Below are 70,248 nucleotides of genomic sequence, written 5' to 3' on the forward strand. Positions count from 1 at the left end.
TGAGCTAATCTGCCACATGGACTTTCTCCCTCCCTCAGAGGAGGAAGAGGCCATCTGCATGATAAAACCCTTCCCCCACCCCTCCAAAAAGATGTCCAGGCCTTAAAATAATCCTTTTATTTTCTTTTGCTAAAAGCTTCCTTGCCCCCCACCCTTCTTGCTATAGAAAGCTTCTATTCTGTGCAACTCTTCAGAGCACCCTTCTAGATGTGTGCTGCCGATTCATGAATCCTAATTAGAGCTTCAGATTTACTGGGCTGAATTTGGTTTTATAACGAGGGCAACAACTCCATAGAAGAAATGGAAAAGGACAGAAATTGCAATCCAAAGAAACATCCATGGAAAATTCATATACAGAAGACAGGATCAATTTTATTAGCAAATGGGAAAATGCAAATTCAAGCATCTGGGAGAGGGGATCATTTTTCCACCCATTAAACTAATAAGACTTTAAAAGATTGGTCATTTCCAGTAGTGATAAGGTTGAGAAAATTGATAGTCAAAAGCTGTTGGCGGGAATATAAATGAGCACGTCCTTTTAGGAAATCAATTTGTCCAGATTTATCAAACTATTAAACAGGCACCCCCTCCTGCAAGCAATTCAATCATTTCTGGGGTCCACATGAGAGAGTACAGTCATGTGTGCACAGCTACGTAAATAAAAGGCTATTTGTCACAACATTTTACATAATAGTGAAACTGACAAGTAAGTCAACTGGCCATGAATAGGGAAGGAACTAGGTAAGCGGTGCTTCTCACTAGTACAGAGCACCATGCTGCGGGTGGGAAAGATCTGCACGTAGGTCAGATCACCAAAATATTTAGGTACAAAAAAAGTCAAGCTGCTGAGTGACACGTATTATAGTACTTCGTCAACATAAATTTAAACGAAGATAAAGACATATCCATAGATACTCAGGAGTGTGTGTGTGTGTGTGTGTAGGGGCGTGTGTGTGTGTGTGTGTGTGTAGAAACAGGAGAGAATGTGCAAGGACTGCCTCCTGATGCTGACAGGAGTGAAGTCTGGGTACCAGTGAAGGGGAACGTTTGCGTCTCACCCTATGTCCTGCATTGTTTGAATATTCTTAAAATGAAATGCACTTGGGTAGAAGATGGCAACATTTCCACGGCTGTTGAAGTGAACAGATTGTGAGGATGCCAGAGGCTGCAGCAGCCTTGCAACCCCCTCTCCCTCACCACTCCCCTCACCGTCTCCACCCCCTTCCCTGGGACATAGCAGGAGGCTGTATGTGTCTGGTCCTGATCGAGTCTGCTGGTGGCAGGAAGTCTCAAGTGTCCTCTCCAGACACTCATCTTTCATGTGGTGCGTTCTCACTGGCTCCCTAACACTTTAATTACACATATGAGCTGTTCCCTTCATCATCCAGCGAGCTTAGCACGACCAACTGAAAAAGTCCTGTTCCGTGCCTACCTATTCCATGACTTCTCACTCACTACACAACCCAGCAAGTAGGCTGACTTGACATTCATTTAAAACAGAAACAAAACAGACGTGATGCTCATAGCACCCTTTTGGCATGAGTGCCAAAAACTGGAAGTAACCCAGCTGGCAAATGGCTAAATAAACTGTGATTCCTCCATACAAAGGGAACACTACTCAGCAATACAAAGGGACAAACTACCAATACACACAAATGCATTGTATTTCTATATACTAGCAATAAATGGAGAAGGCAATGGCACCCCACTCCAGTACTCGCCTGGAAAATCCCATGGGCGGAGGAGCCTGGTGGGCTGAAATCCATGGGGTTACGAAGAGTCGGACACGACTGAGTGACTTCACTTTCACTTTTCACTTTCATGCATTGGAGAAGGAAATGGCAACCCACTCCAGTGTTCTTGCCTGGAGAATCCCAGGGACGGGGGAGTCTGGTGGGCTGCCGTCTATGGGGTCGCACAGAGTCAGACACGACTGAAGTGACTTAGCAGCAATAAATACATGGAAATAATTTTTAAAAATAAAACACCATTTATAATCACTCATTAAAGATAAAGTACTTATATATAAATCTAACAAAACACATACAGGGATTGCTATGCTGAAAGCTACAAAACACTAAAGAAAGCAAACATCTAAATAAATGGAGTGTTCGTGGACTGGAAGACTTACACTGTAAAAATATCAGTTTTCCCCAAAACTGATATACAAGTTTAATGCGATTCCTGTCAAAATCTCAGCAAGATTATTTTTTCGTAGATAGAGATAAGATTGTTTCAAAATTTATATGGAAAGGCAAAGGAACTAGAAGAATGAAAACAACTGTGAAAGGAAGAACAGAGTGGGAGGAATCATAAATATAGCTATCTATGTAAATTATTTATCTGCGGTAATCAAAGCTGAGCAGTATTCGTGGAGAGAACCCATGGGACAGAAAAACACTGAAAAAATGCCAGCTGATCTTTGACAAACATGCAAAAGTAGTCCTATGGAGGAAGTATAGTCTTTTCAACAAATGATCCTGGAGCAACAGGATATCCATAAGTCAAAAAAGAAGACTTTGATCTAAACCTCACACCTTATACAAAAATTAACTCCAAATGGAGCATAGAGTTAAATGCATGGCATAAAACTATAGAAGTTCAGAAGGTAACCCAGAGGAAAACCTTTGGGACATAGAGCTTAGTGAGTTCTTGCACATGATACCAAAAGCATAATCCAATACATAAAAGAAAAAGTTGATTAAAAAAAGACTTCACCAAAACTAAAAACTTTTGCTCTGCAAAAGCCTCCATTAAGAGGATGCCAAAATAAACTAGAATTGACAGTTTCTTTTAAAAGCTGAATGTACACTTGCCCTAAGAAACAATTATGATAAGGAACCATAAGCAATTGCGCTCTTGAGCATTTATCTCAGAGACATAAAAATTTATGTCTACAAGAAAACCTATACGTTACCGTCCAGAGCAGTTTTATTTGTAAAAACCCGAAACTGAAAACAACCAGATATTCCTCAATGGATGAACGATTAAACAAACTGTTTATGTGTATCTCCATGGAGTACTACACTTGATCTTGGCCGAAAGGTGGAGAAGACTCTGGAGAGTCCCTTGACTGCAAGAAGATCAAACCAGTCAATCCTAAAGGAAATCAACCCTGAATATTCATCGGAAGGACTGATGCTGAAGTTGAAGCTCCAATACTTTGGCCACCTGATGCAAAGAGGTGACTCATTGGAAAAGACTCATTTTCCCTGATGCTGGGAAAAACTCAGGGCAAGAGGAGAAGGGGGTGACAGAGGATGAGATGGTTGGATGGCATCACTGACTCGGTGGACATGAGTTTGAAGAAACTCAGGGAGATAGTGGTGGACAGAGAAGCCTGGCGTGCTGCCGTTCATGGGGTCACAAAGAATGAGATACAACTTAGCCAGGACAACAACAACCGTGGAATATTTTTCAGCAATAAAAAGGAATGAACCGTTGATATGTGGCACAGATAAGTTGGATCTCAATATCTTTTCTGAGTTATAACTCTCAAAATTTCAAATAATATTTTATTCTATTTATACATAACATTCTCCAAATGAGAACATTACAGAGATGGAAAACACATTAACAGTTGTCAGTGCTTAAGAATGTCGAGACAGGGAGGAGTGGGTGTGGCTATAAAGGGGTACATGGAGGGGAGGGGCTTCTGGCTGTGCTGGAATAGTTACGAATTTTGATTGCAGTGATGGTTGTAAGAATCCACTAATGTCCTAGAAGGGTACTCAGGACCTCTCTGCACTATCTTTGAACTTCCTTTGAATCTACAATTGTTTAAAAGTTAAGAGCTAAAAATATTGATAATAATAAAGATTGTAGGAGTCATTTGGGGCACTGTCTTCTCTGTTAAGCTGTGAGCCCTTCCCGAGGCTGAAGGAGGTTGGGGGAGACTGCACCATAGGCTCTTGTTAAACGTTTGTTGGGAGGTAATAATCCTGATGTTATGTGGACACAGGTCGGGGTGGCCAAACCTTCCCAGAAGTTTCACATCTCCTTCCTAGGAAACCTGTTTGGCTTCTGGTCCTGGGAAGAAAAGTGAGAAGACGGGAAGGCTAAACCGCCGAGTGAGAAGGAGGCTGGAGGTGGCAGCCATATCCTAGCCCACTAGGGGGCAGCAGAAGATGGCGAACGGCGCCCACGTTTCCTCTGGAGTGGCAGACTCTCTCTGCCCAGGCGTCCTTTCCCCACTGGCTGCAGGTGTAAAACCAGCTTGAGCAGTTCCAGAGCCCTGAGAAGAGGGGGCCTCGATGTTAATCAGGGGTCTCCTGACCCTGGGACTCAAGATAGAGAAGGAGCACTGAGTGGGCTCAGCATTGTCACCCCCTGCCTTCCCTTCCTCTGTACTGCCAATGGTTTACGAGCTACCCACTCAGAGCACTTTGCTTTTCCCCGTCAGGGACAAGGGTGCTCAACCAGCCCGAGTCTCAGAGAGGGGACAGAGACCCCTGACCATGCAGCAGGCAGGACAGAGTTGTGCAGCTGTGCCTGATCTGGCCTCAACCTGCCGACCATGGACCCCTCTGAAATGGGCTCAGACCTGAAAAGAGGGGAAAACCTCTGAACATTCCCAGACACAGATTTGGAAGCTCAGTGCACCTGCTAAAGGCATTTTCTAGCTGATTCTTTAGGGCTAAAGGGAGGGCGAGCTCCCTAGGATGGAGGCCAGTATTTGTCTCTTAGCATACCCTGTCACCCAGAGATAGCACAAAACTAAGTCACTCTGCAATTTACTATCTCTACGGTCTCAGACAGGGCTTCCCTGATAGCTCAACTGGTAAAGAATCTGCCTGCAATGCAGGAGACCCCAATTCGATTCCTGGGTCGGGAAGATCGGCTGGAGAAGAGATAGGCTACCCACTCCAATATTCTTGGGCTTCCCTTGGGGCTCAGCTGGTAAAGAATTGCCCGCAATGCGGGAGTCCTGGGTTCGATCACTGAGTTGGGAAGATCGCCTGGAGAAGGGAAAGGCTACCCACTCCAGTATTCTGGCCTGGAGAATTCCATGGACTGTATAGTCCATGGGGTCGCAAAGAGTCAGACACGACTTTCACTTTCATGTTCAGACAAAGCACACTGCCTCTCTTGTCCTCAGTTTCCTCGTCTGTATAGTTAGGGATATGGTAACTCTGTCTCCCGAAGTTACTTTGATGGTTAAACAGATTAAGTGAAGCGCCTTGCGTGGCACCTGGCCCCTCGTAAACCCGCAGTAAGCCTGCTCCGGCGCCCTCTGCGGTCTCTGGGACTGTTCTGCACCCAACACCGACTCCTGCTGCAGTATCTTCATTGGCCACCGGGAGGCGGTGTGGGACCACGGTGCAGGCTGTGAGCACAGGGAGACTCACTCACCGGGGAGAAAGAATTCTGCAGCCCGAGCAGCGGAATTCGAGCGTCGCGGCGAGACTGGGTCTTCCCTTCTCGCTCCAGAGTGGCCCTCACAGTCTCCACAGCCCGGAAAATACCCAGGGTAGGTAAAGCAGAGGCAACAGCTGGGATGGGGAGTCAGGAATCCTTCGAGGCTGAGAAATCTGACCCAGCTGGCAGATTTAGAGCCCCTAGCCACTGCCCCATTCTGGACATCTTCCTAAAAGTTATGGGTGGGAGGAAGGGGGTACCGTTCAAGATGTCTTTTGGCTCGTTCTGGGGCAGTCTCGCTTGGGCATGTATCTTTGACATGTTGGACTGAGACAAGCTGGAGGTCTGAGTTAAGGAACTCACACACCTGGAGAACTTGGATAAGGTAATTAAATGCCATCTTTATTTTATAAAACGCAAGTTGTGTCGGTCCTTTTTAAATAAAATTCTCAAACGGCTTCCCAATCACACCTAGTATATATAATCCCAACCCCCCCTCCCAGACCTACAAAGCTAGGCCTAACCTTCCATCTCACCTCCTCCCTCTCCCCTCCCTGTCAGGCTGCAAAGCAGGCACTTTCCACATCTCCATCTCTGCACTGGCCAGTCCCTCTGCCTGGACCTTCTCCCTCCAGAGGCTGGCATGGCTCATTCCCCGACTTCACTCAGGTCCCTGCCTTCTCCCCAGAGAGGACCTTTCTAACCCCTAACCTTAATCTTTCCTTCACAGCACACAGGGCTACCCAGCCTAACAGCGGATTATATGTCTGAGTTTATGTTTACTATCTTTCTGTCCCAGGAGAATGTAAGTGCAGGGAGGGCCAGGCTCTTGGCATTCTGTTCTTCTGTCACTTAGTAGGAGCTCACTAAATATTTGATGAATGACTGTATGACCTAATTAATTAATCTACAAAACGTGGAGGCTCAAGGAAGACTCTTGATGGTGACAGCTCTCTGTAAATTTAATTCAATGTATATTACTGTGTTCTGATTTTTTGCCTACCATACAGCCTTTAAGCATCGTTGTTGTTATTTTCATAAGGAGGATGTGATGGGGGAAAAAATCTGATCGGAGTGTGGGAGCCATCCAGTCCATGCTCTTTCTTCCGGTTCTTGGAGCTGGGGGTATCCATCATACCAGCGAAGAGCAAATTCCCCGGGCTCCACAGAGGCGCTGGGAACTGTGGTCCTTCTTCACTGTGCCCTGCCCTCCTTTCAGCCCTCTGGGCCTGGAGTTCAAAGAAAGAAGGAAGAGATACCCCTTTCTACCCCTCTCCCCATACCGGGCTGGTCCCCCTTTCCCTGAGAGGCAGGTCGCCTGGAACCTGTGCCTCCGTTCCGGCCCAGGACAGCCTGAGCCCCCGGAGATTCCGGGTTGGGGGTCACAGGATAGCGCGCAGGAAAACACTTTCCTAGAGCACCACGCTCCCCTGGCGGCTGGTGGAAAGCGGAGCGCCAGAGAGGCCGAAGGATCGCGGTAGTGAGTGTCAGCGAGACCGGGGAAGCGGAGTGCGTGGAGAAAGAATGCGGGGCCGGAATCCTTCGGCGCGGACAGAGGAGAGCAGCCCGCTCCAAGGCGTTGGATTCCGATCCCCGAAGGACGCCCCACCACCCGCCTCCCCGCGCCGGGGAGCCCCGACGCTTGTGCGCGAGTAACAAGTGTGCGATTACGAGTGCAACTGGCGTGTGCTCGGGGGCACAGACATGCTCCTGAAGAGGCTGGGTGCAAGGAGCTTCACCATCCACACAAAGAGCTCTTCGATGAGGACATTTAAATGAGGGGGTTGGGGGGGGAGGTACCGAGGGAAAAGTGTTGGGAGCCTGGGGAGGGGGGAGGATACGGGTATTAAAGGCGCGATCTCGCCTGAGTCCCGGCGCCGCAGCTCCAGAGAAGGGACCCTCGGGGCGGGAAGCGCGGGGAGGGCGAGCTCCTGGGCCCGCTTCTCGCCCAATCTCCGCAGAACTTTTCCCCCTCCCGCTTCCCTCGCTCAGCCTCTCTCGAGGCGGTCTCCGGGGACTGTCTCTCACATCCATTCTCCTTTCCTCCTTGATTTATGCTGCAGAGTGGAACGACCTTCCCTGACCTCATTTTCATGACGGCGCGAGCACACCCGGAGCCGGCTACGCACATTCCGGAGCAGGCGCGCGCCGACACACACACACACACACACACACACACACACACACACAAGTCCCCGGCTGCAGGACCCTGCCCATCTCTGAGTTCACACCATCTCTGAGTTCACACCAGCTCCGCCACTGTTCTGGGCACTGCCGGGGCTGTGGACGCTCAAAGGATATATCCTCATTAGCATCTGGCTTTGAATATCATTTGCATTTTATTCATTTCATGTCAAAACGCTCAGAACTCTTCCCCAGCCCGCACCTCTCCCCGGAGCTCGAGAGTCGTGGGCCTCCAGCCCGAGCCTCTTCCCGGTGGGCCTCACGTCTGCTGGCTGCAACCCCCCCCCCCCAACCACCCTTCACTCACCCTCGCCTGGACAGGGCACCGACCACCGTCCACCGCCCCGACGACCGAGACTAACGTCTCCTGAGCTCTTGACAAGTTCCAGGCCCAGCGCTAAGGGTTTATGTGAAGGAATTCATTTAGTCCTTACAACATCCCAAACCGCTAAGCACTACGTTATACCATTTGAGAACTAGGGAAACTGAGTCACAAAGACGGCTAACTCAAGGTCACGGAGCTAAAAAAAAAAAAAAAAAATGAAGGAAGCGGAACTGAAACCCAAGGCGGCGGGACCCCAAAGCCAGAAAGCTTAACCACTTCGCCCGCCCCGCCTGGTGCAAGGTCAAAGCGAAGGTAATTGCGACAGGAGAAAGCAGGTTTTCCTACACAGAAGAAAGTCTTTCTCGGCTCCTCCGCGACCCTTCCCCCCAGTCGGCCGGGAGGGGACCCGGGCGCATTCCCCTGGCTGAGGCTTGCGCCTCCCCTCTCGTCGGGCCGCCCCCCCGGTCCTGACCCCCTTCCCAGCGAGGGCTCGGCCGGGTCCGGCCGCCGTGCTTTCGGGGTCGTCTGTCGGCGCTGGCTAGTTAAGAAAAATAAACAACGTTCCAAATGGAGGCGATTCCTTTCAACCCAAGCCCCGCCGCCTGCCAGAGAAATGCAAACAGCGGGGGACGGCCCGAGTCCGCCCGGGGCCCCGCGCCCGAGCTGCGGGTGGGAGGGCTGGGCCGCGTAACCCGAGACGCCGCGCCGGCTCCCCGCGCGCTGCCCTCCGCCTGCCCCTTCGCCCCTGACCCCGCCGGCGGCGTGCCCGGCCCGCGCCCGCCTTCCCCGGCGCCCCCCACCGGGCCGGGACCCCAGCCCGCCGTCCTCGGCGCCCCGAACTGCCTCCGCCCCCAGAGCCATCAGCTCCGGCCCCCAGCCCGACCCGCCACCCGGGGAATCCCAGCCGAGTCCCGCGCGGCCGCGTGGGCTCCCGGCAGCCACGGTCCCCTGTGGCGGCAGCGCGCCAGGCCTCAGTCCTATTGGATCATTAAACACCGAGAGGAAAATGGGCAGGGGTGTCAGAAAGCAGCCTAGCAAAGTATTGCCTAGTGAGTGGAGCAGCGTGGGGAGTGCTGCTTCCAGAAACGCCCCCCTCTCCATCCTGCGGTGCGCGACGGGAGAAGCTAAGGGTGCTACAGCAGGGTATGGCCACCCGGGGCCCGACGAAACCGGAGGGACGGCAAATGCTGGGGCGGGCGCCCAGCCCAGGCCGACCAGGTGAGCATCGCTTCTCTCTTTCTCGGAGGCCTGGTTCTCCCCCAAGTCCTCTGCCTCTGGGGAAACCTGCCACCCGGACCACCAGGGGGAGCCGTCGGGCGAGCGAGGACGACTCCTCTCGCTTACAAACCGCCCTTCGAGGATACGGCGCCAGGTGTGCGGTCCACGCAGGACGCGACAGTGCCAACCTCATTTTTACTGCTGCGCGAGTGACTCTAGGGACTCGCCGTGGCTGGTGTGCGACAAGGCGTCTCGAACAGTCCTCGGGGCCGGGCGCGAAGACTAGAGGGAGTCCTGGGACCCCGGTTCCACGGCCTCACCAGTTGGAGAAGAGGGGTCGCGGCGCCTCTAGGCCTGCCGGCCCCGCCCGTCAAAGTGGCCCCAGGGTTCGCCGGAGCCTCACCCCCTTGCGGCCACGTGGCCGGCGTCCTCCAGGCCACCGTTCGAGGGGGTCGGAGTGCCGAGGAGGGGCGGTGACGTACCCGCTTCCTTCGAATTCTTTCCGCGCAAAGCTGGGCGGAGCCGAGATCGGCGGGAAATAGCCAGAATCAGTCTCCTGTCTGCTTCGAGAGCGCCGGGGACAAGCGAAGACCGGGAACTCCACAGGCTTCCGGTCCCCTTTAGCCCCGACTCCTTCTCTCGGGACAAGAGTGTCTGTCTGTCGGTCTGTGTTGAGTGCGTTCTTTCCCTGCGTTCGCTTTCCGGCTCCAACTATTGGCCGGGTTGGGAGCGCAGGACTCTCCCCGGAGCAGTGCTCACGAACGTGCGCACTCGCGCGCACAGCCGCTCGCCCACCTTTCCAAGTAAGGGCCCAGGGTCCCTTGGCACCGCTGCGCCGCTAAGCTCATCGGCTGCCGCGGTTCAAACACCTCTCCAATTCCTGGCATCGACTGTCCCCTAGTCTCTTGACCCGAACTGCAATCAAACTCTCTAATGGTGCTGAGCCTGTCGTTTTGCCTCCTCGCAATACCCACCCCGCACACACGTAGACTCCGCATTAGAGATTTTCTCTCTCAATTTTTCTTGAAGGGGGCGACATGTGACACCGAGAAAATCTTTCTTCAAGGATTTCCTATCCGGGCTTCCAATGAGTTGGGTTTTTTTTAAATTTTTTCCCCTCCCAATATAGTAAAGGGGAGGGGGGAAAGTTTATAGTGTAGGGGAAAGGTAGCTATGAACAGCATCAACGCCATTTCTCCCCATCTCCCTAATTCGGTTCCTTTCCGCCAGCTGAAACCGAGCGATTCTACCAGGAAGGAATCCGTTCCTTTGGGGTGCTTCAAGAAGGGCTACTTTGGAGACGGGCGATAGATAAATCTGAGCGGCCTGAATTACCACCGCCGCCACCAGCACCACCACTCCGCCCAACCATTGCTCCACTCGGACCCTACAGTATAGACGCGACCTTAAAGAGCCCACTAAGGGAGCGGGTTTGCAAGCCCAGCTCCGAGTTCCTGGGGGCAGCGTTTGACACTCGGCCCTTCGCTCTCCTTCTCCCCCTCCCCCAGTCCGGTCTTCCACCCCACCCCCGATCCTCGCGTGGGACTCAGAGCTGATCCTGGGGTGAGGACGCGGCTGACAGTTAAATTGCAATGTAGGCCGAGGCAGGGGGTGGGGTGGGGAGAAAAAGGACTGTGTCTCTTTAACGGGCCCTGCAGACAAAGCGTCTACCCTCTGAGCGAGCGGAGTCGGGCGCAGCCGCGCGCAGACCTGTCAGCGCGTCTCCCGCGCTTGGGAGAGAGTTTGCAAAGTCATAATTATATCTCTTAACCTGTCTTGCTCTCTGCAGAAGAAGGTCCCATTATATTGAAATGAGATTATTAGCCATCAAATACTTTCTTTCTCGGGAGTTTTTTTTTCTTTTTTTTTTTTAATTCAAATACCTTAACGACTTGGCAATTGCATTTTGATCAGATTTAGTTGGCGCCCCAGCCCGGCGCGGGAGCCAGGGCGGGAAGGCAAATGGTTGGGGAGGGAAGAGGGGGTGGCAGAAGAGTTTGCAGAGAAGCAAGCTCCTCTCTTTTATCCTTCTCTTAGGTCTCATCTACCTGGTGGACCTCTGGACCTGGGAAGGAGGTGTGAGATAAGAGAAGTTGGGGCAAGGTAGGGGAACACCTTCTATTCCCTCGGGATGGTCGAGCTTAAACCGCTTCGTGAAAATAGAAAGTGAATTTCAGGCGGGGCGGATGTGGACCGTGGAGCGGGGACCAGGATCAGGATGCGAAAGTCTGAGGGCTGCAGATAGGGACACCAGGTAAGGACCGAGGCTGCAGCTGGTGGTCTCGTGGGCTTAGCTGCTTCCGTTCGAGGTGGGCTCAAGCCTCCCGCTAGGATCCTAGTGGATGGAATTTCAGTAGGTAATAAGTGGGGTTTTGCTCTATGCCCAAAGGCTGTCTGGTTTTGCCGAATATTGTGAGCCCCTTGAGGGAGAAGCCCGTCTTGTTTCCAGACCCTGGAATTCCTGTCCCTACTGCCAGCAGGGCCCTCCCTCACCCCTCACCCCATCCTCTCCCTGGTCGGGGAGCTGGGGGCAGCGAACTGGAAGATTTTCCAGACTCTAATTGTAAAGCCTCTCACTTTGACTTCCCCTTGCGAGAGGAGCAGCCAGGCTTGTGTTTTCTTTGGCTTTAGCCCAGACTCAAGGAAAATGTAGGGAGCAAGACAGATCCCCAGTTCCCCTCCTCCCGATTCTCATGCTTCATATAGAATCCTGGTGGGTCCAATGGAGCATCTGGTTCCACCCCACAACCTCCCAGGTGAGCAGCTCTCCTCAAGTACTCAAATAGCAAAATGGGGATCTAGAATCCAAACACTTGGCTTCTAGACCAGGCTAGAACCACACCACCTTAGACCAGTCAACCCTTGTCTCTGAGCCTGTTTCTCCTTGTGCACAGTGAAGGCCTTGGACTTGAGATCTAAATGATCCCTTTCATCTCTGACTGTTTTATTTTCCTAAAAAGAAGGTTCTTATACAGGTGTGATCTTCTGGAAGATTCCAAGTAGACCATACCACTCTTCTCCTCCCATCTCTTCAAAACAGCACCCAGGGGCTGAGGCACATCGATTGTGCTTTAAGAGCCTCCAAATTCAAAAACTTTGAGATCCTTTCAGTATCCACTAAAGTCGAAGCATGACCCGTACCTATGCCCCAGCACTTCCATAGGTAAGCATTGCTGCAACAGAAAAGCATACTGGGTTTGCCAAAGGATATAGATCCACTAATGTTCATATAGTGCTCCTCACAATAGCTCCAAACTGGAAACTACCAAATGTTCATTAACAGTAAATAAACTGGTATACTCACACAATGGAACTCTCTCGAGAAAAGAGAAAGAACAAACTATTGCTATATAAACACCATGGATGGTTCTCACAATGCTGGGCAGAAGAAGCCAAACCCAAAGGACACATACTCCTTGGTTCCCTTTATTAAAAGGACAAAAAGAGGCGAAATGAATCTCTGTTACCATAAGGCAAGATGGTAGTTAGTTCAAGAGAGGATGAAGTAATGGATGAAGTGGAAAGGAGTATGAGGGAGACGTCTGCGTTGATGATGATCTGATTCTGGAGCTGGTTACATACAGTGTGTTCAGTTTGTGAAAATTCATTGAGATGTGCAACTATGTTCAGTGCATTTTATGAATATTCTGAATATTTTATGAATATTATGAATATTTAAACCTTATATTGAACATTTCTTCTCCCCAATCCATGATCTTATCCACATACTCATGCCTTCTAATGCCTCAAATTCCATACTGGCAGGAAATCAATCCCTAAAGTTTATTTGGTTCTCCTGCCCTATGCTTGGCCCTGTGAAAAATACACAGGTGTATTTTAGTCCCTACCCTCAAAAGGTTTGCAGTTGAGTTTAGAGGCAGATGAATACATAGGAAACAAATGAGGAAATGACGTGTGGCATAGAGTAAATGGTTTATGAACGGGTGAGTTAGACAGCCTGAATTTGAATCCCACATCCACCACTTACTGCCTATGTGACCTTGGACAAGTGACTTCATCTCTCTGGGCTCCCGTATCTGAATGATGAAGAGGACCGCACATGTAATCTACATCTGGGTCTGGTGTGAGGATTCTACCAGATAGTCTGTGCAACAGCATGGGATAAGTGCTCCATAGATGTTAGATACTGTTCTCCCCTGCGATGGAGACAGCTCTGACTCACGCTGTTCAGAGTTCTGAGAACAGGGGGATGAATGTAAGTTGGGGGAGACAGGAAAGGCCTACTGTGGGAGAGACAGTTTGAACTGGGAGAGGTTGGTAAAAGAGGGGCTTTAGAAAGATCTTTTGGCATTGGCTGTCTATGAGTCGCACAGAGTCGGACACGACTGAAGCGACTTAGCAGCAGCAGCAGCAGAGATATTTTTAGTAGTCACTAAAATGTGTGTGTGGTAGGTGGGCAGTGCTCCTAGTACCTAGAGCGTAGAGGTCAGAGATGCTTCTAAACATCCTCCCATACACAGGGCAGCCCTCATGACAAAGAATTATCTGGTCCAAAATGTTAATGGTGCCAAGGTTGAAAATCCTAATCTGGAGGGTAGAGAGGGTTTACTGGCAATGGGAAGGCATTCCAGCAGGAATAAGAAAGTCCTGACACAAACTGGGGCTGGACAGTATTGGGGGGTGTCCAGAAGTGCCCTCCAGTCTTCATCCCTCAGGCTGCAAGTTCCTCATCCACCTCCCAGATTTCAGAACTTCCTCACTGTTTAGAAGGCTCGTCCAGTTTCTTCGCTGCTCTTACAAGAAACTTGGATAAAGCAGAGCAAGTTCTCAGGAGATTTGCAAGCCCCTGAGTGTCACATCTCATTGGAACCACAATTGGAGGAAACCTCTGAGGTCTCAGGGGTCAGAAGGGGGAGGGACTTGTCCACCATCATGCAGCGCAGGTTGGTATGCTGGGAATTGACCCCAGAGCTCTATTTTTTAAATCAAAGGTTTTAATGATTGATTGATCTGACTGCACAGCATGGCATATGGGATCTTAGTTCCCTGACCAGGTATCGAACCCATGCCCCCTTCACTGGAAGCATAATGTCTCAACCACTGGACCACCAGGGAAGCCCATAGAGCTGTATTGTTGATGTACAACAAGTTAGCGGAGAAGGGACTGCAGAAATTGATTAATCTAGAAGTGGAAAATACGACACTTTTTAAAAGTCAGAAGGAGAGTTGGGACTGAACTTTGGAAGTGCCCAAGAGAATTATGTGATTCTCTAAGGGATAAGTATAATTCTGGGCTCTCAAACTATGCTTTATAGCCATAGGGTTTCAGAAAAGAGAAAATAGACATTGATTAATCAAAACTTTTCTTTCTTGGACTTGCCTGGTGGTACAGTAGGTAAGAATCTACCTGCCAATGCAGAGGACGGGGGTTCAATCCCTGGTCTGGGAAGATTCCACATGCGGAGAAGCAGCTAAGCCTGTGTGCCCTAAAAGCAGCAAGCCATAACTACTGAAGCCCATGCGTCTAGAGCCTGTGCTCCACAAGAGAAGCCACCTCGGTGAGAAGTCCCAAGCTCTGCAACTAGAGAAAGCTGGAAGCATCAAAGACCCAGCACAACCAAACATGTTCAAAAATTCTTTCTTCAAGCAATTCCTATATGCCAGGTACTGTTCTTAACACTAGGGATACAGCACTGGACAAGAGAGACAAAGCAAAACTTCATGGGGAGGGGGGTGGAGTGGGGAGGAGGAGGATAAATAAAACTGTATATAATGCAATGCCATACATTCAATTGAGCACCTACTTGGGTTAGCTATTCTTCATAAATATTTCCAATTTCACAAGAAGCTTTAAGGTAGAAATTCTTTTCCCCATTTAAGATGGAGAAACTGAGTCCCAGAGAAGGTCAGTGGTTTCCTCAGAATAGAGGGACTAATAAGTGGAAGATTCAGGATTGGAAATCAGATGACCAATTTATGATCGGCATTTACAGAGGACATCCTTAATCTGATAAAGACTGTCTGCAAACAAAACCTTAGAGCAATTATCTTATTTAATGATGAAATAGTGAAAGTTTCCTCCTTCAGATCAGTATAAGATACAGATATCCATTCACAACAATGTTCTGTTCAACATTATATTAGACGTATAAGACTTGGAAAGGGGAAAGATTGGAAAGAGGAAGGTCAAAATATTATTATTCATAGATGACATCATACATAAGAAAATCCAGAAGAATCTACAAACTATAAGAATATGTGTACTTCATGAAGTCACTGAATACAAGTGATATACCTAGATAGATCTATACCAGCAGCAAAAAAAGAAAAAGAAAATGATATTATAAAAACAGTACAATAGGCAAGTAATAGCTAAAGAAAATAAGGCTTCTTTTTGAAGTGATAAAATGTTTTAAAATTGATTGTGATGGTTACACATATTTATGAATATACTAAAAGCCATTGTACATTTTTAAATGGGTGAGTGTAGTATGTGAATTGGACTTCCCAAGTAGCGCAGTGGTAAAGAATCTGCTTGTCAGTGCTGGAGATGCAGCGGACATGGGTTTGATCCCTGGGTCAGGAAGATCCCCTGGAGGAGGAAATGGTAACCTATTCCAGTATTCTTGCCTGGTAAATCTCATAGAAAGAGGAGCCTGGTGGACTACAGTCCATGAGGTTGCAAAGAGTCAGACATAACTGAGCACTCATGTTGATCATCAGTATGTGAATTATATCTCAATAAAGCTGTTATTTAAAAAATTAAGGGTATTAAAGAGGCCTCCCATTCCTATAATACCCATCACCAATACTTAGAAAAATCCTGTATGAAAAAATAAAATTTTCAACAGCAACAAAACCATCCAGTGCCTAGGAATAAATCTAATGAAAACTGTATAAGGCCTCTACACTGAAACTATAAAATATTGTTGAGAGAATTTAAAGACCTAAATAAATGAAGTGATATAACCTGTTCATGAAGATTAATGATATCAGTTCTCACCAAACAGATCTGTAGATTCAATACAATTCCAATAAAAATCCCATCATCGTGTTTATGGAAATTGAACCCTGGTGGACCTGACTCCATGGCCCACCAAAACTGGACACAACAGAAAAAAATACAAGGGTCACAGTGTCCCCCATACACAGGGTTACAGGCAGACATAACTGAAAGACCATCAAGACCTTCAGTCATGGACCCACCAATCAGGACCCTAGAAAGCCCAATTTGGAATAGAGTGATAAAATATATTCTCAGTTAAAACAGATCCTTACTCTGCTTTCAGTAGTTATAAGAGAAAGACCATAACTGGCTAAATATATTTTTATTTAAAACAGAATGGTGGAGAGGACTGGGGTTTGTCACCCTCCACAGGTGACATCATTGGGGACAGGGCTTCCAGGCTGAGGCAGTGGCTCCCTTCCAGTGGGATATAGGTGTGCAGGGGCTCCTCTGGCCAGGACTTGGAGAGCGGGTTAAGAAATCTCTGAGGCCACATGCCCATGGGTACCAGCCTGCGTGGTGGTGTGGCACTGCAGGAAGCTCTTGACCTGTCCCCAGAGGCCAACTGGGACTTGGCGTTCACCTGGGGCTTCAGAGAATTCTGGGAGGACTGAGACTTGAATGCAGTCCCCAGAAAAGACAGCGGCTTCCTTCCGGATGACAAGTTGGGGAGCGCCTGAGAGGCTGGGCGGGAGATGGGAGAGGGCCGAGGGTGCAGCATGGCCTTGGTCCTCAGGCTGCACCCGCAGAGGCAGGGCTCAGAGACGTGGGCCGCAGAGGGGCAGGGCCGACCCCCCAGGCTGCGCTCTGCCTCCCATCCGAACTCCCTGGGGTGCTGGCCTTTCCTAAAAGGGGGAAATGTCAGATCAGTTGAGAAGAGACTCAGAGAAAGATTTTTTTTTTTTTAATGCAAGGACAGTGCTTCCCTGCCTCAGTACAATACTTACTCAGCCTCTTTCTGGGGCAAGTTCTCTTCCTGCAGGATCGAGGACTTAGAGACAGACTCTACCACAGGGGATCTCTTCATTTTCTCTGAAAAGAGGAGGAATTGAGAGCTGGCGGGGAGCGGGCTGAGGGCTCAGAATAGCCATGAGTCAGAGGAGGTTTCAATGAGGTGTGAGGATGAAGGACCGGGAGAAGCAGCGTGGGGCCTCCAGGCTGGAGGATTAGAATACCCCCAAACCCTCTCTCCCCACGCACACCTCTGGGAGGGGGAGCAGTCAGATTCACTATTGTACAGTCTAGAACTGGAAAATAGAAAGGTCTAACTGGGGAGAGAGGGGGATTCTCTTTTCCCACCTTCTGAAGTGTCTTTCCGAGTCCACAGAAGTCTGCTTGGTGTGCATCACTCAGGGCCCCTGTCCCTACTGTGATGTCACAGAAGGGTTCCAGCTGGTAAGGGCTGTGGACCCAGGTTCCCCCGGGAGCCAGGAAGTCCTGCCTCTTCCCCTGGCGGTACAGTAGGAGCATCCTTTCCAGAAACACTTCAGGCTCATTCTACACACACATTATCACGTGTCCTGCATGGGCACCTCACAGGAAGGCGTGCGGCTCTCTGGGCCTTGCAGTTTAGTTGCGGAGAAGCACACAGGACACCCTGTGGACCCCACTGGTGTGGACCCTGAAGCAAGAGTAATGGCACCAAGAGCTAATAAGGTCCGTTTCTGCAGGCTGGGGAGTCCTGAAAGCTCCCTGCTGGAGGACAAAGGCTGGAGTCTGCCTTAAGGATGTATGAGATGTGGGTGGAGGAACCCAGAAAAGGTGACGGGGATGAATGCAAAGCAGGGTCAGGAGCCAAGAAACCAGCTGGGCTTGGGCCATGGATTCACATTTTTTTTGTTTGTTTGTTTTTGGCCATGCCACTCAGCACATAGGATCTTAGTTCCTCAACCAGGGATCAAACCCACACCCCCTGCAGTGGAAGCGCAGTCTTTTTTTTATTATTATTTTATTTATTTATTTTTGGATGTACTGGGTCTTTGTTGCTGCATGGGCTTTTCTCTGGTTGTGGCGAGCAGGGGCTACTCTCTAGTCACGGTGTGAGGGCTTCTCATTGCAGTGGCTTCCCCTGTTGCGGAGCACAGACTCCAGGGTGCTCAGTTTCAGTAATCGCAGCACGTGGGCTTCAGTAGTTGTGGCTCCTGGTCTCTAGAGCGCAAGCTCAGTAGTTGGGGCACATGGACTTAGCTGCTCTGAGGCCTGTGGGATCTTCCTAGATCAGGGATCGAACCTGTGTCTCCTGCAGGTGGATTCTTTACCGCTGAGGAAGGGAAGCCCCGAAGCACAGTCTTAACCACTGGACCACAGGGAAATCCCTGGATTCACATTTGTGGGAACCAGGCAATAAAAGGAGTGAAGAAGCAGCAGGGAACTCTAGTGGGGAAGCTCTTAAGTACCTAGGTGAGGACTGGGGACTCACTGAGGGTAATGGAACATGCGTGCTCAGTCGTGTCCAATTCTTTTGAGACCCCATGGACCATAGCCCACCAGGCTTCTCTGTCCATGGCATTCTCCAGGCAAGAATACTGGAGTGGGTTGCCATTTCCTTCTCTAGGGGATCTTCCCAACCCAGGGATCAAACCCATGTCTCTTACGTCTCCTGCACTGGCAGGCAGGTTCTTTACCACTAGCGCTACCTGGGAAGCCCAAGAATACTGGAGTGTGTTGCCATTTCCCTCTCCAGGGGATCTTCCCGACCCAGGGATTGAACCTGCATCTCCTGCATTGCAGGTGGGTTCTTTATGCTGAGCCACCTGGGAAGCCTCAGAGTAATGGAAAGCCTCTGGGAAATGAAGTGAACTAGAGGCAGGGTGCTCACAGGAAACAGATGGTGCACTCAAGTTCGGAGAATTGAAAGAAAGCTTGATAAAGGATGTATTTGTTTACTAGGGCTTCTATAATAAATTACCACAAACTGGACGCTAGAACTACAGAATTTTCCTTCGCTTTCTGTTTTGGAAGCCAGAAGTCTGAAATCAAGGTGTTGGCAAGATTAGTTCCTTCTGGAGACTCACAGAAAACTGTCACATGCCTCTCTTGCATCTTCTGGTGGTTGCAGACAGTCCCTGGCATTCCTTGGCTTGCAGCTGCATCACTCCACTCGCTGCCTCCATCATCACATGGCCTCCTTCTAGGTGTCTGTACATGGCCTTCTTACAAGGAAGGACACCAGCTTTTGGAGCTAGAATCTACCCCAAGTTGGTATGATCTTAACTAATTGCATCTGCAAAGACCCTCTTTCCAAAGGAAGTCACCTTCTGAGATTCTAGGTAGACATGAATCTAGGAGAGTGGGACAAGATTCAACTCAGCACAAAAGGACTATCATTTACAAAGGTATGGACAGATGTAGGGAAACCCCAAGGAATAGTGCAGCATCCAAGGCTATAAAAGGAGAGAACTGTAGGCACTTTTTAAAGGCAAGGAGAAGGAATGTCAGACAGAGAGGCCACATTGGACTTCCCACCAGGGAAGTCCAGTGGCTAGTACTCTGTGCTCCTAATGCAGGGAGCCCAGGTTCAATCCCTGGTCAGGGAACTCGATCCCACATGCCGCAACTTAGACCTGGCACAGCCAAATAAAAATAAACAAAAACAGAAGACCACCTTGAGAAGAGCTGTGAGTGTTGTTGGAGCCCAAACCAACCCTGTGGGGAGCACGGCAGGGCAGCACCTGCCGTGACCTCTCCCCACTCCCTCACACCTCAGTCATGCTTCCCACCCAACAGGAAGCCAGAGGCAAGGGGGCCATTGAGGCAGCCCCTACAGATCACCCTCCCAAGATGGCCAAGGGGTTCTGGAGAGGCAGACAGAAGCCAGCCAAGAGGTCACATAACACCAGCAAGGCCTTGACAGTCAGCAAGACGCGCTGACAGGAGGCAGACGAAGGCCCCACGAGCGGCAAAGGTCTGGACAGAGACTGTGGGGTGATGGTCCCTCCCCAGCCCTCGAGCCTGGTGTTCTTTAGGCCCCAGTCATGCGGGTGAACCCTGGGTACCCATTTACATCAGGGAAGGAAGCCTTTGGGTAGAAGGATGGACCCCAGATCCTGGGAGAGGAAGTTTGATGGGGGCACTTAAGGCACCTGAGTCCGCACACTGGCCCAGGATCAAACTTAGACCTGGTCACACTAGTTGGCAGGCTCCCGTTTTTTTATTTTTGGCTGTGCTCGGTCTTTGTTGTGGCACACGGGTTTCTCTAGTTGGGGCACACAGGCTTAGCTGACCTGCAGCATGTGGCATCTTAGTTCCCTGAATTCACACCCCCTGTATTGGAAGGTAGATTTTTTACCGCTGGACCACCAAGGAAGTCTCAGGGTTTGAAACTTGAATTTGAACATTTTCAGGTGGGGCCTTCATGCTCATTTACCTTTAAGCCTCAACCATGCCTTCTTGTGCTGCCCAGGGCCCACCTTACTGCTGTCCATTGTGCACCCAGCCCCAGGAGGCATTTAAGTGTTCAGCCTCTACTTCAGGACACAGAGTGAAGAGGAGGAAATAGACTAGCCACTCAGGTTGAGGTTCCCCAGCCGTGCACCTCCCCTGCTGCAGACAGAGATACCAAGGAGGAGGGGATAGGTCCCTGCACATGGGGAGAGGCCAAGAGAGAGTATGGCCCAGCTGAGGGACTGGGGAAAGGGCGTCTTTTCAAAGAAATGTCTCCCAGGACAGCTTGGAGCCATTAGGGTACAGGCAAGAGCTAGTTTGTTGGGGTTTTTTTTCTCCATCCCTTTCCAGGGTTATTTATCAGATCAATTGCCACTTGGAAACATGGAGAGAGCTTGGGTTTTTTGTTTCTGAAAACCTGGGTTTCTACACTCTCAGTCTGGCAAGGGCTGGGACAAATTCTCCAATACCACTGGGCCTTGTGTTCCCTTTCTATAAACAACGACGCTCAGCTCATAGGGTTGCTATAAGGATGAGGTGAGCAAATTCTCTTCGCTGGCTATAAAACCAAGGGCAATGGTAGTCACTGTCTACTTGCTACCTGCACTTCCTTCTCTCCATCCTCTAGTTCACATCAATCATTCCACCAAAACTGGACAAGTCAAGGTCTCCAGTGACCTCCTCTTGGCCAGATTCAATGATCAGTTCTCAGTCCTCATTGTTATCAATGTATCTGGAGCATCTGGGGTTTCCTGTCTTCTTGAAATACTTTCTTCACATTTGCTCTAGAACATCAAGCGCTCCCAGTCATCCTCCTCCCTCCCTGGCTGCGACCTTTCAGTCTCTCTTGCACTACCTTTTCTCCTTCCTGACCTCCTAGAGAGTCAGTGTCCCAGAGCTCCATCCTCGGAGACCCCTGCCCACAATCTACACACACATCCTTAGTCATTGGACTAGTTACCCTGGGCTGCACTAACAAAGTACCTTGTGGCTTTAAAAGCAGAGATGGGGTGGGGAGGGAGGTAAGAGAGGGGTTCAGAAGGGAGGGGACACATGTATGCCTATGGCCGATTCATGTTGATACACGGCAAAAAAAAAAAAAACACCACAATACTGTAAAGTAATTATCTTCCAATTAAAAAAATTTTTTTAAAGGTATATTTTCTCATAGCTCTGGTAGCTAGAAGTCTATCAAGGCACCATGCTCCCTCCAAAGGCTCTAGGCAAGACCCTCTCCTTGTCTCTCCTGGCTTCTGGGGGTTGCCTGCAATCCTTGGCTTAAACAGCAAAACTCCAGTCTCTGCCCCCATCTTCACATGGACATCTTCCGTCTTGTAAGTCTGTGTCCAGATTTTCCTCCTCTTAAAAGGACACCAGTCATTGGATTTGGGCCTCTCCTAATCCAGAATGACCTCACCTTAACTTCATTAAATGTTCAAAAACTTATTTGTAAATAAGATAAGATCACATTCACAGTTCATGGTGGACATAAATGGGGCCAGGCAAGGGGGAGATGCTATTCAACTCAGTATAGTGATCTCATGGTTTTGAATACCATCCATACATTTTCACTTTAACTTGTGCTGTGCTCAGTCATGCCTCACTCTTTGCAACCCTATGGACTGCAGCCTGCCAGGCTTCTTTGTCCATGGAATTTTCCAGGCAAGAATACTGGAGTGGGTTGCCATTTCCTACTCCGGGGGATCTTTCCAACCCAGAGATCGAACCCACATTTGTCTCTTACATCTCATGCATTGGCAGGTGGGTTCTTTACCACTAACACCACCTTTATTAACTTCCAAATATACATCTGCAGCCCATACCTGGTGCCTGCTTTTCCTGCTTCATATCTCCTGCTCTCTCCACACCTCTGCTCACGTGCCAAGCCATCACTTTGGACCTACAGTGTCCTGAGTGAACTGTTCTGCAGCTGTGGTCCTCCACTTCCTCTGTAAATGGCAGACCCAAGAAAAATCAAACCAGAGTCCACCTGGTGAACAGCTCCCTAGACTGACCCTCCCACTCAACTCTGGACACCAGTGGCTGAGCTCCTGCACAGAAGATGAGAGAAGCCTTCTCTAGCCAAATCAAATGACTCCACAGAAAAGACCAACAAACAGTGGATCTGGAACTTCCAATAAAAACAGCCACTGGCCACCTGATCAAGACATGTGAGCCCATAAGCCCACCAAGGCTTCCAATGAGAAACATCCAAAATTAAACAAGTATCTGAGAAAAGATTCAAACATTAAAGGAAAAATTAATAAAGGAGGAGGGTAGAAAGGAAATCATTTTAAAAAAGAGGGAATTATAGAAAGCAGAACGATTCAAAGAAATTATAATTTATAGCCTCAGAAAGATAATGGAAGACCCATGACATGAAAACAGGATGCAGAATTTATTAAAAAAAAAAAAAAGAAGAAGGACTACCCTGGTGGTCCAGTGGCTAAGACTCCACACTTTCAATGCAGGAGGCTGGGGTTCAGTCTCTGGCCAGGGAACTAGATTGCACATGTTGCAACTAAGACCTGGAGCAGCCAAATAAATTTTTTGAAAAAGAAAGAAACATAAAAATGGTAGTCCAAATGTAAAAGTCAGGTTGATGATAAAGCCAATGAAATCTCCTCGAAAGTAGAACAAAAAGATAAAACAAGGGATAATAACGGAGGATAGATAAGAAAATTAAAGGATTAGTCCAGAGGATCAAAACTGACTGTTAGGAGAAATCTAATGGAAAGGACTAAAAGGAAGAGGCAATGGCAGCAGGTTATATTCGTATTTTCTAAAGATGGCTGCAATAGATCCTGTCTTACACACTTTTCTAGAATTTTGCCATACCCCATCAAGAGGTGGTGTCTAGCTCTCTTAACCTTGGCTCTTGAAAGGTTTTCCTGACTGTATTTACCAGTGGAGTATGGGGGAGGGCAGCCTGTGTGAATTCTAAAGCAAGGTCATCAAAGGTAATTCTCCTGCCACTTTGCTGCTGGAAGTATTGTTCTGGAGCCTTGAGCTGCCATGGAAGCCATCTGATTGCCCCAGGGCCACCATGCTGCAAGGAAGCCCAAGCTAGACCATGTGGAGAGAGCACACAGCCTACGAGAAGAGAGAGGGATGCCCAGTAAGACCCCAGCTGCTCTAGTCCTCACTATTCCAGCTCCAACCACCATCAGACTGCAACCCCCTGAGACAGAACCATGTAGCTGAACTTTCCCCAGATCCATCAGAGGTTATAAAATGATTGTAATGACTTTAGATTACTAAGTTTTGGGGGTGATGAGTTACATGGCAATAGCTAACCAGTACATTGCCTAAGAGAAAATTTCCCGGATTAAAAGATATGATGAGTTGCCAGGTTTAAAAAGGCCCACTGAGGGTCCGGCAAAAGTAATGAAGCCATTCTAGGGCACACATGTGAAATTTCAGAGCAAAAATATTAAGTTAAAACATTTTTTTAATTTGTGGGAGTGAGGATTACACACAGCAGAGAACACAGAACAAGTACTGGTATGGCACTGAACTGCTTAGAGGAAACAACCCAAGTGACAAATCAATGGATGAGTCTTTGCTTGAGGTCGGATATGCCCTGTTAACAAATCCTAAAATTAACACAACACAAGTTTATTTTTTGCTCACATAATAGTCCTGGATGGATGTTCAGGCAATAGGCAGGCTCCCTCCCATGGGACCCAACTGTACCACAGGCTCCCTTCCCAAACTCTTTTGTGCCCTGGTCCCCTTTGGCTGTCTGGTGAAGCCTGGGGCCTCCTTCTCAGGATATTTTTTAATCTGTAAAACACAGCTCATAGCAGTAAAAACCAAACCAATTATATGGACATACAGTTATCAAAATACAAAAAGACAATCTGTGATGTAATAATTAATACATGTTTCCATATTAATTCATTAGCTAATAAGACAATACAGTTAAAAGCACAGGTGATTTAATGCTGCGTTTATGGACTTCTCTGGTTTCCCAGTGGTTACGACTCCTCATTTCCAATGCAGAGTGCACAGGTTCGATCTCTGGTTGGGGAACTAAGATCCCACATGCTGCGTGGCACGGCCAAAAATTTTTTTTAAACTTGAAAATGAAGTTGCATTTATTTTTTAAAGACTTATTGATGGGAAGGCTAACAACATTTGTGGTCTGCATACCTCCCGATAGTAAGGAAAGTGAAGAATTCTTATTTGAATCATCTGGTTTTGCAAGCCTTTAAAAAAGAAAAAACAATGAAAACCACTCACCTCCCTTCACATATTAATTGACCAACAATGGCAGTCAGGGACCCCTGGAAAGCAACACAAATCTCTCTTTACCAATAAGAACTTGTGACTTCACTATTTGGTGGTTGAACTCCTCCTCCGCTCAGCGCTGGCCAGTTGTGTTACACGACTGTCAACAGGAAGGCTGCAATTACGTGCAATCCCGTGGCAGGTCTAATCAGTGCCGTAATTTCCAAGTGATGACTATAATGATATTTTGAGACATCTGCAAGAACTGTAATGTGATATGAAATTATCTGTGATTTCTACTGGTGACAAAATCGTAAGCACTGATAATACTATTGGAGTTTGTCATCTACAGCCGTAATAAAAACGAAATGCTAAATATCAGTTCAAGGATAGGGAAAATAAAGACATACTTCCCTTATCCAAGTTCATAGACCCCCCACCCTGACTTTTGGGTCCATGGACCCCAGGTTAGGACGCTTGCTCTGGAGCACTCTTTTTTCTTTTTCTGGCTACACTGGGTCTTTGTTGCTGCATGCAGGCTTTCCCTAGCTGCCGTGAACAGAGGCTACTCTCTGGTTTGGGATATGGGCTTCTCACTGCGGTGGCTTCTCTTGTTGCAGAGCACGGGCTCTGGGCATGCAGGCTTCAGTAGTTGTGGTGCACAGGCTTAGTGGCCCAGAGGCATGTGGAATCTTCCTGGAGCAGGGATTGAACTTGTGTCCCCTGCACTGGCTGGTGAATTCTTAACCACTGAACCACCGGGGAAGTCCAGCCCTCATGTTCTGTCTATAGCCAACCAGTAGAAAGGAAGAGCATGCGAGGCTGCACACACGGGATAAGTCTGCACAGACCAAGCCTGAAATCGACACACATCATTTCCACTCATGTTCCACTGGAGACAATTTAGCCACGTGGCTCTGCCTTCCAACAAGGGGTCCTGGGAACTGTAACCCCATCTGTGTGCCCAGAAAGAAGAGAACGAGTCTGAAAGCCCAGCTAGGAGTCTCTTCCACAGTCAGCGGCATGCATGGCCTTCTTGCCACTCATAGAATGCACTCAGCCCCCTTCCAAGGGTGTCAAAGCAAAGCCCCACCCAGCCTCTGCATTCTACTTCATGTCCACATCCTCTAGGCGACGTGGTCTTTCCTAACAAGTCTGATGGAATCTCTCTTGGTCCAAAGAATTAGGAACTGTGCTCCACCGTCCAACCCTGCACACACCCATTATATAGGATAATTGTGGTTAAGATTGTGAAACTCACACTCCCTGGTCCATCACAATGGTGGAACACTGCTGGGATCCACAGCCTTGGCAATGGAGATGATTACCTCTCGGGAGCCTGCACCTTCTCTCTTTTGGACACTAACCATTGTCTTCCATTACCCCTGATCTGCACTCTGGGAAATTTTCCGTTATTTCCTGTGTTCACACCTGAAGTGGGCATTGGGAGGATTCCCTTTTTCGGGGTCTCACTGCTTTCACCACCCATGTGTTGTTCGTGGAAACTTGGGGATCCTATGTTGTTTTAAAGATTTTGGGGGGACTTCCCTGGTGGTCCAGTTAAGACTCCACCTTCGAATGCAGGGAGCATGGGTTTGGTCCCTGGTCAGGGAGCATGTGGCCAAAATTTTTAAATAATAATAAAAAATTAGGCTATGTTTGTGGTTTCCTTGGGAATTAAATTTCTTCTTTCAGATAGATTTCTGATCTGTTTGCTTCCCATTGGTTACATGTGCCGGTAACCACATCCAAGGTTTCCTAGACATGGTTCTTGCATCTATTTGTTTGTTTTTTGTCTCTTTGTCCTTATGCCAATTTCTAGCTGTCAAATTAATATCAGCTACTGTAAAGCCATCTGTAGCAAGAGGCTTATTAGAGAGACAATGTCCTTAACTTCATCCCACTACAGGGCTGAGCTCCTTTGTTTAACTGAGATGACTTCATGGTCTTTGTGACTTAAAGACTTATTCAGTCTTATTAACCAGCTCCTTCATTAGATCCAGAAACTGTTTCTTCAAATGTGAATCTCTACATGCTTTCCTGAGCTCATCTTTGGTGACAACCTAAGTGAAGTAAAAAAACTGACAACAAAGCCGGTCTGTAGTTTTTAACCTCTCGCACTGGAAGTACAGTGTCAGTAGAACGTTAAATTATCTCTGGTATCAGTTTTATCAAGTGCTTTTGTCCCAGCACAAGCAATATCGCCTTCTCTCCATCCTGCTATATTTGTTTCCTCACACCTACCCCTAGACACTAGTTTTGTTTTTAGGATGGCATCACCCCACTCGTAGAATCAATTTCTGTACTAATTAGATAAGACTGCATAACAAATAGACCTTAAAATTTCACGGGTGTAATAGATTTTTAACACAATAGATGTTTATTTTTAGCTCATATCACATACCTGTGTGGTTGTTCAGGGCAGGACAGTTCTCCAGGTGGTTATTCAGGAACTGATACTCTTTTCATCTCTTGGTTTTTGCAAACCCATAGAATTTCATTTTCACCTCCTCTATCCACCTTGCCAGAAAGGAGAAGATTATGGAAGAGCATACACAGGTCTTCCTGTGGTCTGGAATTTTAATTTCCATGAGAGGGAATTTAACACCATGGCCGAACTTTCTTGCAAAGGAGGCTGGTGAATGCACTCCAACTGTGTGCCCAAGATTTTGGTGACTATGCCGTGGTTACTTTCAACCTAAGGCTTTCATCTCCAGACAATTTACCAAACATGTATTGAATATATGGATGGCAAAAAGACATTTACAGACACACACAGTCCAAACAGTACATCTTCCAATAACCCTTTACCAGAAAGCTACCGGAGGATGTGCTCCACCAAGAAGAGAAAGTAAACCCAAAAAGAAGGCAACGCAGAATCCAGAAAACAGGGAATAACAATTGTCTTGATCTAGAGAGCCTTTAGTCCATATTGGAGCAGAAGTTTGGAAGGCTCCAGGAGATCTCTCTCCAATAAAACAGAAGAGTGGATCTGATAAATTACAGTGTGATAGAGTAGAAAAATAGAGAAGGCGATGGCACCCCACTCCAGTACTCTTGCCTGGAAAATCCCATGGATGGAGGAGTCTGGTGGGCTGCAGTCTAGGGGTCGTGAAGAGTTGGACACGACTGAGTGACTTCACTTTGACTTTTCACTTTCATGCATTGGAGAAGGAAATGGCAACCCACTCCAGTGTTCTTGCCTGGAGAATCCCAGGGACGGGGGAGCCTGGTGGGCTGCTGTCTATGGGGTCACACAGAGTCGGACACGACTGAAGCAACTTAGCAGCAGCAGCAGCAGAGTAGAAAAATGTAATAAGGTATATCTTATAAAAAATTTGTTGGTGCTTTTTGTTGGACTTACAAAAAGTCCCTGGTGCTCCAGAGGTTAAGAATCTGCCTTCCAATGCAGGGAATGTGGATTCAGTTCAATCCCTGGTTAGGGAACTATGAGCACACAGGCCATGGGACAACCAACCCAGCACTCAGCAACGACAGATCCTGTGCACCACAACTAGAAAGAAGCCTGTTCGCCACAACAGAAGATCCTGCATGCTGCAGCTAAGACCTGCCACAGCCAAAAATAAATTCAAAAAAATTGTTTTAATTTGTTGAAAATTGAGATGTAATTAGTAGGATTTGGCAAAGGGGTATAAGTGGGCTAAACTCATAAGACATATATTAGTCAGAATGGACAGAGTTATTCTATAGTAACAACCCCAAAATCTAAATGGCATAACGTAACAGAAGTTTATGTCTTCCTCATATGGGTTGTCAGGGGGCTCCATAAGGTCATTCAGGGACTCAGTTAGTGGTTCTACCAAAGTGTAGCTACCCCCACCTGAACACATGGCACCCTAAAGAATGTATGAGCTTGTCCTGCCTCAGGAGTGATAGGCATCACTTCCTCTTACAGTCTCATTGGCCAGAAATAGTCACATGTCCCTCTTAATCGGAAGGAGACTCAGCAGTAGTCTTCCGCCGGCTCTGAAGGGGACGGAGGACTAGTAATGTTCATGAGGAGAAGTTCACAAAACAACCTAAGATCAGTGAAGCAAGGGACAGCCTTTGAGGCATACTACTTTAAATTAGGAAAGTAAATACCAGAACATGTTGAAAAGCTAAGAGGAAAAAGAAAAAAAGTTTGAGAACAGCACCTCTAGAGAGTCTGGCAAGTAACCGGTGTGGGGAGTGAAGCGCAGGAGACTGCTGGGTTGTGTCTGGGCCTCTAAGCATTTTCTGACTTTTTAAACTATCCAGATGTATTGTTTTTACGAAACTATATGTACCTTTTAAACAAAACTTGCTTGAACAATAAAGATGGAATCCAGGGAGACTGTCACAAGCATACCCTCAGGAAACCCATCAGGAATCATAGCTGAGGTTAGTGTTGGATAACTGCTCAGTGGTGTACAGAATCCCAGTCTTCCCTGGTGGCCCCAGGGACACTGATGTGCCTTGGTCAAGCTCCTTCCCTGGGTCTGTCCCAGAGGACTTGAATTTGCTTAGAGAACCCAAGAGCTGTCTCACAGTCTCTTAGTCCTTCTTAGGCTGCAGCTCTTAACTCCCACTTACCTTCCACTCATCTATCCAGAGTCTTCTCCTTATGAAGATAAATGCAAAATACCAGTTGAAGGCTCTCACTCTCTCTCTTATCTATTAGCAAAACCCCATTGGCCCAAGGCTTCTCAGCTCATCCTGACACTTGCTTCTTTTTAACTTTATGAAAACCTTAAGTTAGGGCTCTAACCTATAGGCAGTTTATATTTCCCCCCTTTTTGTCCTTGTTACATGTTCGTCTTAACCACCTTAGCAGTGTCCTGTTCACACCAGATCATCCCTGGGGACACCCTGCCCTCCACCAAGTCAGTTCTTTGTATGTCTTCTCATTTCCTTCCACACGATGGCCAGAGAGAACGTCAATGAAGAGCATTTGATCATGGCATCCTTCATAACTCCTCTTTGTCTTAGCAAAATATGCTGACCCTTTCCAACCCGTTCCCACCCTGCCCCCTTTCCAGCCTCATCCTTCCCTGCCCCCATGTTCAGGTGCTCCAGCTGCACCCCCTCCACTTGCTATTTCCAGACCTGCCAGGAATCTTGAGCCTCCATCTTGGCTCCTGCCGGGCTTCCTACCCGGAATGCCTTTCCCCCACTGCGTGCATCTCTCCCAGACTCCAGGCAGTGATGGAGGAAGGGAAAGAGACTCATTAGAATGGGTGATGTGAGTTCAACAGCCACTTAGTAATCCTAACGTTGGGAAAGTCACTCAACTTCTCAGAACCTCAGTTTCTCAGCTGATATGAGGGTTTGTCTGGATTATCTTTAACAGCTCATTCTTGTCCAGTACTAACCACCTCCCCTGAATTGTAATTACACTGAATTGTAATTTAGTTTTTAAGAGCATAAATTCTGGAGCTAGAGACAAACAGCTTGGGTTCAAATCCTAGTTCTGCCAATTACTAGCTGTGTGACCTTGAACAAGTTCCTAATCCACTCCGTACCTCATTTTGTCACTACTTAATGGGGGATAGTAATAGTAATGGGCTTACCAGGTGGCTCAGTGGTCAAGTATCCACCTGCCAATGCAGGAGCTGCAGGAGATGTGGGGTTGATCCCTGAGTCAGAAAGATCCCCTGGAGGAGGAAATGGCAACCTACTCCAGTATTCTTGCCTGGAGAATCCCAGGGATAGAGGAGCCTGGCAGGACTGGGGTCACAAAGAGTCAGACACGAATGAGGGACTGAGCACACACATATGCACCTCAAAGCTAACAAGTTCAAGTAATAGTGGTGTCATAGTGTTGTGAGAAGTAAATGGTACATATATTACACACACTCATAGGTTGTGATACATATGAAGTGGTTTGTAACAGCTCTAATAAACTCGTAATTATTATCATTAGTCTCCTCCACCAAACTGAGCCATCTGAGAAAGCAAAGCCACATCCCCTTTCTCTTCTAAATCCCCATTGCCTAGGATTTCACCCAGCATGTATAAAAATCTCAGTCATTTTTTTCCCAATGAAAGATGGAGAGAATTGGAATAAACTGTCATTGCATCGTTTGAGTTAGGTTTCAAGAGCTTTGCCTAAACTCCCACTAAATTTTTTAGTGGGGAAAATCATCCCACTAAATCATGTCTGGCCTTTCCCCCAACATTTGGAAGACTTGAGGGTAGAGGTTTGGGGGGAATTTGTTGTAGTTGGGAGGAATGGAGCTCTTTTTAAGCTTGCAGGGGACAGTTTCTACCTCTGAGAATTTTAGAGGTATAAAAGTCTAGGGAAAAAGAGATTTAAAAAATACATCCCCAGAGGGCTGGGAGTAGTTGTACCCAGGGGCTCCCAGGAGGTGGAAGTCAGCCCTCTTTGGGAAAACCCAAGCAGCACTGGGCCTTCCTTAAATGTACAAAAGGCAAGTGATTTCTTCACTCCAGGCCACTATCCAGAGATGAGAACACTGGAAAGGGAGCAGGGGAGGAGAGTCCCTGAGTTCCCCCTGGGAGCCTCAAAAGCATCATCCATTCAGAGGCGGTAAAAGCTGTAGCTGCTAAAGGTCATTCAAGTCCAGGTCTGAACCAAAGGGAATGAGTGACAAGGGACAGAGCAGAGCTGGGGAATTGATTAGAGAGGACCCAGAAAGGCAGAGGGAAGGGACAGGTCCCCAGAAAGCCCGGGGTAGGGAGGTGAGTAATTCAAACTGAGCCAGTACCTCTGCCCATCATCGCTATTGCAAGTTATTTAATAAAGAGCCGCCAAAGTGACTGCAATTTCATTGCTAATGTCCCCGTGCCTCACAGTTCTGCATCTTAACCTCATTGCTGGGGCTCCCAAAGCTTCCTACCCACCCCTGCCTCCCCAGCCCAGTGTCCCCCTGCAGCCACTGGGGCGGAGCATCTCATTTTGCTAGGATGTCATCCATTTATCAAAGGACAGGATTAGCCCCCCTCCTCCACATTCAGGAGGCAGAACCTTCCTCTTTCTAATTTCAACTTGGCAACAGCTTAGGTTATTAACCTACTGAAATATCCTCCAGGGTCTCCCTCTCACACCACGCTCCTCCCCCCATGTTTTCCCAGCATTCACTCTCTGAGTCTCTTTTTCTCCAGGGCTGTGAAACTTAAACTTTTTTCCATTTTCAGATCTTTATGTGCGGATAAAAGACGACATCCCTCTGCCCATTCCAATCTGATGCTAGATGGAGATGCAGGGCATCAGTGGTGAGTGGAAGGGCTGAGAGGATGCCCCTAGGACAAAGGGGAAGATGGAGGTGAGATGTGGGGAGGCCAAGAGGGAAGGAAGCTTTGAACCTGGAGTCGGGACACCTTGGCTCAGGACCTAATTCTGTCACTCACTCAACCCTTGTCACTTTTCTCACATTCTATTGGTTTTACAAATCACTAAGGCCAACCCCGGTTCAAGGAAAGAGGTTAGACTCCACCTTTGAATGAGAGGGTTGCAAAGAGCATGCGGCCATCTTTAATCTATCGCAGCATAAAAGAGAAACTGTGGTATAGCGGACATCAGAAGGTTCAAGTCCAACCCCAACCTCTACTTCTTACCACATGTGTGGTTTCAGCAATTCATTTAATGCGCTTGAACCTCTTTTTCTTTATGTATGAAACAACAACAAAGAAATAAGGAAAGAAAGAAAAAGAAAGAAGGAACAGAGGGAGGGAGACAGGAACGAAAGGAAGGAAGAAAAAGAAGGCAGGAAGGAGTTATCACTGAAACAAGTAAGATTGTTTTAATCACCCTACACACAATTTGATACCATCTAGATTCAAGGCTTTGATCCAATTGTTTTTTTGTGTGTATGTGCTTTAACTAAGGTGACTACATGATTCATAGTTCAAACAAGAGCACGGTGCAGAGTGAAAGGGATTGCTATTAATGATCGTGTAACAGGTGGAATCAGGACTGAACTCAGCCACCCACCCGCATGGTCACCTCACTGTAATCAACAGGCCAGTTTTCAGAGAAGAAACTGAGTAATGTGAACTGGGTCAGGTTACCTAGTGGTGAGCAATTAATGGGTGGAAAATAAGGAAACATTCTGAGAAGAATTTAGATTTAAAATTTAGAATTTAAAGAATTTAGGAAGTCAGAGATCTAGTTGAGAATCTCTAATGGAGTAAGGTGGGCTTTCCAGGTGGTGCAGTGGTAAAGAATTCACCTGTCAATGAAGAAGACACAAGAGATGCAGGTTCAATCCTTGAGTCAAGAAGATCCTCACAAGTAGGAAACGGCGACCCACTCCACTATTCTTGCCTGGAAATTTTCATGGACAGAGGACACTGGCAAGCTACAGTCCATGGGGTCACAAAGAGTCAGACATGACTGAGCAACTGAGCACACACACACACAATGGAATAAGGCAGACTACAATAGAAATGATAGGAAAAATCATTCTGGTTCAAGCCATTTCTCCACCCCCAGTGTCAAGCCCTTCCCAGATGGTGTTCACGCCTCCAGTCTCACTTGTATCCAGTCCTTTGTATGCCAGGTTTCCTTCCCCCAGAGAATTCTATCAAGAATGCACATTTCTTGCATCATTCCCTGCCATAAACCCTTGGATGGCTGTTCACCTGCTACAGAAAATACCCTTAACTGCAAGCACGAAACAGGCTTGCTGTGATCTGGCTCTCCTCCTACCTGTCTCTCCAGCCTCCCCCTGTGTGCTCTGACTTCATGCTTTGTTTACATTCTTAGGAATTCCAAAAATCATTTATCTCTTGGCCTTCAGTACTGGAGTTTATACTGGGATGCCTCTTTCTGCCATCCTTTCAGCCTAGAATGTTCTTTCCCATTTCCTTTGCCTCTGTAGCCACCCCAGGGTCATCTCCCCGAAGAGCCCTTTTGAGATGCCCAAGGACAGGGAGCGTGCTCTCTTCAGTGCTCATTAAGCTTCCAGGGAGCCCTCCTGGCCTGGGGATACAGGGATGGGTAAGGGCTCAGACGACCTGGATTCAAATCCCAGTTGACCTTGAGAAAATTACTTAATCTGTGCCTCGGTTTCCCCATTTGTAAAATGGATGTAATGAGACTCAACTCTTGGGTTTAACTGTGTGTCTCACTTAATATAGTGCCTGGCACATAGAAAGTACTCAATAAACAGCTGGTGTCCTCTTCTGATGTGGCCTGCATCTGGCACCCAAGGGCAAAGACTGGGTCTAACTCACACTACTATCTCTAAAGGATCCTAATAAGTGTTGGTTGGAATGAACTGAGTTTGGGAACTTTTTGAAAACTTCAAGGAGACTCTCTGCTCCAGGGAAGAAAGATTAGAAGTCAGAGGGTATCAGGAAGACAAGGAAAAAAGGAGACTAGGGACTTCTCTGGAGGTCCAGTGGTTAAGACTTGACACTTCCACTGCCCACGGGTCACGGGTACTGGGAACTAAGATCCCATAGGCCAGGGGATGAGGCCAAAAAGAGATGGGGGCCCCCAACCTTTAGAACCACACAAGTACCTAACCCCACGAGGAGACAAGCAAATGTTATAAAGAAGTTTCTATTTGGTTTCTCACTCCAAGTTAAGGGATTGTAGGTTTTTCCTCGAATTTCAACTTTCCTTTTCTGGCCTCACATTTCTAAATACACCCAAATGAAGATATTTTATGAGCAAACCAAGTTATACATAAAGCATTTTTACATTCCTAAACTGACAAAGTGATTTAACTTTGTAAAGGGCACTTAAAGTCAAAGTATTACATATGCTTCAAAATTTCCTCAAATTTCCACTTAAAAAAAAAAAAAGATTCTGAGCAGTTCCAGAATTCCCAGACGTTTTCCTGCTCTGGGCTGACCCTTGAGTCGTAAGTGCTGTCCACAAAGCAGCCTTTCCCATGAAGAGCTCTCGAGCTAAGAAAACCAAAGCATCACCACATCTTTGGGTCTGGACACCAGCAGGTCCACCACTCTCCCCTCTCCCCACCCTGCACTGACCTTCACAAGAAGGAGAAGGCAGCAGCAACAGCTGGAGCTGCCTCTGCAGTCAAGCTCTCAGAGGCCACACATCTGGGCAGCTGCCCAGGACTCCAGCTTCTTCAGCCTTTCTCCATTCTGGTGACATGAATGCCCCTCTCTCTCCGCAGGCCTCTTGGAAAATGCCTAACTACCTCATGAAAAATGACACCCTGTAAAGGCCTTCATCAGGTCCAGGAAGAGAAGGAGAGAAGCCTGGTCAGTTTCCTATCCTAATAGTTCTTGAATCCAGGAGGTAGATCCAGGATAAGTGGGGGATCGTTGTCTTTGTCTCACGCTAGATAACAGGGGGCTTACTGTTATCAGTGGTAAAGAATTTGCTTGCCAAGCAAGAGACTCAGGTTCGTCCCCTGATCCCCTTTTAAGGATGAAATGGCAACCCACTCCAGTATTCTTGTCCAGAGAATCCCATGGACAGAAGAGCCTGGTGGGCTACAGTCCATGGGGTCGGTCGCAAAAGAGTCACACATGACTTCGCAATTAAACACCAATAACAGATAACAGAAGATGGTCAGAGCTATCTATACCAACAGGAATTCAGGCTTAAAGTTCCTAAAACTCAGTGAGTGAAATGAAAACCAGGAGCTTGGAAATAGATGTTTACATAGTCGGCACCCACTGTGATCTTGGCATTAGAGACAGTTTGACCTAAAGGCTCAGACTCTAGATTTAGTCCTAGGTTTGAATTCTGCCTCTGCTACTTACTGGCTGGGTCCTCAGGTAAATTTCCTATCCTCTCTAAGGCTTAGCATCTTCATCTGTAAAATGGGCGTAAATAACAATAGTACCCACATCGTGGATTAATTTGAAGATGAAATACAAAGGGACTATAGAGGGCTTGACATATAGTACTGCCACTGCTGCTGCTGCTAAGTTGTTTCAGTCGTGTCCGACTCTGTGCGACCCCATAGACGGCAGCCCACCAGGCTCCGCCGTCCCTGGGATTCTCCAGGCAAGAACACTGGAGTGGGCTGCCATTTCCTTCTCCAATGCATGAAAGTGAAAAGTAAGTTCTCAGTAAATCTTACGATCACTATTGTTGCTCCCAAGGTCTGTGATCCTTCGGAATAATGAGAAGATCAGTCTCTAAGCCCGCACCCGCATTACCACCACATAACGCGTCTCCATCACAAGGCAGGTGTCTAGTCCACTTCACCTGACAAATTCCTCATGCAGGCCCTCCAGCTGGCCACCAAGTCTCACCGGTTACCTGTGCCTTCCTGTCTCCTCACCCCATCCCACCCCAGCTCAGAGAGTGAGAAATCTGATCAGGGCCCCAAAGACCTATCTGCAACTCCCCAGCTTCAAGAAAGGGGGCTCCAACAACGCAGAGCAATAATGAGATGGAAGATGTGGGCTAATCCTGAGCCAAATGAGGGTCTAATTCACGCTGTAAAAATCTGTCAGCTGCTAGTTAACAGTTCCTCTGGCCCTGAACTCGGGGGGAGGGGTGGCCTCTGCTCGAAGGAGCATTTGGGCCTGTACCTAGGGTGTTGTTTTTCTCCCCTTTCCTTGTTTTTTCGTTTTTGGAATGTGAATATAAAGTTTATGGAGGGGCCTGGTCTCTGTTCACACCGGGTGCTAATAGCCCACAGCTGAAAGCAGAGATGCAGAGGAAAACTGGGCCGAGGAGCCCCCAGAAGGCAGGGGAACCAGGAGGAGGGGGCAGAGAGGCTGGTGGAGGGGCCCAGGAGGAGGTGGAAGGATATTTAATATTGAATTTGCTTTTCTTTTTTTTTTAATGTGGAAACTTTTAGACACAAACCGGCCCTGTGTTTAAGTCATTAAAACATCTTTAAGCATTTTCTGGTTTGAGTTTGCTCCGCAGCCGTCCTGGTTCCTGGAATGTATTTTATTTTTCTTTTAAGTCGGTGAAAGCAGAAGGAGAAGGAGGAGGGGGCGGTGGGGAGCAGGGGGAAAAAGTGCATTTCCAACAGATTTTTCTTTTTCTTGTTCCTGGGGTGGGAAAGAGGGCGGGGACAGAGAGAACAGGGCTCCCAGTGTCTGATCGTTAATCCCCAGGAACCCCGCTTGGCCTTTTAAAGCCGATGCACTTGCTGACACGATATCCAGATAAACACTCCCCGGTCCTTGTCAGGAGCGTCGCCCGCCCTCGCGGAGGCCCCGGGAATCGCCGCCACGCGCTGGGTTTAAAGTCGCCGGGCTTGGCGGGGCGGGCGCGGTGGGGCGCGCGGTGGTGGCCTGCCCTGCACAGGGGCGCGGGCTCCTCTCTGCCCGGCGCACTGGCGGGATCTCACCCTCTTCCGCTTGGCACCCGGGCCCGGCGTCTGCCTCGGCCTCCCGGGCCCGGCGCCACACGAGGCGGGGACGGTGACTCACGCGGCCGCCCGACGGAACGCGCACGTGGCGGCGAGGGCCGGAGGGGACGCCGCCACGCCCGGCTGCCCTGACCTCAGGGCGTAGCCTTGATGCTCTCGCGCCGACGACTCTGCTCTCGCTTCTCCAAGTTGAAGGCCTAGAATCCGAATCCCTGGGCCTCTGAGGTGGATTCAGGAGGGAGCCCTCCGCAGGCCGGAGATCGCCTCAGGATACCTACGCGGAAACTGCGCTTTCAGTCCAGACGTCCAGCCAGGAACGCCGCTGAGACTCAAGTGGAGTCCCCAGGCCACGTCTCGAAAATAGGGCAGTTACCTTGGCGCCACTCCATCCTCGTGACGGGGCAAAGGATGGGCGGCCCAAGGGCCGAACCCTCCGGGAGCGCGCAGGAGGCGCCCTCTAAGGGCCCAGTGGGAGCTCGCCCGTCGGTGGCGCTCAGAGCTCCATGGCCCCCGTCTCCCAGCCCTACTCCCAGCTCTTCTGGGACCCTCTCCCCTGCCTAATGCTGTTTTTCCCTTTGAACAGTGGGGAGGTGTGAACACCTTTGCGAGAGGGAAGAATCCTCAGTTTTCTGAAGAGTTCCTCTTCACAAGATCAGAAAATAGGATGGAAGTGCGTCTAAGAGATTGCGCTAGCAGTCCCCAGAGGGCGATGGGAAGCCCAAGGGGTGTGTTAGGAAATCTGGAGGGAGGCTGGGGGCACCCCCTCGGTGCACATTAGGAAAACAGCTTGCCTGGGAAAGTGCTCTTTTAAGGTGATCTGCCTCCTACCCCCGGGGCAAGTCTTCCTCCTCAGGAGGGCGCCCCTCCCACCACAGCCCTTGACTTTCTGGGAGGCCTGATGGCTAGGGGAAATAGGGCCCAGGGAGGGCCTGGGGGCAAAGAGGAGACATGCAAGATGGCCAGGAGCCTCCTGTCTTAGGGCCTCATGGCACAGCACGCCTCAGGTACACAGGGCACAACCAGCCTTGCGGAGGCTGAGAGGCGCCAGTGGACAGAAGTCTTGTGCTTTATACTTGAAACACCAGCCCTGAACTGGATTTGTTTCTCCTTTGCCACCTAGTAATCTTCTGGGGTTCCTGGGATGGAGCCAGGGTCAGGAGACAAACAGGAATTTGCACCGTATAAGAGGGAGGAGGATGAAGTCAGAAGTAAGTTCGGGTAAAGTGTGCTGCCCTGGTGAAATCAACGCTTCAGGTTCCAATCCTGACCCTGACTTCCCTTATGATGAAACTCCTGCTTTGGGGGATCCTAAAACTGGAAGGCCTTTACAGGTCAGGAAAAGCTGAAGCTCCACGAGTCCCTAACTGCCCTACACCATGTAATGAACACAGGCCTATCCATCCTCCCACCCCCACAGTGCAGGCTGAGTTTGGGGCTTCTGCTGCCGGCAGCCCAGCCCCTTGTGTATGGCTGGTACCCCTAGCTCCCAGCAGAAAGTGAAAGCAAAAGTGAAAGTCGCTCAGTCCTGTTTGACTCTTTGTGACCCCATGGACTGTATAGTCCATGGAATTCTCCAGGCCAGAATACTGGAGTGGGTAGCCTTTCCCTTCTCCAGGGGATCTTCCCAACCCAGGGATTGAACCCAGGTCTCCCGCATTGCAGGCGGATTCTTTACCAGTGGCAGAACAGCATGGAAAATACTGCATAACACCTGTCCTCCCTGCTACCCCCAAAGAAAAGAAAGTGTCCAGGACCAGCTTCCGTTGAGGGGAGCTCTTCTTCCTAAAAGACTCTCCTCCTCTCTTCTCCCTGGGAATGGGGCACAAAAAGTGAGACCTCGCAGTGTGAAGCTGAGCGACCCCTTGGCGGTGCCTGGTGGGTTCCCTGAGTGGGGCAGCAGCGACCTGGTGGGCACTTCCCGAGGCACTTCCCATCTGCCTGGACCCTGCACTCCAGGACACTGGGCACCTTCAGCCCTCCTGGGAAGGTTGGGTTCAGTCCCAACCCCGTGCTCCCTGCACTGCAGATTCCAGGGACCTTGGGGGCATGAATTTTTCCACCTTCCAGATGCAGTCAGTTCTGTGCTGCAAAGGAGCGGGGCCCTGGCAGTCATCTGGCTCTCAAGATGGGTGCCACAGAAACAGCTGAGAGCTGGCAAGCCTGGTGGCCCTGAGGGTCAGCATCTGTCAGTCCACATTAAGATATGCAAAGCCGAGGTGCCCGTGCGCAGCCGCTGTCGCCTCTCCGGCCTGGTGCGTAATTGGTGTCAACTGTTTGATTGCGATAATTGCTACTGTCTGAGGAAGTGGCTTCCAGGCCCCAATGGGACAGAGCCCAGTTTGCAGGCGGCTGGGCGAACTGCCGGGGCTTCCCGGGTAACTCAGTTGGTAAAGCTTCTGCCTGCAGTGTGGGAGACCTGGGTTCAATTCCTGGGTCGGTAAGTTGCCCTGGAGAAGGAAATGGCAACCCACTCCAGTATTCTTGCCTGGAGAAGCCTATGGACAGAGGAGCCTGGCTGGCTACAGTTTATGGGATCACCAAGAGTCGGACATGACTAAGTGCTGTCTTTGTGTGTGTGTGGGTCCACTGCTGACCCTTGAGTGCCTCCCCTCCCCTTGGTTCTTCTGCCTACTGTTCCTGGAGACCTGCAGGCCTGGGACTCCTGTGGGACTCCCAACCCATCTCTCCCTCTTTCTGAAAAGGAGGAATGGGAGGAGCAAGGTCTGTCCCCCTCCCCCCAACAATACAAACAGTAGCTCCTTCTGGAGGAGCAGGATCTGGCAGGCTCAGGCCTGCAGGATTTACCCCAAGCCCCACACTCCCCAGCCCATAATGGTCACAATAGCAGTTACCTTCCTGGCCATTATCTTGGCTGCCCCTGACCAGAGTCTGCTATAGAGAGGAGAAAACTGAGCCTCAGGGGCTGGTCTGTGCATTACCGGGTGTTAACAGTGTTTAGCCTCTACCCACTACGTGCTGACATCACATACACACACTTCTTCCCACTTGTGATCACTACAGATCCTTCCAGAAATTGTCAAATATCCCCAAGAAGGAGGGAGACAAACCATCCCCAGTTGAGAACCACTGGATCCAGCTGGACCCCCATAGTGTCAGGAACCAAGTGTCAGACTCACCTGGTTCAGTTCATTCAAAGAAAATTTTCCGCATCGTCTGACACTGTAGGAAAAAGACCTGAGGGCCAGGTTTGTCAGGCATGCAGAGAAGACTAAAGAACCCGTCCTGCTCTCAAAACCTAGCTTGGTGGTTAAATACATGGCATTTGTTGCCAGATGACCTAGGTTTGAATCTCAACTGTCACTTACTGGGTGAATATCTGTGCCTCAGTTTCCCCATCTGCAAAAGGGAGGCAATTATGGTAACTACCTCATCAGCTTATGATGAGAACTGAACAGCTCATGTTTGAAAGACTTGATATTTAGAAGAGGCCTGGAACATAGTAAGCCCTCAGTAAGTGTTTGGTAAATAAAATAGAAATAAAGCATTTCTTTGTAGGTAGGGGGGTGTGGTGGTGGTGGTTTAGTCGCTAAGTCATGTCTGACTCTTGCGATCCCATGGACTGTAGCCTGTCAGGCTCCTCTTTCCATGGGATTCTCCAGGCAAGAATACTGGAATGGGTTGCCATTTCCTTCTCCAGGGGATCTTCCCAACCCAGGAATCGAACCCAGGTCTTCTGCACTGCAGGCAGATGATTTACCAACTGAGCTATGAGAGAAGCTATGAAGGGGTGGTGGGGAAGCATTTTTCTTCAGTGTCTGCAAATGAGTACAATACAGAACAGAATCAGGTAAGGGTCAGCCAGAGGCAGGAGTGGCAGAGGAAGCAAGACTGCCTGGGAGAGAGAGGTAGCCTTGGGATGGGAAAAGGAAAAGATTTGGGCCTGGGATGGTAGGAGCTCTGTCCTGACCGGTCACCAAGACAAAGCATGTTTTACCTGGATGAAGTGGTATGGACAAGGCAAGTAATGCTCCTGAGGGCAGTCTGCTTTAAAGCTTAAATGAAGGGAATTCTCTGATGCTCCTGTGGTTAGGACTCTGAGCTTTCACTGCCGAGGGTGAGGGCTTGATCCCTAATTGGGAAACTAAAATCCCACAAGCTGTATGGCGAGACCAAAAAAATTGTTAATTAAAATTTTAAAAGCCAAAATGAAGAGCACGCTCCTCCAGGAAGTCTTCTCTGACCCCTTGGCCTTTCGAAATAACCCCCTATTCTCTGAGTCTCTGCAACATTACTGGCTGTACTCATTGGATATGTAATCAAATAAAGCCTTGTAAGGACTTCCCTGGCGGTCTAGTGGTTAAGGGCCAATGCAGGGGACATGGGTTCGATCCCTGGTTGGGGAAGATGCCATATTCTGTGAAGCAACTAAGCCCATGGGCCACAACTACTGAGCCCAAGTGCCCTGGAGCCCGTGCAACAAGAGAAGCCACCCCAGCAAGAAGCCCGCACACCACAACTAGAGACAGCAATGAAGACCAAGCACAGCCATAAATAAATAAAAGCCATTGTATCGTCCATTGCACAGTAGGTAAGAGCATGAGCTTTGGAGTTTGAATTCATCTCTGATGCTTGCCAGCTGTGTAAACTGAAAGTATGCGAGCCTCACAAGTCTCAGTTTTCTCATCAATAAAAATGGGCTTAATAAAACCTACCTCCTAAGACAACTGTGGACATCAAGTGAACTAACGGATGTGACATACTAAATGTAACAGTTAGGCCACGGTACAGATCCTAATAGAAACTTACTAGGTTCTTTACTTTTTAAAAATAACAACGACGACGATTAACATATATTGCTATTTGCTTCTGTTTTCTTAACTTGCACAGATTGGGAAGGGTTTGGAGCCAAGGTTTCAAGGGAATGAGGGGCAGTGAATATGCAAAGTCCATTGGAGAACTGGGGTTGCGGGGTGGGGGGGGGGTGGGGTGGGGGGGGCGTAGAGGGAACAGTCTGCCTCAGGTGAAGGAAAAGAAAAGGTTCATTGTGTGATGAGAACTTTAAAACAATAAAATTGACTAAAAGTCGGTCTGCTTTTTTCTTATCACCATGTGCCAGCAATTCTGTGTCAGAGATAAAATATTCCTCCCTTGGAGGAAAAAAAGAATCTTCTGTTGTGCTATGTTCTAAGCAATTACTGCAGTTACTGTTAAGTTTCAATAATATAGACAAGAACTTCAAATGAGCGCATCTCTGTTACTTATTCTTTCATAGAGATTGTACAGGGAGTTCGTTTGAAGAACTCTCCTGGCTACAGTCAGCTTGGAAAGCGCAAACCTCGATACAGTCTTCACTCCCGGAGTCAGTTTGTAACAATTCAGGGTCATTAGTGCCGGTTTCAGTCTCAGTACCTCAGCTCCTGGAGTTCTACACATCCCTGCGACTAAAGGGCAGATTCAAAAATAAACCATGATGTGCAGCGTTTCCAAAGACAAAGTCACAGACTCACTCCTGTCATTCTCTGTGCAAATCATTCTCAGCAGCTTGCTGACTTCAGTCTTTGGGGAGCTTTCCTCCACGTATTTCCTTCTTCCCAGCCCAAAAAAAGCCATTGCGTGCATGCTAAGTCGATTCAGTTTTATCGGACTCTTTGCAACTCCATGGACTGTAGCCCACCAGGCTCCTCTGTCCATGGGATTCTCCCAGCAAGAATACTGGAGAGGGTTGCCACGCCCTCTTCCAGGGGATCTTCCCCACCCAGGGATGGAATACGCGTCTCTTATGTCTCCTGCATTGGCAGGCGTGTTCTTCACTGGTGCCACCTGGGAAGTCCCCAAAAGAGCCATTAATGTAATTTTAAAGTATTAGTCAATTACTTTTATCTTTTCTGCAGTATAATATTCATGTTATTTATTACTTATTGGCTGATATGATTATACAAGATTCTTTTGATGTGTACCATTTTTAAAGTCTTTGTTACAATATTGCTTCTGTTGTTTGTGTTCTGGCTTTTTAGCCAAGAGACACATGTGACCCTATCTCCTCAACCAGGGACTGAATCCACATCCCTTGCACTGGAAGGCGAAGCCCTAACCACTGAACCACCTGACAAGTTCCCTGTATAAAGTTTAATGAAAGAACATTTTCACTGATTTTTTTCCAGCCATTATTATTATTTATTTATTATGACAATAATTTTGTTACATGTGGGGTTGTTTGAAAGGATTCACCTGGGCTGTCTAATAATTAGGTCCCCCACTGGTCTGAAAAGGTCTCCTCACCAGGCCGCCACCACCCAAACCCTCAAAGCTACCCTGGGACCCCTCCTCCCCCAAGGGGACTGTGCCTCTCTCCCACCTGTCTTCCCGAGGCCCTGCCTGTGCTAGGTCCCTCCCCCAGAAGCCCCTCCTCACCCCTGCCCCTTCCCCTCCGTCTGGCCCCCTAAGCCCCGCAGTCTCAGTGCTTACTGAGTAGGGAGAGCTCCCAGAGGAGACCATGTGTGACCTGAGAGGCAGGCACAGTTCAGCACTGGCCACCGCCTCTACAGGACCCAAAAGAACAGAATGCTCAGATCTGGGGAAATTGAAGCCCAAGGAGAGGTGGTACCCAGGCTGAGGGCACCCATCTTCTCGGTGGGTCAGGGGAGAACTGGAGCTCAGCATTCCTGGCCTCCATGCTGGGCTCTTTCCAGGACACCACCCAGCCTTAGCCCAACTGGAATGGGCTAATGGGGAACTTCAGGCATCAGGCACAGGCCTCCATGGATGTTCTTTCTGGCCAACAGAGCCATCCTGGGCCCCCTTCTGAGTCCAGAATAGCCTGGCTTGGGCCCACCTCTAGCTTGGGCTTCCCAGGTGGCTCAGTGGTGAAGAATCCACCTGCCAATGCTGGCGACACAGGAGATATGAGTTGGACCTCTGGGTTGGGAAGATCCTCTGGAGGAGGGCATGGCAACCTGCTCCAATATTTTTGCGTGGGGAATTCCCATGGACAGAGGAGCCTGGCGGGTTACAGTCCATGGGGTTGCAAAGAGTCAGACACAACTGAGCACGCGCACACACACACACACACAGCCTCCCTTTTCCCCCCCCACCCCCCCACCCCCCCGCCCAGTGTGAGCTGAGAGCAGAGCCAGGTGTGAGATGGAATTCTCTAGATCCATGTCCGCATGACATGCAGCCTGGAGGCATTGGTCTTTCCCTGAGGAACTGAGATTGGCCTCAACCCAGACCTCTAGACCCTTGGCCTAGACTGAGGAGGGGTGGATGGGGTGGGGGTGGGGGGGTGGATCATGTGACCAGCACAGGCAGGATGCCCTTTTTTTTTTTTTTTTCCAGAAAAGGCAAATCCTGGGTCTCTTCAAGCCAAAGATGCTCAGCATCTGTGAGTTCTACTTCCAAGAAGCCCCTTCCCTCCTCCCACTGGCTCTGCCGCTGCTGTGACGGCTGCTGCTCCCATTTCAACCAGCACCAGATCCATTAATAGCATCAATTTTATTTGCACCAGCCTTGGCTCCCTCACCGCTCCCCAGGGGCACTTGATCCAGAATGCCAGGCCCTGCTTCCTTTTCTCCTGGAACACGCTGACTCCCTCCCTTGGGCGCCCGGGGAGTTGGCAGGATAATAACCTGCGAGAGGAAAACTCTCTTCTCCCTGCCTCCTAATCTTCAGTGCTCACCAAATTAGAAAAGGCGTCAGAAGCCCATCGGGCGGACTGCCACAGGGGTGTCATGCCATTAACCCTGGGCTGCCTCCTGCTGGTATTGGCAAGGTGGGGGGAGGATGTTTCAGGCCCCCTAATCCTTTTCAGCTCCCCTCTCTAGCAGGAGCAGAACTCACCTTCACCTCTACTTTCCCATCCCCCATCCCCGCCTCCACCACTTGGAGTGAAACCCCTACCCCATCCTCCTTATGTTTCCCAACCCCCTCTTCCACCTCCACCCTCATTTTCCTTCTCCGCATCCCACCTCTATCAGAACAGCCAGCAAGGCCTCTGGACTCCGGTCCAAGCCCTTTCTTCATGTGTGAGAAGACTGAGACCCAGGGAGGGGAGTGCAGTTGTCCTGCTCCTCCTTCAGGACAGAGCTCAGCTAGCTCTTCACTTGTTCATCCAGCAAAGACTGGCTCTGTGCCGGGCCCCAGTTCTCAGGGCTGGAGATTGAGCAGTGGGAAAAACAGGGTCCCACCTCCGTGGGACCATCTATTGGGTTGGCCAAGAAGTTCATTATGGTTTTTCCATAGCATCATATGGACCTGAACGCACTTTTTGGCCAACCCAATACTTCTGCCAGAAGGCAGCCCCTCATCCCTGAGTTTGGGCCAAGTGTCCTCCATGTGGGACCACAACTGTGGGTTGACTTGTCAGCCTCCCCACTAGGCCAAGCTCATCAGGACAGCAGGACCATGTCCAGTTCCACCCCGCCTCCTCAGCGCTCCCAAGCATCTTTAGTGAATAGTCATGACGAACACTTATATTGCACTGACAATGTGTCAGGCACTAAGGGCTAAGTGCTGTCATTATTCCCGTTTTAGAAAAGGAAACTGAGTCCTGGATTTGTCCAAGGTACCCAGCTAGCAAGCAATTCAAACCCAGGCATTCTGGAGCGCCAACTCCTCATATGTGGCTGTGAAGGAAGGACTGCATGACGCCAGTGATGGGCACGCCAGCCTTTCTCTGGGCCCTTGTTTCCATGCCTCTAGGGCAGAAAGTTCTTCCTTGCTCCTGACACCAGTCTCTTCAACTGCAAACACCACTAGAGCTTTGTTTTGTAACCTCCAAGGAGGAGGAGCATGCAGACAGCTCCTGATCTGTCAGATCATTTCACTAAGCGCAGAAGCCAAGCTGGAACCAGGCTCCTGGGGACCCCAGGAGCCCTCAGGTGTTCATTCTCCTCTCCCTGCCTCCAAGTCCTGCCATCCAAAATCCTACCCATGCCACCTCCTCCAGAAAGCCTTCCTGTGTCTGCAGTACCTGTCAGAGTAGGAAGGGGTCGAAGCCAGCCTGTGTGCCACCCCATGTGTGGTTCAGCCTGGTTGTTCTCTCCAGTGGCCTAGGGTGGGGACCCATGGTACGTGCCAAGTAAATCTTGGTGTAGTGCAAGGCCAGGGCTGAATCCTAGCCTAAGGCAAGCCACCCCCCTCTTGGAGCCTCAACCTCTTCCGGCTTCCTCAAGCCTCAACCTGCTTAGAGGGGTTGGGTGACTTAGACCATCTCTGAATTACTTTCCTCCATAAAATTCTAGGTTCGACTGTAAATATTCCTTTTATGGGTCAGCGTCAAGGAAAGTTTCCTTCCCAGATCCTGGGTGAGACCTGTCAGCTGAGACAGGTGATCATGTGAGGAGCATCTGCAAAAGGGCCTAGAGAGGAGGCGTCCTCTTCTGGGAGGGACTGGGCAACCTCTGGGAGGGTCTTTCCATAGAATCTGGGAGGCAGGAACAATGAAGGAGAATAGCAGTGTTCCTGCCCTGTGCCTGGCCCTGCTGTGGGTACCCTACGTGTTTCCTTGCAGTCAGTGCTCGCAGCCTCCCTGAAGGGAGTGTTCTCATGCCCATTGTACAGATGAGGAAACTGAGGCTCCTCCCCAAGTTCACATTTACAGCAAGTGAATACCTAAGGGAGGCATGGGGCATATCTGTCTGACTCCAAAGATCGGGCTCTGCCCATGGCCCATGGCACATAGCTGCATCTTTCAGCTGCCCTGATCTGCGTGTGCCTGGACCGTGTCCTATCCCTGCGTGGTGTACACAACTCCCACATGTGTGCGTGATGTCAAGGAGGGCATGCACGGGCTACCGTGCTCACACTTTGTCTGGAGAGGCACAGCGAGTGTGCCTGTGTGTGTGAGAGAGAGAGAGAACACAAGTGAGCTAATAGGGACCCCAAAGCGGGGAAAGGAAAGAAAGGAGCAGCTGAAAGAAGAGAGGGAGGGAGTTAACACGCAGCATAACAAGGCTGACAATAATAACAATAATAATAACAAGGAGAGCACAAACCTTGCCTTTTTTTTTTCCTCCAAGGCGAATGTGAACCGAAGCTGGGCTGAGGGGATTAATCTCTTAAAAAATAAGTGCCGTGTGAGGAGACAGGCAGTGATTAAGGTTTTAACTGATCAGTCTGCATCTGACAGTGAACCAGCTATTATCTTAACGGAATCAAACGAACATTCAAAGCCGTGCTCAGCCCCAAACATGAAAGGAGATGTCATCTGCTGGCAGCTGGCAAGCCGCAGGGGGAGCCGAAGGGGAGAGAGAAGGGGAGAGAGGAATGGAGGGAGAGGAGAAGAGAGAGGGAGGGAGAGAGAGAAAGAGTGTCACGAGGCGGGAGAAGGGAAGATGGAGGAAAAGAGAAGTGACGGGAGCAGGACCGCTACCCCACTTCCTCCTCCGCTTGGAAGCCCTCGTGTGCCCCACTGGCAAAGATGAGGTGGGAGGAAGCAGAGGCCAAGGGCATGGGCTGCCAGCTCTGGCGGGAATCTTGTTTCCTAGAGAGGGGACATTAGGACCCCCTCGCTCAGTTCCCGCATACTGAAGGCTCAGGAAATTTATCTTAAATAAATGAAAGGGCAAGAGAAAAGAAACAAGGCCAAAAAAAGAGAGAGAAAATGGCTTTGTTAGACACTTCAGCTCATTTTTCTAATTTCATTCTCCCAACAACCCCACAGGAAACGTTACAGTCTGGATGAGGAAATACAGAGGCCAGTGAGGTGAAGCCTCTTCTTGCTGCAGATGCCACAGCTTGGAAGAGGTAGGGCTGGGATGTGAACCCAGGCCTCTCTGGCTCCCATGTCTCTGCGTTTCTCCCCAGGAGGGAGATAGGAGAGCAGAGAACACACTGGGAAACACCAGGGCAAAACCGGAGAGGTGCGCTGATGGGGGTTTCTGTTCTGATGCATCAAGCCTGAGAGTAAGCAAAAGATGTTCCCTTCCCATCCCACGCTCCCAAAGCAAGGATGCCGGGGCAAGGGGGACTCCAGAATCCGCTGGACCATGGGCCTGGACCAGTGCCTGATGCATCATTGGTGCCCATCACGTGTTTGTTGGGGGACAGATGGAGGGAAGAATATGGACACAAGGCAAGCTGGGCAGAGGCGAGATAGAGTGACTTGGTCTGTTACCCTAGCCCACTGCTGGCCAGGCTCTGACCCCACCCCACCCCCAGGAGAAGCCTGAGCAAAGGAGGGGGCACCCCCTGCTCCTTGCCATCCGAGCTGCCAGACGGAGGGAACACTGCCTGGGGCTGGCACAGGTGCGTGAGCCTGGGGGAGAGAGAAAGGGAAAAAAAGAAAACACCGGAAAAGGAAAGATTTTGAGAGAGAGAAAGGAAAATATCTGAAAAATCAGAAAAACTGACACACACAGGGCCCCGTGTGTGGGACAATTTATTTGCTAATGTGGAGCTGATCCCCTAACCCCACTTCTCTTCTTCCTTTGCTGACTCTCTCACCCACTTGAGGAGACATCTGTTTTCCAGAGAAAATAGACATATGGTCCGTCCTCTTCCCTCTTTGTCACACACTCACAGTCTCTCTCACACACACAGGCACACACGACAAATACACAGACAACAAATACACTCTCTCTCTCTTAACACATACACAATCTCTGTGTCATACACACACACACACACACACACACACACACACACACACACACACAGAGGCAGGGCTGGGTTCCCCCTCCCAGAACTGCTTCTCTTGGCGGAGGTCCACACTGGGGACCAGATGGGGTCCAGTCATTTCTCTGGGGGTGGGGCTGACCCTGTGCTTCCCGCTTCCTGGATGCAGCTTTCAAAAAGCCTGACCCGGAAGGGAGGAGGCCAGAGTAGAAGCCAGAAGCCAGGCATGGTGGGTGGATGGGCAGGAGGCTCCCCTAGAGCTGCAGTGACTTCCCTCTCCAGGTGGCCAGTCCCTCCCTTTCCCTCCGCCACCACCTAAGTCTGGGACCTGCCCATTTCATGCCTGAATTGTGGCCGTGGTCTCCTAAGCCATCTCTCTTGTCTTTAATCCACCTGCACGCCACTGCCGGGGGCTCTTTCACACACAGCCCAGATGGCATCCCTCTCTTGTTAGAAAGCTGTGAGGATCAAGCCCAGACTACTCTAGCTGGGCTTGAAGACTCCCACGGTCTGCCCTTCGCACTCCTCTCTGACTTGGCGCCTGCTGCCCACGCCTCCACCCTCACTCCCGTACACTCTCCCCATCCCCGAGCAGAGACACAGGCACAGTCCCACTTTACACCAGCAGTCCCTGTGTTCATCCACCTGGAGACCCCTGTCCCTCCTCTCCACCTAGCCAAAGTCTCCTCCTAGGAGGGCTGATGAGGTCAACTCAGCTTGCTGAGCAGCTCTTCCATGTCAGACACTGCTGCTCTTCCTAGGAAGTAAGTCAGCTACTCCTCAGTGGAGCCCTGGGAGATACACACACGTAACAGAAAGGAAACTGACATATAGAGAGGCTGCTCATCTTGCAAGATCACAGAGGCACATCAAGAAAGTGGCAGAGCTAAGATCTGAAGGCAGCGAGCTTGGCTGAGTCTGTGCTGAAGCACTGGACTGCCCTCCGCTCCATGCACACCCCTCCCTCCTTGCAAGCCCTCACTGGCCACCCAGCCCCCACGTCCAGTCTCTTTGTCCTCCAGCTTCCTCAAATATGTTATCTGTGCCTCTCATGGGCTCTTTAATTACACAATGCCTTGAATTAGTACTTTGATCTCAGCGTGTGTTAATTTTATCTCATGAACTAGATTATTTATTATCAGGAGTATAAACTGTTTTTGCCATTACTCTTATAGCCCTCCCTCCCGCCTACCAGTTGCCTAGCACAGTGCTAGGCATATGGGTTAGAAATAAAACTAGCACCAGCTAACATGTAGTGAATACTTACTATGTGCCTGACACTGTTCTAAGTACTTTCCATGGATTTCCATGGATTCCATGTATTTATTCTTCACAGATGAGAACACAGATGGAAAATGAGGAAGGTTAAGTAATTTTCTCGCTCAAGGTCACACAGATGGTGGTGGGTTAAAGATGACTGCAGATCCTTTGTCATTCCTCCGCTAAGACGTGGCGCTTATTTCTTCTCCCCCTGAATTTAGCCAAGAGAATATGGCAGAAGTGAAGTCATTCTCCTTTTGGGCCTTCGTCTTAAGAAGGCCTGGAATCTTCCACTTGCGTGCTTCAGGGAGTTCTGAGCTGCTGTGTAAGAAGTCTGGTTGTCTGCCTGCAGAGCTCATGAGGAGAGGAGAGGTCCTGCGGGCCCACAGAGAGCAAGAAGCCTGGCCATCCCTTAGTTAATGGCTGAAAGCAACAGGTTCTCATGGGCTGGGTGTCTGGACACAGTCCGGGGCTAACTGTACTCTGAGAGTACGGAGCAGGAGGAAGGGTGGAGCCAGAAGGTAGGACCCTGGATACTACTCCCAACATCCCAACACCCCGCAAACCCTCATTCGTCTGATTTCTCTAGAACTTTCAAAAATGCATCCTGGGTTCTTTTGGTTTGTTTTGTTTTTCACTTACTGGGTCTTTATTTTGATGTTTCCCAGGTGGTGCTAGTGGTAAAGAACCCACCTGCCAATGCAGGAGATGTAAGAGATACAGGTTCTATCCCTGGGTCGGGAAGATCCCCTGAAGTAGGAAATGGCAACCCACTCCAGTATTCTTGCTGGGAAAATCCCAGGGACAGAGGAGTCTGGTGGGCTACATATAGTCCATAGGGTCGTAAAGAGTCAGACAGGACTGAGCACCGGCTCTAGAGTGCATGGGTTCAGTGGTTGCAGCTTCTCTAATTGTGGTGCAGGGGCTTAGTTGCCCTGAGACATGTGGGATCTTAAAGGTCCTCTGACCAGGGATCGAACCCTTGTCCTCTGCATTGGAAAGTGGATCTTAACCACTGGACCACCAGAGAAGTTCCCTGCATTCTGCTTTAAAAGCCAGTGGACCAGATAATCATCAAAGCCCCTTCTAGCCCTAACATTCCAGGATTCCATGAGAATGATAGGAATAAATGGATGAGTGGATGGTCAAACTGTCATGTTCCATCTCTGGATGAAAGGTGAAGGCTACTCAAGAGAGGAGAGGAATCCTTGATGCACCTGAGTGACTTGGAATCCAGAGGAGTTCTGGAAGTTGGCAAGAGAAAAGGTAGAGACTGAGATGCTAGAGATGCCTGCAGGGGCGAGAAGGGATGGAGAAGGGTGGCTTGCGCGGAGCGGGGGCTGGGAAGGCAAGCCGGGGAGACAAGCCGGGGAGTCTGGCACTCGCCATCAGGAGGCAGGGTGGTATCAGGGATGAGGCGCAGGAACTCTGGGACCAGCAGGCGTGGGTTTGAATCCCAGCTCTGCCCTTTACTAGGTGTTGCCCTGTGACACTGTGTTTCACTGCTCTAAGCCTCCATTTTCTCGTCTGTAGAAATCACCTGTTTCATAGGGCCGGCCTGAGGTAAATGAGATGATGTGGGTAAGGAGCATAACCCAGTGCTTGACGCTCGGGGAGCACATCTTATTCATTGATCGCGCTGCTGGGGCTTAGTCGCGGCACGCGGGAGCTTCCATCCTTGCTGCAGCCCGTGGGATCTTTAGTTGCAGCGTTCAGGATCTCTCAGTTGCAGCATGTGGGATCTCGTTCCTCCACCAGGGATTGAACCCTGGCACCCTGCTTTGGGAGCACAGAGTCTTAGCCACTGGATTACCAGAGAAGTCTCTGTGGCTTCTTTTTAGGAGACCTGGAGTGACTGGCTTTTGCTGAAGCCCTCATAACTTAGCTCACCCCAGGAAATCTAAAAAGGTACCCTTTCCATTCCCTCAGGGAGAGGTACACATGGAATGTGGGTCTGGGGAAGGGAGGTAAAGTAGAATCTGAGGCTGATGGGGTTTAGGGTGTCATGCACAGAGAGAGCGGGGACCAGTACCAGGTTCCCAGACACTTCTGGGCCTGCTGGGAGCTAGGGGCCAAGAAATGACCTGCAGGAAAGAGAGTGTTAGGCCTGGGACGGGGCCCCACGCAATTGGGGATGTTAGTGAGGTCATGCAAAGGAGCGGGCCACTTGAAAAGGCTAGGGGTGAAGCTAGGAGGCTCGGGTGCTGTCACACCCTAAGAGCCACCATGAGGGTCATCCTCACTCATGAGGATCCTCAATATAAGGCAAATAGAATCTAGGAAGGATACAGCAGCAGGTCCACAGGGACACAGGGCAGCGTTTTCAGGTCAGAGACAGTGTTCCCTGGCGGCCAAAAGCTCAGACTCTGCAGCCAGGCAAGTGGGGTTTGAACCCTGATTCTGCCACTAACTAGTTGCATGACTGTGGACAAGCATCTCTGGGCTAAGTGCTGTGGCTGTAGTCACAACTCCTGATTTCGTGGTACTTGTGCTCTAGCTGGGGAGGTGGAGGCTTAGAAACACGCAGGCGGCAGGTGACACATCCATTCACCAGGGCTGTCAGTGCTGTGAACTGGAGGGAAGGGAATGTCAGTGTGTTTTCTACAAAGTCTCCAGGGACCATGAAATGCCAGCTGGGTTTGGAGAGATTAAGGGGAAAGCTTTCAGGGAGAGGAGAACCTGGGGACAGGGACGCCAAGAATCTATCCCCCCAGAGCAGGAGGTGGGGTCATGGGATGGGGGTTATGGCTGGAGGGGCACTAGGATGCCAATCGCCTTGAATGGAGATGGAGAAGTTTGAAGCTCCAGGCTCCATCCGCTCCCTCTGAGCTGAGGCAGGTGTGGGGGCACGAAGATGAGTCAGAAGGCCTCACAGGTGCCCCTGCCGAGGCTGTGTCCACACCGCTAGCCCCTGCCAGCTGCCCCAGCCTCCCTGGGTCCCCAGGGTCAGGCCGTGATGGGGTGAGATTTATCATGGGCAGGTGTGCTCCGAGACGGTATATTATCCAGGATTATGAACTGTAACAGGATAATCTCTCTAATGTAATTCAAGCTCTCGACATGGCTTATGGCTCCTTAATGTACCTCAGACTGAAGAATTACAAGAACATTCTCCCCCAAGCTCCCCCATGTCCCCTCCCTCCCTCCTCTGTCAACCCCTAAATGATTTAGTCAATAGCCTGAAGCCAGATCTTGGCATTTAGTCATAATTCAGTGCAGTTCAGTAAACATGATGGGCAAGGAGCTTTCTCTGCCTGCCTTCTTCCACAAAGGCCTCTCTTTCCTCCTCCCCCAAAATCTATCCCCCAGGGACAGGCTGGGATGCAGGACAATGCAGGGAACTCAGCTCCCCAGGACTCACCTCAGCACCCTCTCTGGGCACCAAGGCTTAAGCTGCCAGGCTTAGGGTCAGGAGCGCCAGTCATTCAGCAGGGTGGTCCCTGGACTTGACACCCTCCAGACTGAGAAGATATCTCCAGAGCTACAGACTAACCGGTCCAGGAATCTTAGGATGCTCTGGTCCTGGGACTCCACCCTGTAAAACTCATGCTCTCGGGGAAACATTCAAATCTTCTGTAAGCTATACCACAAAATGTTGTGCCAAGCTTTATTTTCTATAGTTTTGCCCCTCCTGGGGAAAAAATAAAAAAACGTCCCCCAGAGAGCTGTGGTCACCAAACCAGAAATCAGTCTACTGACAGAGCCCCTTTCACTGCACAGGTGATGATCTCGTCACTCAGATGGGTCTTTTCTAATAATAGATTGCATTTATTGAGCACTTACTATATCGCTGGGCATTTTCCTAAGTACATCACATGATTCATTCGTATAAGACTTCCAAAAATCTCTGGGTGGGAACTACCGTTTCCCCATTTTACTGATAAGAAAACAGGCTTAGAGAGGTGAATCTGAGGCCACAGATCTATTTATTTTATCTTATTCATTTATGTTTGTGCTGAGTCTTCATTGCTGCACACCGGCTTTTCCCTAGTTGTGGCGAGTTGCAGCTACTCTCTAGTTGCAGTGTGAAGGCTTCTCATTGCTGCAGCTTCTCTTGTTAAGGCATTCAGGCTCCAAGGCGTGGTTGCTCTGCGGCCTGTGGAATCCTCCCATACCAGGGATAGAATCCGAGTCCCCTGCGTCGGTGGGCAGATTCTTTACCGCTGAACCACCAGGGAAGTCCCACAGATCTACTGAGTGGGGAAGCTGGGATGTGAACCCAGGCAGCCTGGCTCCAGAGCCTGCATTCCCGACCACTGCTCTGCAATGTACAGGGTCATGCAGCACTTGAACCCGGGACCCAGTGTGCTCCACGCCCGATCCCAGGCTTTTCTCTATCCACTTAGCATCCTGCTGATGAAGCAATGGGACACAGCAACCACGTCTTTCCTGGCTCTTGGTCCATTTTCACAGTGGCCCTCAAGCCCAGCTTTGCTTTCCAATCCCTGCAGTGATCAGAAATCCAGGCCTCCCCTCAACCAGCCAGTGAGCCAAATGAAGCTATTTGAAAGCCCCCCAGCTCAATGCAGGCAGGCAACCCCTCTTCCTCTGCTGTATTCTTTGTGTCCATCACCCAACTCACCCTTTACTTTAAGCATAAAGCTAGAGGCCCCTCCAGCTGCCAGGATCCAAGGAAGCCAGCAGAAATCTCCTCTGTGGTAGGAAAGGCCTGCACGTTGCAAGGACTTCCTCCCAAAAGCAGCTCAATAAAAAAGAGATAGTCTCACGGGCAAGTGTTCTGTCTGTCTGTGCCTTCTGTATGCACCATGATGGTCTTTCCTCAATGTTCTTCTTGACCTTGGCAAATCCCTTGGTCCTTTGGTGACTCACTGTTATCTCTAAAGTGGGCTAATAATAGCAAGAGCTAAATTAAAAGATGTAGGTTAGAAAATTTTTGAAGAAAGCAGTCCATACGTGTAACTACAGCACACACACCACCGTGCACACACCGCTCTGGCTGAGCTGGTCGTTTAGATGTGGATTTAGTTGTGCCCCCAGCCTCATCCCTGTAACCATACCCCAGTAAAAAGAAAAAAATCCAGGTGAGTGGTATATCTCTGATTTCTGGATCCAGGATACACTAACTCAAGTTATACCAGCCTCTCCGGCTACAGAGCCTTTGGCATTTGTTAATCTTTGCTCTGGGAGAGACTACTGCTTAGTCTGAGGTCCTTAGGAGGGATGCTGCCAGATATAGAGGGAATTTGCAATATACACTGTTCATTGAGTTGGATTGCATATGGTACCTGGTGTGACAGAATGAACCCAGCATAGGAGTGTATGGACACCTAAGTCATGGTCCTGCCCCTAACTTCCTTTTCCCTGAACCTCAGTTTCCTCATCTGTAAAATGGGGTCTGGGAGGAGGTCCCAGGTCCCTTCTAGACTAACATTCTGTTTCAGGATGTACTTCCTTTGCAGGTTTGCCCTGATCCTTTCCCAGGTCTTCAGGTCCTTCCCGCTCCCTCTTTGTGGTCAGTCTGGCCCTATATCTTATCAAAGACCTGTTTTGTTATTCCAGGAAATGCCACAAGGGGGAGCCTTCTTAGGATGTCTGGGGTCAGGAAGGAAGCCTAGGCCAGTAAGTGCAAGGCTATGGTGGGAGTCAGCCAGTCCCAAGGGGCTGCAAGACCCAGATGGAAAAAGAAAGTTGGGAGAACAAGGGAGGGGGCTGTAAGCTACAAAGACCATATTCCAAGCTCCTGAAGGACTGAGACCTTGCTTTGTGTTAATTCTTGTCTCTCTGTCATACACTTGTAAGTGCATATCTCATTTGATCCTCAATGTACTCCACGAGTCATACAGTGTGGGTGAAATTATCTGTTGCCTCTACATTTGGGAGAACTAAAGCTCAGACAGGCTCCAGGCTCACCCAGGGTCACACAGCCAACCTGGACCAGATCTGTTGATGGCCCAAGTGTCCTGTCCGCTGCCCAGGTCTCCTCCGGGGTCTTGCCCCAGGCTGGACACATGGGAGACCTTCAGGGATGCTTCCTGAATGAATGAGTAGGTGCTCTGGGTGAGGCTGCAACCTCCGTGCATAAGCGTCCTCTGGTAACACCTTGGTTCCGCTTTCTACCCCTTGCTCTTACCTTCCCAAATCACAGCGTTCATCTCTTACCACATCACTTCCATGATCCAGAAGTGCTGGCACTACGGTCATGCCGTCACCAAAAGCCCTACTCACCTCTGTTTATCTTTCAAGTCTTGCTCGGGTGTGTCACCTCCTCCAGGAAGCCTCCTTTGACATCTGCTCCCACCATGGATAGAGTTGCAATCATTCTCCTGTCGGCCCCCCAAATAAGCCTCCTGATTACAACACACCAATCATTGTTTAAAAGTTATTAGATACTAGCCTGAGCTCCCCCAGAAAGGGGACTGAGTCTAATTCATCTCTGACTCCCAGTGTCTATAAAAGCTCAGCTCAGCCATCAAAGACTCATTTTGGGTACTGCCCCCTTCTCCCTCTACAGTAGTGCCTCTGCTCTGGGGACCCTCTGGTAAAGGCATCTGAAGTGCATTTGGCCTGAACAAATGAATGACTGGTGAGCGCACTCCTCCCCGCTTTTCTCTCCCGACCCCTCAAGTATCAGGAAAGCTGACAATTCCAGATTTCTGAAGATACTTCAGAACCCTCCTCAGCCCACCTTCAACCCCTCTAAACCCCTCCCCTTGGGGCTATTTTATACAGAAGGCATTCCCCATGGCTTGGCTGGAATCCCCCATGGGACTCTCAAAGCTGAGGGGACTTTCATTGGATCCAACTCACTTGTACAGGTGAGAAAAGTAAGGTCCAGAAAGGGAAGGTGACTGGGTCGTTCCTTCATTTACTCATTCATTCAACAAATATTCACCAAGTGCTCACTATGTGTGAAACTCTGGTCTCCGTCTGAGACATTTTTTTTTTAACTAAGTGGACTTTAAAAATATTTATATGTTCATGTATGTGTGTATTCAGCTGCATGGAATCCTAGTTCGGCATATGGGATCTTGTGGTACATGGGCCATAGCATGTAGGATCTTAGCTCCATGACCAGGAATCGAACCCACCAACCAGGAATTGAACCCACATACCTTGCATTGGAAGGCAGATTCTTAAACACTGGACCACCAGGGAAGTCCTGAGCCAAGACTTAAAAAAAAGTCTCTGACTTCATAGCATCTACAATGGAAGAGACAGACAAACAAATTAGCAGGTAAGCATGTAGCCTATATTAGATGGTGATAAAAGCCACTGAGATATGCAAAGCAAGGGAAGGGAGATGGAGAGCCTGGGGGTATTGGTTGGTGGAGGGTAGAAAAGAACCTTAGCAAAATGAGTGAGAAAGCACTGTAGGGATCTGGGAAAAGATTGTTCCAGGCAAAGGCAATAGTAAGTGCAAAGGTCCTGAGGCAGAAACATGCTGTCCTGCCTGTACAACAGTGACTGGAGTAGATAGAGTGAGGGGGAGAGGAGTGGGAAGGAAGGGCAGAGCACTGATCAGATCCTCTAGGGTCTTTGAAGGACCCTTTTCTCTGAGTGAGATGTGCACCCACTCGATTTTTGAGCAGAAGAGGGACAGGCTCTGACTTTGATTTTAAAAAGATAACCCTGGCTGCTCTGCTGAGAACAGACTGAGGGGACAAGGGATGCAGGGGGACAAGAGGGGCTGCGATATTCCCCGGCAGGAGAAGCTGGTGGGTTGGACCGGGGCCGGGGTGGGGAAAGTGGTGAAGGGTAGCAAGCAGATTCTGGACATATTTTGAAGGTAATGTAAACAAGATTCGCTAAAGCATTCGGATGCATGACAGAAAAAGAGAGGGGTTGAGAATAATTCTAAGATTTTCTTCCCGAGCAACTGGAAGGATGAAGTTGCCCTGTTCGGAGATGGAAAAGACAAAAAGGAGCAGGTCTGGGGGAAAGATCAGAATTTCAAAGTTGAACACGTTGAGTTTGAGATGCCCACTAAACGTTCAGGTGGAGATAGGAAACAGGATTGACAAGCCGGCAGGTCAGGAGAGAGATTACGGGAGAGCTAAGAGAACAAAAACAAAATCTCAAGCCTCCCGACTTGCCACAGTACAGAAAGGACTCTTCCCGTGGGTTGGAGAAGTTAAATACCTGCGCTCAAAACCTAGGGCGCAGGGAAAGGAAATACGGTAACCCTGCGCGCACGCCCCCACCCCTCAGTAGTGCCAACTATCAAGCAAGAGCAGGTCCGGGAGAGGGGGTGGCTATCCTGGGGCTCTTAGGCGAGACCAGAGGGGGCCAGGGCTCCGCACACACACACATCAGGGGCGGAGCGGGGGCCGCTCGGACTCGGGGGCGGATCTTCACTGAGGTCTGGGTTTCTTCTCCCGGCAACGGTCTTGACTCGTTTCCTTGAGTCACCGTCAGATATTTATTTAACCTCGTGGTTCAGCCTCCCTGGGGCCAGCAGGAGGGATGGAGGCAGGGCGGGGGAGGCTGGCGGAGATGGGGAGCGAAAGGGGAAACATTTTCTTCCCTCCGACAGGCCGCGGCTGCCTCGCTCCTACGTGGGGTCCCACCTCGGGGCCCTCAGACCTCCGGGGGTCAGCCAGCTTCTAGGAGTTAAGGGAAATAAGGAATCACGCTGGTCCACCCCCACCCCCACCCCCATCGGTTTAAGACCAGAGGAAACCTGGGGAGGAGTAACTAGTCTAACGGCCTACACTGAATCCGAGGCGGTGCCAGGCTGCCAGTCTCTGGGGTCCCCCATTCCTTGTCCATCCAATGAGCGCCCGAGGCCCAGCGGTGCCAGGGGAGCCCACAGACCTCTGAGTTCTGACCAGCCTCCTGTCTGGCCTAGACACTTCACCTCCGCGCGCCTCCGCTCCTCGGTCTGTAAAAGGGAGTCCTTACTCTTAACCCGCCTTCTTTGACTTGCTGAGGGACAAATAATGTTTTAAAAATACCAGCTGCCAGTTGCCGAGCGAGGCTGGCACCGTCCTGGGCGCCTCGACAGGGCCTACTGTTCAGCCTCGCACACCCCGCCGCGGTCTAGCCAGTGAGGATGGGGGGCTGGAGAGAGGGGCGCGGGGAGGTCAGAACCCAGCTCTCGGGTCAGAAAGGAACCCCCCCTTACCTTCCCCGCAAAACCACGTCCCCCGCCCCGCCCTCCCCCCACCCCGGCCTTAACCCAGGGGTTGGTGCTGGGAGCGCTGGGGGCGGGGAAGCTGGAGGCCCAGGGGGAGCGGAAGTCACCGCTCGGAGGCCCCACTTCCCCTCCCCCCGGCCGGCCCCGGGGCAGGTGAAGAGGGGACCGGGCTCCGCTCCAGGTGGCGGGCCAGCGACGGGGGTGGGGAAAGGCAACAATAGCACTTTTATTTGGGACTGTTTGGTTCTGAGCGGGTGGGCGGAGGAGGAGGCCGACGGGGCTGCGGGGGAGAGGGGTGGTGAGCGGCATCTGGCGACACACCTGCTCCTGCTTAACCCTGTGCGTGCCGGGGCCGGGCGCTCGGCCGGGGAAGGCGGGCGGACGGCGGGGCGACGAGCCCCCGGCAGGGAGTGCGCGGCTGCCGGGAGGGCCAGCCCCCGGGCTCAGGGCACGCAGGAATGGGGACCCCTGGAAGGACCTGGGGGAAGTCTCTGTCCCTGGGACTGTGCCCTAGACCGGGGCTGGCCTCGCGCGCAGCCCAGGGCTCGGGCGTCGGCTTCCCCAGAGCGCCAGCTCGCCTCGGGCGGGATCGGGAAGGCGAGGGGTGGCTCCAGGGCCTCTGCGCGGATTCCCTGCCGCCCTCGGGCCGTTCCGGGAAACCGGCCTTCCGGAGGCGGCGCGGCGGCCACGGCTATGCCAAGGGCGCGGGGCGCGGGCCAGGCCCAGCGGGCGGCCGCCGGGCGGGGGAGCCTCGAGCTGGGCGCGCCCTCTCGCGCTAAACGCTTCCAGGCGCGACGCTGCAGGTGAGCTGGGCGCCCGACGCTCCCCACCCCCTTCGGGGCCTCGCCAACGCTCCCTGCCCGCCGGAGCCCGCGCCGTCGAGCCCGGCGCTGCACCTGCCCGCGCCGGGACCCCGGCCCGCCCGCGGACCCCCACCCCACCTCCCAGCCCCGGGCTGGCGCGCTCGCCCGCCGTACAATCGGAGCTTGTTTGTGGGCGGAGGAGCCGCGCCGGGTGCGGCGGCCCCGCGCCAGCCCACTGATCCCATAAAATATTATTTGTGTTTAAAAATTCCAGTAATTGGCTATGCAGCCGCTTTTTCCGAGCCCTGTGCCAAGCTCAGTAAAATCGCAGTCCGGCTAGAGTTATTTTCATCATGCAAATTCCCATTTCTGTAAACAGGGTTAAAGCCCCTGGAAGAGGCTGGGTTGGAACCAGGGAAGAAAAGCAGACGGTTGTGTTCCCGAGTCAGGGAGTTAGTCAAACTCGGTCTCCATTCCTGCGGTGACCTGGGTAATTGGGGAGAGCTATTAAGATAATCCTCCCCGATCGCTTCTCTTTGAGTCCCAGTGACTGGACTCTATTGGTTAAACTCCCTGGTTTCCTTAACTTCCCAGGTCTCATCTGAATAACTTACATCAGATCACGGAATCATAATTCCTTTCTCCTTTGTTGAATCACAAAGCAAACTGAGGCTCAGAGAGGGGAAGAGACTTGCCCAACAGTCACACAGCAAGTCTGTGCAAGAGCCCAGGCCAGAACATAGTTTGCCCGACTTCCCAGCCATCAGGACCCCTTTAGAAAGAAAAAAAGAAAGTGAAGTCGCTCAGTCGTGCCCAACTCTTTGGGACCCCGTGGACAGTAGCCTGCACCAAGCTCCTCCATCCATGAGATTTTCGAGGGAAGAGTGCTAGAGTGGGTTGCCATTTCCTTCTCCAGGGAATCTTCCCAACCCAGGGATCGAACCCAGGTCTCTCGAATTGTAGACAGACGCTTTACCTTCTGAGCCACCAGGGAAGTCCCTTTAGGTTCTAGTAATAATAGTAGTAGTAGTAGGCTGTCTAGGGCAGCCAGCACCCAGAGCCCCAGGGCCTGGCTCTGGGATGCTGACTCTGAGTACAACAACTAAGGGAGGACTCCCCCCTCTTCAAACACACACACTTCCTATCCCTCAGCAGCTGGGACCTGCCCAGAGATGAGGAGGAGGGCAAGGGAGTCCCTGCCAGGGTCTTGGAAACCCTGAGTAATGGACAGGGGAGCCTCTGCCCTGCCCTACCCAGGGATGGCTGCTGTCTGCTGCAAGGAGAACCACACACATGGGAAGAACGAATTTCTTAAACAGATACTGAAAGGGAGCCCAGATTCTGCAGCTGGAAGGAGAATTGGGGCTCAGAAAAGAGTAAATAATAGTATATTATTTGTAATATAATATTGTATTATATATAGTATGTTATTGCTATTTGGTATTGACACTTAGTATGTGCCAGGCGCTACTGCACAATTTGTCTCATTTAATTCCCACAACAAGTCTAGGAGAAGGATATTAACATTGTGGCCACTTTCCAGATGAAGATACTGAGGCTCTGATAGGTTAAGTCACTTACCCAAGGTTGTCTGTAAGGAAAGCCCTTTTTCTGGGGATGTTTGTGAATCTGGGTTTCCTTCACCAACCCCAAGGCTTTCATACCAGCCCAGCCTCCTCCTGCCTCCCTCCATTTTCCCCTACAAGCCTTTGTGCAGGCTACCTCTTTACCCCGAGTATTCCTCTTCCCTCCTATTCTCCATCTTTCCCATTGCCTCCCCTCTTCAAACTCTAGGCTCCTCAGTCCCAGAGGCCAAGGAATATCTGCATCAGTTCAGTTCAGTTGCTCAGTCATGTCCGACTCTTTGAGACCCCATGAATCTCAGCACGCCAGGCCTCCCTGTCCATCACCAACTCCCGGAGTTCACTCAGACTCACGTCCATCAAGTCGGTAATGCCATCCAGCCATCTCATCCTCTGTCGTCCCCTTCTCCTCCTGCCCCCAATCCCTCCCAGCATCAGGGTCTTTTCCAATGAGTCAACTCTTCGCATGAGGTGGCCAAAGTACTGGAGTTTCAGCTTTAGCATCATGCCTTCCAAAGAAATCCCAGAGCTGATCTCCTTCAGAATGGACTGATTGGATCTCCTTGCAGTCCAAGGGATTCTCAAGAGTCTTCTCCAACACCACAGTTCAAAAGCATCAATTCTTCGGCACTCAGCTTTCTTCACAGTCCAACTCTCACATCCATACATGACCACTGGAAAAACCATAGCCTTGACTAGACAGACCTTTGTTGGCAAAGTAATGTCTATGCTTTTGAATATGCTATCTAGGTTGGTCATAACTTTTCTTCCAAGGAGTAAGCATCTTTTAATTTCATGGCTGCAGTCACCATCTGCAGTGATTTTGGAGCCCAAAAAAATAAAGTCTGACACTGTTTCCACTGTTTCCCCATCTATTTCCCATGAAGTGATGGGACCAGATGCCATGATCTTCGTTTTCTGAATGTTGAGCTTTAAGCCAACTTTTTCACTCTCCTCTTTCACTTTCATCAAGAGGCTTTTTAGTTCCTCTTCACTTTCTGCCATAAGGGTGGTGTCATCTGCATATCTGAGGTTATTGATATTTCTCCCAGCAATCTTGATTCCAGCTTGTGCTTCTTCCAGCCCAGCATTTCTCATGATGTACTCTGCATATAAGTTAAATAAGCAGGGTGACAATATACAGCCTTGACGTACTCCTTTTCCTATTTGGAACCAGGCTGTTGTTCCATGTCCAGTTCTAACTGCTGCTTCCTGACCTGCATATAGGTTTCTCAAGAGGCAGGTCAGGTGGTCTGGTATTCCCATCTCTTTCAGAATTTTCCACAGTTTATTGTGTTCCACACAGTCAAAGGCTTTGGCATAGTCAATAAAGCAGAAATAGATGTTTTTCTGGAACTCTCTTGCTTTTTCGATGACCCAGCAGATGCTGGCAATTTGATCTCTGGTTCCTCTGCCTTTTCTAAAACCAGCTTGAACATCTGGAAGTTCATGGTTCACGTATTGCTGAAGCCTGGCTTGGAGAATTTTGAGCATTTCTTTACTAGCTTGTGAGATGAGTGCAATTGTGCAGTAGTTTGAGCATTCTTTGGCATTGCCTTTCTTTGGGATTGGATAGATAAACTCCATTTGGGCTTCCCTTGTGGCTCAGTTGGTAAAGAATCTGCCACAATGCAGAAGACCTGGGTTCAGTCCCTGGGTTGGGAAGATCCCCTGGAGAAGGGAAAGGCTACCCACTCCACTATTCTGGCCTGGAGAATTCCATGGACTGTATAGCTCATGGGGTCGCAGAGCCAGACACAACTGAGTGACTTTCACTTCACTTCACTTCAAACTCTATGTGATGTTGCACTTAGACCAGCAATTCAGGCAAGTAAAGGCAATCAGGTTATGAAGCTCTTTGCATAACGACAACGGAACTTTTTTCCAAGAAAACTGGTTAGTGTTTTAGAAGTGCCTCCTACATGCAACCCCTGGAAGAGGACACGGCAACCCACTCCAGTATTCTTGCCTGGAGAGCCCCATGGACAGAGGAGCCTAGAGTCCACTGGGTCACAAAAAGTAGGACAAAACTGAAGCGACTTAGCATGCATGCACCTACATGCACATCCAAACACACACACACAAACCCCAAAAACAAGAGTCTTGGTTGTGGTTCCCAAGAAGGAAAGTATTTCTGGTGGTGCAGGAGTATTCTGCCGCAGAATGGGCAGCCTTGTGAGGCCCTGAGCCTCCCGTCACTTAAAATGTGTCAGCAGGGGCTAGAGGCCCCCAGCCCAAGGGTGGTGCCAGAGAAAGTCCTGAGTCCTCCTTGGCTTGTTTGCTCAGAAATCAATCTAACCCCAGGATTCCACCTACATTACTGTACAAATGTAGGTCCTCAGATCAGATCAGATCAGTCGCTCAGTCGTGTCCGACTCTTCACAACCCCATGAATCGCAGCACACCAGGCCTCCCTGTCCATCACCAACTCCTGGAGTTCACTCAGACTCACGTCCATCGAGTCAGTGATGCCATCCAGCCATCTCATCCTCTGTCGTCCCCTTCTCCTCCTGCCCCCAATCCCTCCCAGCATCAGGGTCTTTTCCAATGAGTCAACTCTTCGCATGAGGTGGCCAAAGTACTGGAGTTTCAGCTTTAGCATAATTCCTTCCAAAGAAATCCCAGGGCTGATCTCCTTCAGAATGGACTGGTTGGATCTCCAATTAAATTGAATTCTGAGTTAGTATGTAGGTTTCTCTTCGATCTCTGAATTGAAACACCATCCAGGCAGCTGATGTCCATGGGAGAAAGGAAAAGGACCCTCAGGTGGGAGGACAGCTTTTAAGGGCGAGAAGAGATACATTATGGTGGCGGTCCTTGAGAAGTCCATGGTGTAGGGGAGGGGGTCCTTGAGAAGACGGAGCATCCCTGAAAGAGTAAATGGGAAACAGTGTCCAGTGGATTCTAGTCAGGGGAAGAGGTTAGCAGCAGAAGACTCTAGCAGGAGGAAGGATAAGAGAAAGCCAGGGACCTCCCTGGTGGTCCAGTGGCTGAGACTCTGAGCTCCCAATGCAGGGGGCCCTGGGCTCAGTCCCTGGTCAGGGAACTAGATCCCACATGCTGCAACTAAAGATCCTGCATGCCACAACTAAGATCCGATGCAGCCAAATAAATAAATGTTTTTTAAAAAGAGAAAGAGAGAAAACCAGTGCCTTGAATCCCCAGGGCCTAGGTGGGGTCCCCAGAGGGCTCCCCTCCCACTGGGAGCTCATCCCAGCCCCTGGATTTCCTGCCTTCAGTCTTGCTCCCTGCTCTGGTGGGTTATGTGCAGTGTGTTATGTTCCGCTGGGGGTCCTTCTTCCTCCCAGCTCTGGAGGCCTGGATACAGGTTCGGGGCCCAGGGGTGTTTGAAGGATGCCTCTTCCTGCCCTTGCCTCCAGGTCCTATCACCCTCCTTCCCAGAGCTCATCACAAGAATTGAGATGTGGGGTGACTGCCTCATCCCTCAGGGAAGGAAAGAGCCTCCCCAGTGAGCTGAGGGCCATCTGTGGGGCACAGGGAGAAATGGGGGTATGGTGGGCTTCCAGAGACTCTGCCCAGGCCAGGCTCGGTAAAGACACCATGTCTGTGGGGTGTATGCCCCACAGATGTGGTGTCACAATGGGATTTGGACGCGTGGTTGGCTCCTTTGAGCTCGCTTCTTTTTGGACCTTGAAGGACTAAGAAGGGGCGCCTCTTTCCTCCCAGGCCCCTGTCCTTCACCCACCCCAGAGAGGGTAGGATGGAGTGGGGTGGGCTCCATAACCTAGAGGTGGGTGCTAGGTATAAAAGATGTCATTTTAATGTTTTACTTGATACTGGTATTAAAGTTATTTTTTAAGTCTGTATCTTTTTTTTGATACATAAATATTTATGGCTGAAGTAATATGCCTATGATTTGCCTTAAAACCATATAGGGAGAGATGGGACAAAATTGACCATGAATTGCTTCTTGTTGAAGCAGGTGATGGGATACAGGGCGGCTCTCATACTATTCCGTCTACTTTTGTATATGTTTGAAATGTTTGGAGTAAAAGCTTCAAATACTAGGACAAAACTCACTCCCAGTCGCCCCATCTAGAAGCCGTTCCCGATTGCTCTCACATAGCCTGCTATCTGCTCCTGCTCTGTAGGTGTCTTGGGTCTCTGTTCATGGCCAGCCTGTGGGTGGGGTGTCCCCTCGAAGTGGTCACCACTGGAGCATCCCCGCTGTGGGGGTGCTCAGCCTCAGAGAGGGAGGAGCTGCCCCCACCCGCCATGCCCACGTGCTGAAGTGTGGCGGGCAGCGCACCAGGCATGTTCACAGATACAAATTATTTCTCGTCATACAGTCCTGGGAAGTGAACTTTATTCTTACCCTGGATTTACGGATGAGAAAACATAGATTAAGAGAAAAGGGTTAAGAGAACTTTCCCTCTTGATCCATTTCCCCCACTGTTCACCTCCCAAGTGCAAAGTCATCTAAGATGTAATAGAACCGCAAGAGTTCTGGTGTGCCTGCCTCAAGTTTTCAGGAAATGGTGTTCACATCCGCCAGTCTGCCCAAAGCTCAGCCATCCTCCTTCAAAAAAATATATGTATTATATATATAAACATTATGTTATTTGGCTGTGCTGGGTCTTAGTTGTGGCACACGGGATCTTCCGTCTTCCTTACGACATGCAGGATCTTTAGTTGAGGCATGCCGGATCTAATTCCCTGACCAGGGATCCAACCCGGGGCACCCTGCATCAAGACCATGGAGTCTTAGCTACTGGGGCATCAGGGGAGTTCCATCGGTCATCCTTCTCTCCAACCCATCAGCCAGTCCTTCAGGGTCAAATTCATGCTCAGTCACTCTTCCACTGCTACCACCAAGGTCAGTCCCTCTCCCTTCCAGCCTGAGCTCAGCTCAGCCTCACCAGCCTCCTGCTCCCACCCTTATCCTCACCCATCCCTTCTCAGAGCAGCAAAGATGACCTTGGAGCATTCATCCAATGGCGTCTCTCTCCTCTTTCCTGTGACCTCCAACTGCATACAACAAGGAACTCTCAACACCCTAGGATGGCCAACAGCAACCTACACACACAGCGGGGCCTTCCAGTGTCCTCTCCCCTGCATCTTATTGGCTGCTCTCTTCCCTCCCGCCTCCACCCCAGCTTCCTCTGCACCATCTGTCCCTCTGCCATTGTACTTTCCTCAGCTCCTTCTCATCCTGCAGGTTCGCTTTCCATACTGTGCTTTTGGATGACCAGCCATTTTAGCCTCTGTTTAATTTTCTTGCAATTCTTTTGCAGTTGTCTTATCAGCCCTGGGATTTCTTTGGAAGGAATGATGCTAAAGCTGAAACTCCAGTACTTTGGCCACCTCCTGTGAAGAGTTGACTCATTGGAAAAGACCCTGATGCTGGGAGGGATTGAGGGCAAGAGGAGAAGGGGACAACAGAGGATGAGATGGCTGGATGGCATCACTGATTCGATGGACGTGAGTCTGAGTGAACTCCGGGAGTTGGTGATGGACAGGGAGGCCTGGCGTGCTGCGATTCATGGGGTTGCAAAGAGTTGGACATGACTGAGCGACTGATCTGATCTGATCTGATCTGATCTATGCATCCATTGATTTTTTTCTTTTTTTTCTTTTTGGTCTGTGTCACTCCACTAAAATGAAAGAAACATGAGGGCAAGAAACATGACCATCTCCTCAGCACAACTACTCTAGTGTTGGCCTTGCACATAAAACATGTTAAAAAATTCTACATTTGATCAACAAAGGAATTCTCCATAATTCCTAAAAGGCCAAGGCCTTTAGGAACTCGGTAAAGATGCTGAAGACCATTTAGTTACTATCTTGGTCCATCCCTGAACCCTTCCAGACTTTTCAAAAGGTCTCAGCACCAGGAATTCTTTGAGCCTGATTTAGTCTGCCTGCCTCTGGCCACCTTGGCCTTTTCTCCTGCTTCTGCTCTCCCCAAGCATACCTTTAACAACATGCCTGGAATAAAGCTTCATTTCTAAAACACCTACTATGTGCCAGGTATAGCTAGTCCTCCCAACCAACTCCAGAAGATAGATTTAAAAAAAGAAATGAAAAGACATGGCCAGAAAGAGGCTAAATCATTTGCCCAAGACCACATTAGTGAGTGGGAAGTAAGTAAGTAAGTGTTAGTTGCTCAGTCATGCCTGACTCTTTGAGACCCCACGGACTGAAGCCCACCAGGCTCTTCTGTCCATGAGATTTTCCAGGCAAGGATACTGGAATAGGTTGCCGTTTCCTTCTCCAGGGGATCTTCCCAATGCAGGGATCAAACCCAGGTCTCCTGCACTGCAGGCGGATTCTTTACTGACTGAGCTACAAGGATAAGAGTGGGAAATACAGGACAATCTGATTTACTTTAACTGTCCCAAATTAGTGGGTGGGGCTGTGAGAAGGTTTTTGTTTTTTAATATTTATTTTTTATTTGGCTGCACGGGGTCTTAGTTGTGGCATGTGGGATCTAGTTCCCTGACCAAGGATCGAACTCAGACCCCCAGCATAGAGCATGGAGTCAGCCACTGGACCACCAGGCAACGTCCCTGTGAGAAGATTTTAAGGCCTCCTTCCTTGTAGCATGCTTACCCCTCCCTTGATGCCCCGTCTTGCCCTTCAGCCCTGGGGGTTCCACCAGAAGCAGGAGATAAGAAATCAGGACCCCCAAAGTTAGAAATCCAGGGAGGGTGAAGTCAGGGTGATAGTGTCGGGGGATGTGGGGTTTGGTCTTAGGCAGAACAGAGCTCGGGCTTCAGGTGGGCATATGAAAGGAGGGGATGGTAAAAGGGAAAGACGGCCTGGGTGGGGGGTGATGGGGAAATCTAAGCACCCCGGTTCTGAACGCCTGTGTCTCCTTGCCTCGCCTGCCACACAGCTCCGCTTAGGAGGCTGCAGGTTTGCCATTCCCACTCGGGCAGGCAGGGCGGGGCAGGAAGGGGACCGCTCCTCACTCCTTGACCTACCTGCCTGTAGTCCCCACAGCCCACCTGATAGGCAAAGCATTCGCAGGAGCTGAGTCGAGAAGAGGGGGGCAGGTGGGAGGGAAGTGGCTCTGCTCATCTTTGGGAGAGAAGAGTGCAGCCAGGAAGGAGCGGGGCAGGACAGTGCAGCCAAGTAGGGGTGAGAAGCCAGGGCTGGTGGAGAAGGAGGGGCTCTGGTGGGGTGGGGAGAGCAGGACCCAAGGTGGACCACTGTCAGAACAGCCTCCCCCACCCAGTTCAGCCCAGCCTGGGAAGGGAAGTGGGGAGGGGTCCTGTCACCAGGAGACCCTTTGTACTGCTAGCTTTTTGCAGCAGAAATAGCCCCTTTCTAACCGGCAGCCTCCTACTCACCGGGCTGATAGGAATTCCCTCCCACCCCCAGGGCCCCAGGCCTGGAGAGTTAGGGACAGGAGGACGTGTAGGCCAACCCCACACACCCCACCCTGAGTGTCGGCAGACTCTTGCCTCAACTTCAGACCCTGGTCCCATCCCAGCCTGCGAGAGGAGTGCCAGGGATCAAAAGAGTGAGATCAGGTGGTCTCTGGCATTCTTGAGAGCTTTCCCTGCTGCTAGGCCACTCCCATAGCCCAGGGGTGGGTGGGTTTACCATCCCATCCCAACCCCCTCTCCTTCCTGTTCGGACACCTTCTTCCCACATGCATGAGGGGGAAGACTATAGACACTCAAAAACTCAGTTCAAATCCTGACCTTGCTTCTAAGTAGCTGTGTGGCCTTGGGCAAGTCGCTTAACCTCTCAGAGCCTGTTTCCCTGTCTCTAAAATGTCATCTCTAAAAATCATGAACATAGGAGCTAGACTGACCTTATGATGTCTTAGGGAAGACGGAGCGACAGGACATCTGGTAAGCCAAAAGCATCTCACAGCATTGTCTACAGGTCTCTTTCCCAGGGAGGGGAAGCCCTGGCGAACTTCCTGGAGGAGGTGGCTGGGGAGTGTTGAGGGGCCGCCAGGGGTCGCTGTGAGTGCGCAGGCCCATCGGGACCTCCCTGGGGCTTTGGGGACTGGGGTGTCGGGGGTGGAAAGGGCAGTGGAGCTTCTCTGAGCTGACACGAACCCTCCCCAAACAGGCACCACCCGCCCAGTCTCTTGTTGCTCTCAGCCCAAGGCGAGACTCGGGCCGCACCTCCCGGCTCTCTCCGCCGCCCCCCTACCCAGGGCCCCCCTGACCCACACCCTAGGGCGGGCTGGTCTCCCCTTGGGGGGCCGGGGCCAAGAATGGGCGCGTGAACTGGGGCAAATTAACACGTAGGAAAACACCCCGGCACCTGGAGAAACAGGAGCTGGGGCCGGGGGAGGGCGGCCAGAGCCTTGGAAGTCAGAACCCGAACGGAGCGATAATTCACCCGAGTGTCCGCGGCCTCCCGCCCGCTCCCCGCCCCCGCCGCTCGGCCTCCGGTTTCAAAGGCGGACAAACAGCACTCTGTGCTGGTCCCGGCTCCCTCGCTAAATCTTCCTGTCTTCAGCTTCTGGTAACCTGAGCCGGCAGAGCTGACCCTCCCTCGGAGGCCTAATGGGTACCGGGAGAGGGGAGAAGGCGGTGGGAGGAAGACGGAGGGGAGGGGATGGAGAATGCCGACCCGCGCCGCTGGGACCTCACCCCCTCCTTCTCAGGGGCGCCCGGCCAGCCGCCCCCATCCCTGCACTTTGGGGGTGGTGGGGCGGGGGGTACAGTGGGCGAATGTTGCTTTAGAGCAAGCCTTTGCTTTCACATACACTGCCGCTTTGGCCTGTGTTTGCGCTTCTAGATGCTTCTGCGCGTGGACAGAGTGTGAGTCTGTGTGTGAGAAGGGAGGGGGGTGGCTGTTGTGAACTCACACCTCAGCATGTGGAAAAGTCATTTTTGTGCTTAAGTCGGGCACACTCGTCGTGGGAAGACCGAGGAGCCCCGCTCCTTCCCCCTCCCTTCTCCCCTTCCTCCTCCCCCCCCCTCCTCCCCTTTCTCTGCTCCCTCCTCCTTCCCCTCCCCGTCCCCTCACCCCTCGGGAGAGTGAAGTAACCCCAGAAGGGCCTCCCAC

General features: G+C 50.2%; 1 protein-coding gene and 4 long non-coding RNA genes across 8 annotated transcripts; 3 read left to right on the forward strand and 2 right to left on the reverse strand.

The window, feature by feature from the left end:
* Positions 1-10,662: 10,662 nt before the first annotated feature.
* LOC132343613 (uncharacterized) lies at positions 10,663-14,829 on the forward strand. The gene is made up of 2 exons (XR_009492531.1): positions 10,663-12,248; positions 14,439-14,829. It is a non-coding gene; the product is annotated as an uncharacterized lncRNA (long non-coding RNA).
* Positions 14,830-16,359: 1,530 nt separating this feature from the next.
* LOC112443770 (uncharacterized) lies at positions 16,360-17,449 on the reverse strand. The gene is made up of 3 exons (XM_024983910.2): positions 17,352-17,449; positions 17,000-17,084; positions 16,360-16,897 (listed from the first exon to the last, which is right to left on the reverse strand). The coding sequence occupies exons 2-3, from the start codon at positions 17,077-17,079 to the stop codon at positions 16,375-16,377; spliced, it is 603 nt and encodes a 200-aa protein (XP_024839678.1). The 5' UTR covers positions 17,080-17,084; positions 17,352-17,449; the 3' UTR covers positions 16,360-16,374.
* A 14,363-nt stretch (positions 17,450-31,812) lies between these two features.
* Positions 31,813-37,255, forward strand: LOC132343614 (uncharacterized). 2 transcript variants are annotated; one of them, XR_009492533.1, is made up of 3 exons: positions 31,813-31,886; positions 34,763-34,850; positions 35,703-37,255. It is a non-coding gene; the product is annotated as an uncharacterized lncRNA (long non-coding RNA). The 2 variants fall into 2 exon arrangements; XR_009492532.1 differs by lacking the exon at positions 31,813-31,886 and adding an exon at positions 31,908-32,402.
* Positions 37,256-53,672: 16,417 nt separating this feature from the next.
* Positions 53,673-59,891, reverse strand: LOC101902276 (uncharacterized). Of its 3 annotated transcripts, XR_009492534.1 has the most exons (4): positions 58,541-59,887; positions 56,839-56,926; positions 55,952-56,049; positions 53,673-54,613 (listed from the first exon to the last, which is right to left on the reverse strand). It is a non-coding gene; the product is annotated as an uncharacterized lncRNA (long non-coding RNA). The 3 variants fall into 3 exon arrangements; XR_814785.4 differs by having other exon boundaries at positions 53,673-54,629; positions 56,839-59,891; XR_239552.5 differs by having other exon boundaries at positions 56,839-59,880.
* A 6,389-nt stretch (positions 59,892-66,280) lies between these two features.
* Positions 66,281-67,228, forward strand: LOC132343615 (uncharacterized). The gene is made up of 2 exons (XR_009492535.1): positions 66,281-66,427; positions 66,504-67,228. It is a non-coding gene; the product is annotated as an uncharacterized lncRNA (long non-coding RNA).
* The last annotated feature ends 3,020 nt before the right edge of the window (positions 67,229-70,248 follow it).

This window comes from Bos taurus, chromosome 23 (genome assembly GCF_002263795.3).
Source record: "Bos taurus isolate L1 Dominette 01449 registration number 42190680 breed Hereford chromosome 23, ARS-UCD2.0, whole genome shotgun sequence".
Lineage (NCBI taxonomy): Eukaryota > Metazoa > Chordata > Mammalia > Artiodactyla > Bovidae > Bos > Bos taurus.

Coding starts and splice junctions, on each gene's coding strand:
- LOC112443770 (XM_024983910.2), bottom strand. CDS start 17,079: ATGAAGAGATCCCCTGTGGTAGAGTCTGTCTCTAAGTCCTCGATCCTG. Junction 16,898..16,999: donor TTGCCCCAGAAAGAGGCTGA/GTAAGTATTGTA, acceptor TCCCCCTTTTAG/GAAAGGCCAGCACCCCAGGG.